Genomic DNA, 63,191 nt, shown 5'->3' with positions numbered 1-63,191 from the left:
TATGATGACCCTTTCCTTGATAGCCTAATTGTGTTCAGACACCCCGGACTTTTCCATTTCAGTGATCATCATCACAAGACATAGACAAGTTAACCCACAACTCCACACACACTCACGAAATTGAAACATGTGTCTGTGTTATTGCCAAAATGCCTACTCAGTGCTCTGAGGCCGAGAAGATTTGCCTTTGGCCTGGGAACTGGGAACGGTTGCGAAGTTTTCACCAGAGTCAATTTGGGGTTTGGGTGTAGCAAGTAAACTGATTCTGAGTCAGCCAGAACGAAGGATGTCTATCAGCTGGTCCATGAGAACCAGAGGAGGCCCGTGGCTGCCATTCTGTCAGGCCTGCCCCAAATTCACCAGCTGGGTGTGACTTCATCGCTGGACTCACTCGTCCAAGTACACTCACTCAGGAAAATGTACACAGTCATATCTGAAACTCAGGGATGAAGACGGGATCTACGAACGAAACTCAGGAACAGTGGTGAGAACATAAAGAAAAGTATGTAGATGTAGATGTTAAAATAGATATTGATATGTACGGTCTATATACACTGTATATTAAAAGGTATGTAAAGTAATATTTTCCCATTTTTTTTCTTTTTTCATTTATATTTCTGGACAAGACGTGCAGTCTGCTTCACTCCACAGCACAGGTAAGCATGCATAAAGAGGAAAAACAAACTGTGTGCAGGAAGTTTACAATGTTTCAGATTGATTGCTTTGATACACACACACACACACACACACACACACACACGCACACACACACACAAAATATCTTTATATAATTTATCTGAAAAGTATGTTGGTCATCTTGGAGCAGGCAGTATATGTCTCTTCCTGGGTTTATGACATTGAGTTCTGATGTGATACAGCTGGAACACAATATCATAAAATTGTACTTTTGAAAATGATATCTGAAAATGAACACCAGGGGAAAAAACTAACCTTTTCTCTGTAGTACACAGACAATGAATGTGTTTGAAACTTGTTTTATGACTGAAGATGAGAAATGCATTTCCGTCATTATAATTAAATGGCATACTCTGATACTATTATTTATTAATGTTGGCATTATATGGGTTTTTCACAGCAGAGGAAGTCAGAAGAAAATAAATGCACCTACATCTCGAGGGAGTGATACCCCGTCGCACCCAAACAAATGGCGTCCCAGGAGGTTTGTTTGTTTTAACCATTTTCCCCACATGTGAAGACATTACAAGAAAAGGAACACTAACACTCACTTGTTGTAATTAAAAATCTGCACATCTTGACAGTGTGTGAAAATACGGTGGTTCCTGCCATCTGTGACCTCTACGAATACTCACAGGGTTTCCTATGTTGGGAGAGCCGCGAAGGAGAAAACTGTTTTTACTGCAGAGCATGCCTGTGTGTGTGTCGGAAGTAAACTTGACTTACTATCTTAAGTCTCGACTTGCTTGATACACAGCAAAAGAAGTACTTACTTGAGGCATTAAACTGTTATTTGAAAGGGTTAACTGTTTTTCTTTCTTATTTAAGATATGTTACGAGGTAAATTAATAAATAAATGTCACTTACCCTTACACAGAGCCATCTGACAGCCACACTCCTGACCTCCATTCTGGCAGCGGTGCTCGGCTCCCTGCAGGTTGGCTACCACACAGGCAACGTCAACGCTCCCGCCAAGGTGAGCCGGACAGACAGGAGCTGAGGGGGTGATGTGACATCATGTTGGTTGATGCTATCTGATACCAATCATTTTGTTTTAAAGTACCTCATATTCAACCCAGTCTCACATCAAAATGTATAATAGCTATGTTGGTCCACAGTAGTACATATTAGTTTCACAGTAATTTGCACTGAAATTGCTAGATGCTTACCTTTGTGTTGGCATGTTCTTTTCTATCGGCCTGTTTCCATGTCATGTTTCTGTCTGGGGAAAAACAAACATAATCAGTCACATAAAAATACACAAATAACATCTAAGATAACTACACAATGCAAAGACAATGATTCAAAATACAAACTGTGGTTTCAGCGACCGCCAATGATAGAAATCTTAATAATGAATGACAAACTAAACATCACATACAATCACTAAACAATGATTTACAAAATTAAATGCAAATTTCATTTAAATGCCAAAACAATCTTAAAATATTGCATTTTCCACTGAGAATAAAAGATGTCAGCACTTTTTTTGGTTTTGGACACTTGAAGGTGAATAAATAAAAAAGAATAGGCTAAAAATAGAGAGAAACTAAATAAAAAGTAGCCATTTTAGAGCCATTATGAAACAAATGCATAGCAAGTGCACATTTTGGGCTGTCATATTTCAGCTTCAGTATCTTTAAATTCCACTATTTAATAAATACGTTATGACTACTTTTAGCTTTAGACTTTTCTTTGTGAATATAATGCACGTTTAAACCCATCCACGACAGAAACAAGGATATCTGTCTTGAAGAAATACAAACTTCCTAATTTTCAGTAATAATTTCATAAAATTATATGATATAATATTATGTATTCTTCAGGAATTTACAGCAAGGCCACAAAAGTGTTAAAGTGGTCCGAAGTCTTTCAATGCAATTGAAGTATACAACTGCAACACAAGAAATGATCTTGTAAACAGTGGATATTTCAATATAAGGCCACTATATCAGTGGTGGGGAATGCTGGAAAACCTGCTAACCAAATATCTCACAAAAATCTCACAGCTTCTATAAAACACTGAATTAACTTAACAATTCCCTGAGAGTCTCTGGGTCAGCTCCAGGCCTGGCTCCCATGGGTTGGCAGGGTTTTGTTTTTTCACAGGTAGTGCACTAAACCTTTGCACGCCAGGCAGATCATTTACTTTTAGCCTGAAACAAATTTACCTTTAGATTTGTCAAAATACTTTTTGAAACATTTTTGTGACTTATATCATTGGATATTTTTTTTGCTATCAAACTTGTTAGATTGTGTGCAACAGCTATAATTTGTCAGTGATTAAATAATACCCCTTGTTGTATTCCTTTTATATTGATTATGATTATCTTTTGCTTTTACAACTCTTGAGATCATTGAAGAGTTTTTCAACCACACCTGGAGAGAAAGACACAACCAAACGATGTCACATCACAGCCTGACTCTCCTGTGGTCGCTCTCTGTCAGCATTAAGGACTTTGGAGCCTTGCTGGGCTCGCTAGGAGTCAAGTACCTGGCAGATTCTTACGGCAGGTAAGACAGGCATGAACAAATATATTTTGCTATTATTTCCATCATGTTTTAATGACTTGTTTGTCTTCTCATTTCTCTTTTCTTCACATCCAGGCGTAACTCCATCTTAATAGTGAACTGTTTGTCTGTGGTGGGAACATGTCTGATGTTCGCCTCCAAATCTAGCGAGTCATTCGAGGTTCTCATCCTGGGACGGTTGGTGTTTGGCCTTTTCTGCGGCCTGGTGATGAGTCTTAATCCTCTCTACATACAGGAAGTGTCCCCCATAAACCTGAGAGGAGCCTTTGCTACACTCAACCAGGTCTCCTTTGCTTCAGGCATCTTTGTGGGAATGGTGAGGATAGTGGTGGAAATCTACAGTTTTGACTGAAGGTTGTTGACATCTATTAGGTGGGATTAGAGCGCAGGGTCGGAATATATGACATACTTTTTGTGGTAGCGCCATCTTGAGTGACAGTTTTATTTGTGAATTTAAATAGTCTACATTTCTTAGATATTTGTTACACACAAGTAGACATACCTTTTGCATACAAATCTTGCCTTATGCAGCTTTAATTATACTACCACAAGCATCTACATTTCTACAGCTTAGATAGTTTTACAAACCAACAATAACAGTTCTTCCCATATGAGCATGCTTTGGCACAAATGGCCCAATGAAATGACAGAAAACCATCTTTGAAAAAAAGGTTGCTATAATTCTTTGCATGATTGCTGCAGGTGGCTGGTCTGGAGACAGTGTTGGGTACAGAGAATTACTGGGCCATGATGCTCTCACTGTCCCTAATCCCGGCCTTGGCACAGTACCTGCTGTTGCCTTTCTGCCCAGAAAGCCCTCGATACCTGCTCATCACCCGGGGAGAGGAGAGCAAGGCAGAGGCTGGTAAGTACAATGGACTTTAGTATTTTAACTGCAAGCTTTCCCATTACTGAGCACATTATTTCCATGTACTCATTAAGTTGGAGCTCATAGTTAGAGATGCACCACGGCAACAGTCCTACAGTTATTTTGATTATAGACTATTAGATTCCCAACTAACTTCCAGGAATCAAAACATGGTAATTCTATTCATTCGCTCTGGTATTATAGCTTTGTCGACAAATTGCACGACAAAAGATCCTTTATGCAAGATGTTGTATTAACCCTGCAGCTCTACTGAGGCTTAGAGGAAGCTCAGACAAGGTGTTTGCTGAGCTGGAAGAGATGAAAGAAGAAGCTGCCCACACTCAGACCGGCGTCACCATCCACGATTTCTTCAAGAAACGCAGCTACAGACAGCCGATCATTATCGTCCTCTTTATCAATTTGGGAAGCCAGCTGTCTGGATTCAATGCGGTCAGTTGTATGAGATGCAGTTATTTTATAGTAAGAATAACAAGATAGGAATATTGTACGTTTTCATAATTTTGACATGATCACCCATAAAAGGAGTTCTTTTTAGATTTTTGCATTTTCTAAACTTTAATTCACTATGTGATCTTTCTTGTGATACAGTTCGTGGCTCACGGTCTGCTTTACTGGCTGAGCTGTGGTATTTGTTCAATAAATTATTCAGGTTGTTTTATCCTGAAACTCAGCACTTCTCCCTGGCTGCTACCCAGATTCTTGGGCAGTGTGTCAAGACAGTATCACCGTTCCTTAAAACACAGAAACGTGTCCCAGTAACCCACCAAGCAAAAAATAAATTCCTGCTCTTTTCTTCCAGATCATCAATTATTCAACCAGAATGTTTCAGGCCAAATTTGACCAGGCCAAATACCTGACCCTGGGTGTGGGGGCAGTCAATGTGACCTTCACTTTGGTGGCAGTGAGTACTAAATGTTGTGGTAACCCTTTACAATACAGCTCCATAATTTCTAACACTATATTATAACACTAGTCATAACATTATTATATTCACTATTCAACAAAATGCACTGCAAAGAAATAGTTTGATGTGTAAACATTTAATTATTAAATTTACTAATAGCACAAGAAGTGAATATTTAGTTATCTTTCCACAAACTGCAAAGTCTTGGATAAAGGATTAAAGTGTAACTGCCATTTCCTCATGAATGGTTTAGCAGCTTGAACCACAATAGGATAGTGTTGCATTTTTAATTCAAAAATAGGGATGAAATGTTAGAAGAGTCACCACTGTGTTGTTTTTTCCTCTCCAGTTCTTCCTGATGGAAAGGGCAGGAAGGAGGAGGTTGCTACTGACTGGTTTCATCTCCATAGCAGTGTGCAACTTACTCATGACTATAGTAGATTCTGTCTTGGTAAGATTTTTTTTTTTCTCGGGGTTATTGTCATTATCATGTGTGCAAGAAGAGCTCTGTTTCAATCTTGGTTATAGTCATGTGTCCAACTCCTGACAGATCAGGCGCCTGCTCTTATGAAATGATTGAAAGGATGAAATTCAAACTAACCATGGTATTGTACACAGAGAATGGTTTGTGACTTATGTTCCAGGTTGATTGAACTATAACATGACAGGTTTTGACCAAGTCCTATTATTTGAAAAGTAATTAATACATGGCTGGAACTTGAAATGCTGAGGGCTTTGAATTTGAAACGACGGATGCAGAAAGTGGCAACCAAGCCTCCATGAAGTGTACCAAAAACATATCAGAAAATGGAGCAAATTCCCTAAAAGGCATTATTAGAATAATAATGAAAATAATGTGAATGATTATTTGAAATATTAACAGTCTTACAGTGACGTTTACAACAGCTTTTAGCCTGACAATCTCCACCATTGCTGCTAGATGGTGCAAAATGCATTCTGGGATACTTGGCTATCCCAGGATTTGGTGGCCTTTGGCTGACCAATGGTGTAACTTCATCACTCAGTCACTCAGTCACACACAAACACGTTTATTGGACTGGCTCTGCTGTTGTGGTCCAGCCAAAAAGACAACTGATTAAATTGGAATGAATAAAAAAAAAAAAAGAAATACTATTCCCATTTTCTTTTGACAAATTTCTACATGAAATAACATGCACGCTAAAAAAAAAAACTAAAAAAACCTCACACTGATGACCCATAGCCATCCTTCCAAGAGTAACGCGTCTATCCACTGTGTAGCACCTGGTCCCAGAGCTGCGGAGCCTGCAGGTCCTGCTGGTTTTCTGCCTGATTTCAGCCTACGAGCTCGGCCCCGGCCCAATCTCCTGGTTCATCGCTGCTGAGTTGTTCGACCAGCCTGGAAGACCCATTGCCATGGCCTTCACCAGCATGCTCAACTGGGGAGGGAAGTTTGTTCTGGCGCTCCTCTTTCCTCCATTACTGGTGGGTTTATGCCGTTGGCCTGCATGTTGTATGATCAAGATAAACTTCAGGGGAAACTTTAGAGTTGAATTTCTTGTTTGCTTTTGCTGGTTCCCTCGCACCTTAGAGACGTGGCTGTTAAATACAGGCTATAAATCTGTTCAGTCTGTTATATACATATGTACCTGTTGTAAAACAGACATAAATCTGTTTAATGTTAAATACGTATAAATCTAATCCTAAATCCTTTAAAATCTGGTCGAAATAATAGTAATTAAATTAACAGTGAACCAGGGAAACATTTGATCGTTATAGTGCAGCAGAGATGGCAGCCAACCTGAAACTAAGACCAAGGAACCAAATCAAACAACTTTTTTTGTTTTTCTCCTGTCTAGTTTTAAATATCTCCTCTTCTCCCTTCATATTAAAGCTCTTCTTCTCCTCTCTTGTTTTAAAACTCTTCTCCTCTCTTGTTTTAAAGCTCTTCTTCTCCTCTTTGTGGGTGTTGATTCTGTGTTGTTCGTATGCTGCCAATCCTGGTTAAATTCATGTCAAATTAAAACAATTTTCATGTGTGTCTCTTACATACAGAAAATCTGCGGTGCGTATGTCTACCTCCTCTTCATGACCGTGGCTCTGGTTGCTTTCACTTTCACCTGGATTCGCCTCCCAGAGACAAAAGGTCGCACATTTGACGACATTGCAGAGGAGTTCAGAGGAGCGGAGGGCATTCCTTTGCACAATAAGATTGGATTCAACACTTTCACCTGACCCACTTCATGCCTTACTGAATCTGGTCATGGTCATACAGTTAAAGGATCAGTTCACCCAATTTATAACCAAAATGTTTTTGTAATTATATTGATTATTATTATTATTATTATAATTTGAATGTAGCCAGTTAGCTATAGTTGTATCTGTTTAGTTTGTTTAGTTTTTAATTTTGTTTGTATAGTTATTATTGCATTGAAAAAGGAAAGGAAAAAAAAGGCAAACTACTCAGGATAATCCACAAATTTCACTGCCAACAATTGTTGTTCAGAAAAATCTACTTTGAGGAAAAATGCCAGAAACTGTCATCAATTCAATCTGGGAGTTACTCTGAGTAATCACAGCATTATTTCTCAAAAGACATTTTTAAAAGGTCAGAGCTCCAAAAAATGAAATTCATATCCATTTAAAGGGGAGGTGGTATGAAGATCGCTCAAACATTGGCAAACAAAACTGAAACTACATATCTTCACGGCTAGATATCACTACAGATAACAGCAAAAATATTGTTTTTGTAATATGGGTAAACTGACCCTTTAACCTCCCTAATGTTCAGGCCAAAGGATTAACTCTTCTTTCATCTCAAAGGTACCAGTGAGTCCAAAGTGAAGGCTGTGTGCGTCTTTAAGAGGCTGATGTGGCCCCCACGTAATTTGGTTTTCAAACATCATTACTGATATTTATACTGCATGTTTTGAGGCATTTTGTGAACATTGTGTTGTTAATTTTGTAAAGACGTAGAGCCCAGACGCACATAAATAAAATTGAACTATTTTCCTCCCTGATGACAAGAATGATTTAAAGAATGATTTAAACTGGGATGAAGTCGAAAAAGGCAACATTAAGAGGCCAAGTGAACTGGTGGCAGACTGTTAAAAGAAGGTCAGAAAATTCAAACAGTTATATTGCAGAATCTATCATGCTTTGTTTGAGTTATGAAGAATGAAATTGGATTTTTCTCCCACTCGGCCACATTTGCAAACATTTATTTGACAGCTGGATTTGTTTTGTTTTTTTAACACAAATAGCAATATGACGCCCCTGTGATGCAAAACACAACGTCATGGAAAAGTCTCAGCGTCTCATGATTTTCATCTGGTATTTTGAGGATGTTTACGGGTTCAGCTGAAAAATGGTTTATGAGACGCTCAAGAAATGCTACTTGGTGTCACAACCACTTGACAACATTATCTTTTGTGTAAATATATCATGGGTCAACATCTTCAGCGACTTTTTATAAAACTGAACCATATCAGTTTTGGATAGAATAAAAAGCTTTTGATATTTATCCTTTATGATTTTTTTAAAATTAATTTTATTATTGCTGCTGTTTATTATTGGTATTATTGTTCAGGTTTTAGTTAATTAGATTTAAAATGTTAAATAGTGCAAACAGAACTATACTGTAAGTGTATATTCAAATGTACATGTTCAGTGGCTGGTGAGTCAGCCTATCCCGATCCCCCTTTGGACCAGTCATACCAACGAACAATCTTTCATTGAATTTGGGTGTTGTGCTGCAGAGACACAGCAGTCTTCCGAATCATTATTGGTCTGCGAGATCTCACATATCTCTGAACTGTGTACACTTGTAAGATGTCTGTGAAAAGCAACCGCAGCTGTGTGAATAAATATTTCAGCCAATATGATCCACCGTGACTTGCAGGAACCGCAGAGGGACGAGAGCCAAGAGATCAGAGAAAAGTTTTGGGTTTTAAAACACCGGGATGCAGGATTAAATTTAAATGTTTTTTACTGTGCTTGTTAACTCAAAGTCAGCTTCTAATAAGTCACGTCTTACAGTCTTAAATCTGTAAGTCTGTGCTGAACTCCTCTTTTTTATTAACATTTTGATTTGATTTTTGTTTTTACAAAAACAACAGCACAGTAAACCAACATTACTGCCAGGCATTGTGATATCCATGACATCCAGATAACAAACATTATACATATGGATTATGGCCAAGGGATCTTTTACTATTTTGTGTTCAAAGAAGACTCTCTAAAGTTACTGTACCTCACAACAATAGTTAAATCTACACGTGCTGGTAACCTAAACATTTGTGACAATAACAACTAATATTAACAAGAACATTTCAAACCAGTGCAACGTTGATTTCCTGTTTCAGGGTCTTACTGCCCACTTCACAAACCTATTCATATGCTGGTGGAGAGTCAGTCCTGCATCATGTGGGGGCTCAATTGAGTGAGCTTTATTCACATCAATTGTTTGGAGAACAGTGTTACCAAAACATCAAAATACAATTTGTTCAAATATTTTGGCATTTGTATGAGAATTCATGTATGTGCATGTATGTGCTGTATGTGTGTGAGTCATTCACTGTCCTTCAGTTTGTGGCATGTTGAAACATATTGTGTAGCAAGATATGCCCTGCCTCCTTTTAATTTTAAGAGGTCTTTAAGCTCTCTTCTCTGCTTTCTGTCTGTGACAGTGCAGATATATTCATAATTCATAATCTCTTTTTAGGGCCAGATAACATTTTCATCTAGTTTGGCTTTTAGTTTCTTCTTTCGAAGGTTCCAGACACGTTTCTTGATCCAAACAGTCTTTAAGTTTCTTCCCTGTCAGTTTGCTTCTGTTATCTATACATCAGGGATTCAGGGAAAGAATGAAATAAGGTAAAATAAAATAAAAATGTGGTTTGAATGTAGCAGTATTAGTTACCATTACAGAGGAGGAGGGGAAAAAAGGTGTATATCTACCTGTTTGGATGCTTACTATTACAGCAGGTTTATTGTTTAATTTTAACAGTATGTGAAATTAGACCAAATTATACCTTGAGATTTCTGCTGATAGTGTTCATACTTGTCAGTGGAAATCTCTGAGCCTCTCTCAGACTAGTTTGGTGTGATCTCTGTCCTTTTTGGTCCAGTGTGTACCGAGGGAATGTTCCACATATACTTGTTTAACAAAATGTGGAACAAGATTTAAAGCTATGTGAATTCATAGATTTCTGTTGCTCTGCACAAGTATGAGAACAGTGCCATCTACTGGACCAAACCATAAAAGAGATGATAACCTGTTAAACTACAAGTACAATTCTGTATTACATCAAGTACATTTTTGGAGATGTATTGGCAACTTATAGGATCACTATGAAGACTGTTTTAAAAAAGAGCTGAGCAACAAACAAGCAGCTTTTTGGGCAGATATGGCTTAAATTCTTTCACTTGAGTCCCCAATGCAGCGCTGAGTCTGTATCCATTTACAATCCTACCAGCTCAGCTTGTCAGCTACATTGAGTGAATGGGACAAAGCAAGACACATTTATTCAACTGGACAGCAGTCAGACTGAAAGAGAAGATGGATTTGCCATATGTGGATGTTGTTTTGTTGTTTTAAACAGCTCAGTGAGTTACGGTGAGCAGCTGGTCAACTTTAGAGAAGACAGTCAATTTATGGTGGTGAATGTGAACAGTATGTCACTGTGAAAATCAGGGTCTTCTTCTCGGCGTCTCTGTGCACACTGGCTATTTAGGTTCATGTATGTGTAGTAGCACAAAGTAAAAAAGGCTTGGGTGAAGTGCAATATAAATGGGAGGGTGGGATGCACAGTGTTGCAATGATAACTCAACAAATAAAGACACAGAAATCACATTGTCGAATTAAAAAATTCATTTCTCTGTATTCTCATAAACTGAATAATAAAATTAAAATCTGTTTCTTTCAGACCAAAAAGAATAAACAATTTGATAAATACAAAAAATTATAAAATTACTAAAAATATATATAGCAAATATATTAAGTTAAAGTTTCAGAAAAAAATAAGAGAAGGAATTATATAAGTACACACAAACAGACAAAAGTATAAAATCATTAAAATAGCAAGAAAGGTAAACAAGAGGTAGTGCATTGAGTTTACAGAAAGGCCTTGTACTGTTGTTAAAGTGAATGATGCAGTATGAAGATATGTCCAGTGTCAGTTCCACTATGTGGTGTAAAGTATCCAGTAGGGTTGCATAATATATAGATAGTGTCCAGCAGTGTTTGGGGTAACGCTTTACTAAGTAACACGTTAGAGTACTTGGATTACTTTTTTGATGTAACGAGTAACCTAACACATTAAGTCCACAATTAAAGCACTCAGTTGTTCAGTTACGTTTTCAAAAAGATAATCCGTTATTCTTTTTTAACCAACTTAACCTGCAGCATAACTTTTTACCACAAGAAAAGAAAATCCACCACAAATTTGCACTATTACTACTTTTTTGGCAGACAGGCACCTGGCTACAGGGAGGGGAGGAAGTAACTAAGCCAATTAGTCTTAGTTTGAAAAGTCCTGTACCTTTTCCCAGATGACAGGAGGGGCAACAAACTGTGGGAGGGAGGAAGGTGGATATTCAATAAGTAAAATTGTTTACGACACTTTAAAAATCGTTATCAACGTATCTATCATATCTTCAGATCGCAAAATGCTGCTCTGAATGAAATGACTATCAGAAACAGTGTAAGTAAATTCCTGTGAAGCTGATGAACAAAAAAAAAAGACTTAACATAACCTTGACTTACTCACACCTACAGTATTTTAGGCTCCAGCAGGGGGAAACAAACCTCAGCTAATGAAATAGGTATAAAGACTTCCACACATTACAGTATCAACATAACACTACAGACTGCTGACAGTGTGAAAGCTGGGATGTTCATATCTGACACCTCCTCTGTTCATTTTACTGTGACAGTGATGTGCTCATGTCCACAGCTGCTGAACTAACAGGGCCTGAAAGTAAAGCGAGTACTGAGCCTCACATCTCAACTTCTTTAACATGATGTTCATGGTCTTCATGTTTTGTTTCCTTCATCTGCCGGGAAATGACGGTGAGAAAAACACAAGCGTTTCAAACATATGATGAACTAATGATTTCAGTTTTTATAATGTCATCTGTTCTGTTTCCACAGGTGTCTCTCATACCACCAAAATCCTCCAAACACCTCCATTCATCATTAAGAGAGCTGGTGAATCTGTTGACAATGAGATCTCCTGCTCACACAGTATAACAAATTATGATCGTATTCTCTGGTACAAGCAAGACAAATACAAATCTCTCAAGTTCCTGGGATATCTTAACTTGGACAACCTTTATCCCGAGAAAGATGTGAAAGGAAAGATCAGCTTTAATGGAGATGGCCGTACACATTCAAAGCTGACTATATCTGATGTTTCATTAAATGACAGTGCAGTGTATTTCTGTGCTGCCAGTCAGCAGAGTGCTGCAGATTCCCCTCAGCTCACTACAAAAACCCTTCATCTGTTTAACAGGCAGACTAAATGTTCAGGCTCTTCAACACCTGCAGCCAGCCTCCAACTAAACCAACACTTCAAGATTTTATCAACTGTTTTTACCCCCTCTGAGGTCGTGTGGTAGCCTCACAGTTCAACATACTGTGTTGTTGTCATAATCCTGAGATGTTCAGAACATGTTTGTGATTTTGTCTCATCAGTAACAAGATGGATGTAATCTATCACTGCAGTAAACTAATAAAAGTCAGACAAACTATTTGAGTTCTGCATGTTTCAGGTCTACTTTTAATAAAGAAACATCCCTGTGAATGATTCATAAATTAGATTTGATCATAAGTTATAATTTTACTCACTTTCTAGTACTGCCAGTACAGAAATATCTTCCATTGTATGTTTTAAGGATCATCACAAAGAGCATCAGTCTTGTCAGTGTTACTGATGTGAATCATAGATCATGTGCATGGTGGTGATGAACAGTAGGAGGACCTACAGTATCACTTATACTCCCATCTACACTTAGACTGACTGTTTTAATGCAGTGACACTCTCACCTGCAGCTCTTCGTCTCTCTGCAATCTTATGAGACTCAGGTAGTTTTTGTCCTCCACACCATGGATATTATCATCATTAAACAAGACAAACTCATATTGTCAGTGCTTTTGCTGTGGACTGCAGGTAATTTACAGTAATATCAACTGTTTTTATTCTCTAATTATAATGAAGTATTATTTTTTTTAAAGTAATGTCAGGATAAAAACTGAATTCAAAATACTGAGTGATGGTAAACGATAACTTTTACTGTTTTACACACAGGTATAATTGATGGGAATGATGTCAACCAGATACCCATACTATGGAAAGACAAGGAACAAAATGCAACAATACACTGCAGCCACACTAAGGGCGTTAGCTATTCACAGATGTACTGGTACAGACAGCGGCCAAGAGAAGGGATGAAACAAATAGTTCTCACAACTACAAGTCCTCCACATAAATATGAGAGTGGCTTCACTGAAGCCAAATTTCCAGCACAGAAGGAGGATTATAAGACTGGATCTTTGACAGTAGTGAAGCTGCTGCCTGAAGACAGCGGAGTGTATTTTTGTGCTGTGAGTAAACACAGTGATACAGGTGACTGAGACAGCTGTACAAATACCCAACTGCTGCTGTCACAATGAATAAAAACAATGACTTTAATCAACTACAGAGGGAGCTCAAGACCAACATTTATACTAATATCTGTCTATGATTTGTAACTGCAATGATTGACTTTGGTTGACATATATTACTAACTTTGCTGTTGGTGACTGAGCAACATATTGTATGAGTTGTATGTGTATCATGTGATTGAGAAATGTTTTTTTCATTCACATTAATGGTTAACGAGCTTAATGAAAAATTAAAGCACTGACTGTCAGGACAACAGTAAATACTCACAAAAACAAACCTGACTTAGAAAAACTGCACTGCCAACAAACTAATGTAGTACTCTACTGTATTGTTACACCAAGTTTATAGGGATTATTTTAGGTTTCTTGGTTATTTTGTTTCTTTTCATAAGGAGGCAGTATGTCTGTTTGGTTGTTCAGGAAGAGGACGATGCATTATGGCACCACCCACCAAAATGTTCCTAAAGAGGGTTTACCCAGAAATAGCAGAGTGAATAATCAGTAGAACTGCATGAACAGTGATAAAACACACAACCAACAACAGGAATGTTCTTCAGTCTTGTTATAAAACACATCAAGATGATAGTTTTCTTCTGCATAACCTTTAATATCATACTGATTTCAGGTAAGGTAACAAAATATTTTTCCAGTTTCTGTTCGCAGGTTATCATCCAAAACTCCTGCAGACCGTTCTTTTACTTTTCCATTTATTTACTCATCCTCTTACCCAAAGATTGTTTATTATTGTACATTTTTTGTTGATCCTTTTACTACAGGTTCCTCTCTCAGTGACCAAGTCCACCAGACACCAGCTGACATGTACAAAAAACCAGGAGAACAAGCCAATATCAGCTGTTCACACAGTATTCAAAACTACGATCGTATCCTCTGGTACAAACAATTAAAGGACAGACAGCTGCAGTTACTGGGTTACATGACGGGAGGCACTGGATTACCAGAGACTGGATCTGGTGTGAAGATCACGGGGAGTGCAAATAAAAACGAAAACTGTACATTAATAGTTGAAGGACTGAGGCTGAACAGCAGTGCAGTTTACTTCTGTGCTGCTCGTTTACACAGTGCTACATATCACTGCTCCTCACTACAAAAACCTCCCCATCACAAAGTGTTTCATCTCTGTTTTACAGCTCACAGCCTCTTTGCACCTGTGTTCTTTCCTTTAATAAGCTGGCAGTATATCTTTAGTCAGATCTGTATCCTGAGTCAGTGAGGTGTAGTGGTTGTTAATGTGATAGTCGGAATTTTTAGAAGAGGGTGGTGCACAATGACACCGCCCACCCAATGATTTCATGTTGGTTTGCTGATGGGAGGATTTAATCAAAAAGGAGGCTGAAAATAATCATCTGCTTATATGTTGAGGAAAACATAACGATTCATTGTTACAGCCAAATTTGATCTTTTTTTTCATCAATATATCCGCTCAGAAGAAACAAAATGATCATCTTATTTCTAATCATAACTTTTAACATTGTTCTGGTTTCAGGTAAGGTCATGAAAACAGTTTTAAGATAATTTAAGAAATGTTTTCAACTAAATCTGTTGATATATTTGTTTTGTGTGCAGCCGGTATTATACCTTGCTGCCATTTCAGTTGCTATTACATGTATTATGATTTTAATTACATTAACGATTGTTCATATTGATATTTTTAACAGGTTCCTCTCTGAGTGACAAAGTCTACCAGACTCCAGCTCACATGTACAACAAACAAGGAGAAACTGCCAAAATCAACTGTTCACACAGTATTGACAGCTACAACCGGATCCTTTGGTATAAACAGTCAAACAGACAATTAAATTTACTGGGATACATGTTAGTAACCAATCCAATGATAGAGGAGGGAGTTGATGTGAAGATCGAAGGGAGTGCAGATAAAGACCAGATCTGCACATTAACAGTTGAAGGACTGCATCTGAACAGCAGTGCAGTTTACTTCTGTGCTGCTAGTTTCCACAGTGCTACATATCGCTACTCCTCACTACAAATACCTCATCATAGTTTTAGTCTCTGAATTACAGCTCACAGCCTCTTTGCACCTGGAATAAACCATTCTAACCAATGTTGGTGTTTCTTGTGATTAAGATGAATGGTTTTAAAGAGAGGTTCTTTCTGTGGAACGACACCTTTATTTCCCACCTCCCATTATAAAAAACAGCCTCAGTTATTCAGCATGTTTACTCTGGCTGGATCTTATATTAAGATGATCATAATGATGACTTATTTTACCAAATATACTGCTACAGACAACTGCCAGTAGCAGCAATGTCATCATATCAATTGACAGACCTCTAATTCATTATTATGTCATTGGACAATAAAACTTTCCACTGAAAAGCCTGATTTATAAAAGTCCCACAACACATGAAAAGAAAATGAACAAATGAAAAATAGAAAGATTCAATTAGCTGCAAGTTTTATTTTAATAATTCTGTGGTCAGAATGTCAAACGCATTAGCAGAGGACATGACTGATAAGCTTCTACAAAATGCTGCTCTGAATGAAATGACCATCAGACACAGTGTTAGTAAATTCCTGTGAAGCTGATGATGAAATAATGACTTCACAAAACCTTGACTTACTCACACCTACAGTATTTAACGCTCCAGCAGGGGGAAACAAACCTCAGCTAATGAAATAGGTATAAAGACTTCCACACATTACAGTATCAACATAACACTACAGACTACTGACAGTGTGAAAGCTGTGATGTTCATATCTGACACCTACTCTGTTCATTTTACTGTGACAGTGATGTGCTCATGTCCACAGCTGCTGAACTAACAGGGCCTGAAAGTAAAGCGAGTACTGAGCCTCACATCTCAACTTCTTTAACATGATGTTCATGGTCTTCATGTTTTGTTTCCTTCATCTGCCGGGAAATGACGGTGAGAAAAACACAAGCGTTTCAAACATATGATGAAGTAATGATTTCAGTTTTTATAATGTCATCTGTTCTGTTTCCACAGGTGTCTCTCATACCGCCAATGTCGTCCAAACACCTACATTCATCATTAAGAGAGTTGGTGAATCTGTTGTAAATGAGATCTCCTGCTCACAAAATATAACAAATTATGACCTTATTCTCTGGTACAAACAAGACAAATACAAATCTCTCAAGTTCCTGGGATATCTTAACTTGGACAACCTTTATCCCGAGAAAGATGTGAAAGGAAAGATCAGCTTTAATGGAGATGGCCGTACACATTCAAAGCTGACTATATCTGATGTTTCATTAAATGACAGTGCAGTGTATTTCTGTGCTGCCAGTCAGCACAGTGCTGCAGATTCCCCTCAGCTCACTACAAAAACCCTTCATCTGTTTAACAGGCAGACTAAATGTTCAGGCTCTTCAACACCTGCAGCCAGCCTCCAACTAAACCAACACTTCAAGATTTGATCAACTGTTTTGACACATTTTTTACCCCCTCTGAGGTCGTGTTGTATCCTCACAGTTCAACATACTGTGTTGATGTCATAATCCTCGGATGTTCAGAACATGTTTGTGATTTTGTCTCATCAGTAACAAGATGGATGTAATCTATCACTGCAGTAAACTAATAAAAGTCAGACAAACTATTTGACTTCTGCCTGTTTCATGTCTACTTTTAATAAAGAAACATCCCTGTGAATGATTCATAAATTAGATTAGATCATAAGTTATAATTTTACTCACTTTCTAGTACTGCCAGTACAGAAATATCTTCCATTGTATGTTTTAAGGATCATCACAAAGAGCATCAGTCTTGTCAGTGTTACTGATGTGAATCATAGATCATGTGCATGGTGGTGATGAACAGTAGGAGGACCTACAGTATCACTTATACTCCCATCTACACTTAGACTGACTGTTTTAATGCAGTGACTCTCTCACCCGCAGCTCTTTGTCTCTCTGCAATCTTATGAGACTCAGGTAGTTTTTGTCCTCCACACCATGGATATTATCATCATTAAACAAGACAAACTCATACTGTCAGTGTTTCTGCTGTGGACTGCAGGTAATTTACAGTAATATCAACTGTTTTTATACTCTAATTATAATGAAGTATTATTTTTTTTAAAGTAATGTCAGGATAAAAACTGAATTTAAAATAGTGAGTGATGGTAAACGATAACTTTTACTGTTTTACACACAGGTATAATTGATGGGAATGATGTCAACCAGATACCCATACTATGGAAAGACAAGGAACAAAATGCAACAATACACTGCAGCCACACTAAGGACGTTAGCGATTCACAGATGTACTGGTACAGACAGCGGCCAGGAGAAGGGATGAAACAAATAGTTCTCACAACTAGAAGTCCTCCACATCAATATGAGAGTGGCTTCACTGAAACCAAATTTCCAGCACAGAAGGAGGATTATAAGACTGGATCTTTGACAGTAGTGAAGCTGCTGCCTGAAGACAGCGGAGTGTATTTTTGTGCTGTGAGTCAACACAGTGATACAGGTGACTGAGACAGCTGTACAAATACCCAACTGCTGCTGTCACAATGAATAAAAACAATGACTTTAATCAACTACAGAGGGAGCTCAAGACCAACATTTATACTAATATCTATAGATGATTTGTAACTGCAATTATTGACTTTGGTTGACATATATTACTAACTTTGCTATTGGTGACTGAGCAACATATTGTATGAGTTGTATGTGTATCATGTGTTTGAGAAATGTTTTTTTCATTCACATTAATGGTTAATGAGCTTAATGAAAAATTAAAGCACTGACTGTCAGGACAACAGTAAATATTCACAAAAACAAACCTGACTTAGAAAAACTGCACTGCCAACAAACTAATGTAGTACTCTACTGTATTGTTAGACCAAGTTTATAGGGATAATTTTAGGTTTTTGGTTATTTTGTTTCTTTTCATAAGGAGGCAGTATGTCTGTGTGGTTGTTCAGGAAGAGGACGATGCATTATGGCACCACCCACCAAAATGTTCCTAAAGAGGGTTTACCCAGAAATAGCAGAGTGAATAATCAGTAGAACTGCATGAACAGTGATAAAACACACAACCAACAACAAGAATCTTCTTCAGTCTAGTTATAAAACACATCAAGATGATAGTTTTCTTCTGCATAACCTTTAATATCATACTGGTTTCAGGTAAGGTAACAAAACATTTTTTCCAGTTTCTGTTCGCAGGTTATCATCCAAAACTCCTGCAGACCATTCTTTTACTTTTCCATGTATTTACTTATCCTCTTACCCAAAGATTGTTTATTATTGTGCATTTTTTGTTGATCCTTTTACTACAGGTTCCTCTCTCAGTGACCAAGTCCACAAGACACCAGCTGGCATGTACAAAAAACCAGGAGAACAAGCCAATATCAAGTGTTCACACAGTATTCAAAACTACGATCAAATCCTCTGGTACAAACAATTAAAGGACAGACAGCTGCAGTTTCTGGGTTACATGTTAGGAGAGAGAGGATTACCAGAGACTGGATCTGGTGTGAAGATCACGGGGAGTGCAAATAAAAACGAAAACTGTACATTAATAGTTGAAGGACTGAGGCTGAACAGCAGTGCAGTTTACTTCTGTGCTGCTCGTTTACAGAGTGCTACATATCACTGCTCCTCACTACAAAAACCTCATCATAGTTTTATTCTCTGAATTACAGCTCACAGCCTCTTTGCACCTGTGTTCTTTCCTTTAATAAGCTGGCAGTATATCTTTAGTCAGATCTGTATCCTGAGTAAGTGAGTTGTAGTGGTTGTTAATGTGATAGTTGTAATTTTTAGAAGAGGGTGGTGCACAATGACACCGCCCACCCAATGATTTCATGTTGGTTTGCTGATAGGAGTATTTACTCAAAAAGGAGGCTGAAAATAATCATCTGCTGATATGTTGAGGAAAACATAACGATTCATTGTTACAGCCAAATTTGATCTTTTTTTCTTCAATATATCCGCTCAGAGGAAACAAAATGATCATCTTATCTCTAATCATTACTTTTAACATTGTTCTGGTTATAGGTAAGGTCATGAAAACAGTTTTAAGATACTTGAAGAAACGTTTTCAACTAAATCTGTTGATGTATTTGTTTTGTGTGCAGCCAGTATTATACCTTGCTGCCAGTTCATCTGTAACAACATTTATTTACATTTGAATTAAATTAACGATTGTTTGTGATCATATTTTTGAACAGGTTACTCTGTCAGTGACAACGTCCACCAGACTCCATCTCACATGTACAACATACTAGGAGAAGCCGCCAAAATCAACTGTTCACACAGTATTGACAGCTATAAACAGATCCTTTGGTATAAACAGTCAAACAGACAATTACAGTTACTGGGATACATGTGGACATCCAATACAAACATAGAGATTGGATCTGGTGTGAAGATCGAAGGGAGAGCAGAAAAAGACAAGATCTGCACATTAATAGTTGAAGGACTGCATCTGAACAGCAGTGCAGTTTACTTCTGTGCTGCTAGTTTCCACAGTGCTACATATCACTGATCCTTAATACAAAAACCTCATCATAGTTTTATTCTCTGAATTACAGCTCACAGCCTCTTTGCACCTGGAATAAACCATTCTAACCAATGTTGGTGTTTCTTGTGATTAAGATCAATGGTTTTAAAGAGAGGTTCTTTCTGTGGAACGACACCTTTAACTTCCCACCTCCCATTATAAAAAACAGTCTCAGTTATTCAGCATGTCTACTCTGGCTAGATCTCATATTAAGAATATCATAATGATGACTTATTTTACCAAATATACTGCTACAGACAACTGCCAGTAGCAGCAATGTCATCATATTAATTGACAAACCTCTAATTCATTATTATGTCATTGGACAATAAAACTTTCCACTGAAAAGCCTGATTTACAAAAGTCCCACAACACATGAAAAGAAAATGAACAAATGAATAATAGAAAGATTCAATTAGCTGCAAGCTATATTTTAATATATCTGTGGTCAGTATGTCAAACGCATTAGCAGAGGACATGACTGATAAGCTTCTACAAAATGCTGCTCTAAATGAAATGACCATCAGACACAGTGTTAGTAAATTCCTGTGAAGCTGATGATGAAATAATGACTTCACAAAACCTTCAGTTACTCAAACCTACAGTATTTTAGGCTCTAGCAGGGGGAAACAAACCTCAGCTAATGAAATAGGTATAAAGACTTCCACACATTACAGTATCAACATAATACTACAGACTGCTGACAGTGTGAAAGCTGGGATGTTCATATCTGACACCTCCTCTGTTGATTATACTGTGACAGTGATGTGCTCATATCCACAGCTGCTGAACTAACAGGGCCTGAAAGTAAAGCGAGTACTGAGCCTCACATCTCAACTTCTTTAACATGATGTTCATGGTCTTCATGTTTTGTTTCCTTCATCTGCCGGGAAATGACGGTGAGAAAAACACAAGCGTTTCAAACATATGATGAAGTAATGATTTCAGTTTTTATAATGTCATCTGTTCTGTTTCCACAGGTGTCTCTCATACCGCCAATGTCGTCCAAACACCTACATTCATCATTAAGAGAGTTGGTGAATCTGTTGTAAATGAGATCTCCTGCTCACAAAATATAACAAATTATGACCTTATTCTCTGGTACAAACAAGACAAATACAAATCTCTCAAGTTCCTGGGATATCTATACACGGACCAACAAAACCCAGAGAAAGACATGAAAGGAAAAATCAGCTTTAATGGAGATGGCCGTACACAATCAAAGCTGACTATATCTGTTGTTTCATTAAATGACAATGCAGTGTATTTCTGTGCTGCAGATTCCCCTCAGCTCACTACAAAAACCCTTCATCTGTTTAACAGGCAGACTAAATGTTCAAGCTCTTCAACACCTGCAGCCAGCCTCCAACTGAACCAACACTTCAAGATTTTATCAACTGTTTTGACACATTTTTGACCCCCTCTGAGGTCGTGTTGTAGCCTCACAGTTCAACATACTGTGTTGTTGTCATAATCCTCGGATGTTCAGAACATGTTTGTGATTTTTGTCTCATCAGTTACAGTAAACTAATAAAACTCAGACAAACTATTTGACTTCTGTCTGTTTCATGTCTACTTTTAATAAAGAAACATCCCTGTGAATGTTTTATAGATTAGATTTGATCATAAATTATAATTTTACTCACTTTCTAGTTCTGCCAGTACAGAAATATCTTCCATTGTATGTTTTAAGGATCATCACAAATAGCATCAGTCTTGTCAGTGTTACTGATGTGAATCATAGATCATGTGCATGGTGGTGATGAACAGTAGGAGGACCTACAGTATCACTTATACTCCCATCTACACTTAGACTGACTGTTTTAATGCAGTGACTCTCTCACCCGCAGCTCTTCGTCTCTCTGCAATCTTATGAGACTCAGGTAGTTTTTGTCCTCCACACCATGGATATTATCATCATTAAACAAGACAAACTCATATTGTCAGTGTTTCTGCTGTGGACTGCAGGTAATTTACAGTAAAATCAACTGTTTTTATGCTCTAATTATAATGAAGTTTTTTTTTTTTTTAAAGTAATGTCAGGATAAAAACATAATTTAAAATAGTGAGTGATGGTAAATGATAACTTTTACTGTTTTACACACAGGCATAATTGATGGGAAGGATGTCAACCAGATACCCATACTATGGAAAGACAAGGAACAAAATGCAACAATACACTGCAGCCACACTAAGGATGCTAATCATGTCCAGATGTACTGGTACAGACAGCGGCCAGGAGAAGGGATGAAACAAATAGTTTTCACAACTACAAATCTTGCACATAAATATGAGAGTGGCTTCACTGAAGCCAAATTTCCAGCACAGAAGGAGGATTATAAGACTGGATCTTTGACAGTAGTGAAGCTGCTGCCTGAAGACAGCGGAGTGTATTTTTGTGCTGTGAGTCAACACAGTGATACAGGTGACTGAGACAGCTGTACAAATACCCAACTGCTGCTGTCACAATGAATAAAAACAATGACTTTAATCAACTACAGAGGGAGCTCAAGACCAACATTTATACTAATATCTGTCGATGATTTGTAACTGCAATGATTGACTTTGGTTGACATATATAACTAACTTTGCTATTGGTGACTGAGCAACATATTGTATGAGTTGTATGTGTATCATGTGTTTGAGAAATGTTTTATTCATTCACATTAATGGTTAATGAGCTTAATGAAAAATTAAAGCACTGACTGTCAGGACAACAGTAAATATTCACAAAAACAAACCTGACTTAGAAAAACTGCCCTGCCAAAAAACTAACGTAGTACTCTAATGTATTGTTACACCAAGTTTTGAGGGTTAATTTTAGGTTACTTGATTATTTTGTTTCTTTTCATAAGGAGGCAGTATGTCTGTGTGGTTGTTCAGGAAGAGGACGATGCATTATGGCACCACCCACCAAAATGTTCCTAAAGAGGGTTTACCCAGAAATAGCAGAGTGAATAATCAGTAGAACTGCATGAACAGTGATAAAACACACAACCAACAACAAGAATGTTCTTCAGTCTTGTTATAAAACACATCAAGATGATAGTTTTCTTCTGCATAACCTTTAATGTCATACTGGTTTCAGGTAAGGTAACAAAACATTTTTTCAGTTTCTGTTTGCAGGTTATCATCCAAAACTCCTGCAGACCATTCTTTTACTTTTCCATTTATTTACTCATCCTCTTACCCAAAGATTGTTTATTATTGTACATTTTTTGTTGATCCTTTTACTACAGGTTCCTCTCTCAGTGACCAAGTCCACCAGACTCCAGCTGACATGTACAAAAAACCAGGAGAACAAGCCAATATCAGCTGTTCACACAGTATTCAAAACTACGATCGTATCCTCTGGTACAAACAATTGAAGGACAGACAGCTGCAGTTTCTGGGTTACATGTTAGGAGAGAGAGGATTACCATAGACTGGATCTGGTGTGAAGATCACGGGGAGTGCTAATAAAGACCAAAACTGTACATTAACAGTTGAAGGACTGAGGCTGAACAGCAGTGCAGTTTACTTCTGTGCTGCTCGTTTACACAGTGCTACATATCACTGCTCCTCACTACAAAAACCTCCCCATCACAAAGTGTTTCATCTCTGTTTTACAGCTCACAGTCTCTTTGCACCTGTGTTCTTTCCTTTAATAAGCTGGCAGTATATCTTTAGTCAGATCTGTATCCTAAGTCAGTGAGGTGTAGTAGTTGTTAATGTGATAGTTGTAATTTTTAGAAGAGGGTGGTGCACAATGACACCGCCCACCCAATGATTTCATGTTGGTTTGCTGATAGGAGGATTTACTCAAAAAGGAGGCTGAAAATAATCATCTGCTGATATGTTGAGAAAAACATAACGATTCATTGTTACAGCAAAATTTGATCTTTTTCCTTCAATATATCTGCTCAGAAGAAACAAAATGATCATCTTATTTCTAATCATAACTTTTAACATTGTTCTGATTTCAGGTAAGGTCATGAAGACAGTTTTAAGATACTTGAAGAAATGTTTTCAACTAAATCTGTTGATATATTTTTTCTTTTGTGTGCAGCCATTATTATACCTTGCTGCCATTTCAGTTGTTATTACATTTATTTTGATTTTAATTATATTAACGATTGTTTATGTTGATATTTTTAACAGGTTCCTCTGTCAGTGACAAAGTCCGCCAGACTCCAGCTCACATGTACAACATACTAGGAGGAACTGCCAAAATCAACTGTTCACACAGTATTGACAGCTACAACCGGATCCTTTGGTATAAACAGTCAAACAGACAATTACAATTACTGGGAAACATTGTATCAACCATTGGAAACACAGAGAAGGGAGTTGATGTGAAGATCGAGGGAAGCGCAGATAAAGACAAGATCTGCACATTAACAGTTGAAGGACTGCATCTGAACAGCAGTGCAGTTTACTTCTGTGCTGCTAGTTTCCACAGTGCTACATATCACTGCTCCTTAATACAAAAACCTCATCATAGTTTTATTCTCTGAATTACAGCTCACAGCCTCTTTGCACCTGGAATAAACCATTCTAACCAATGTTGGTGTTTCTTGTGATTAAGATCAATGATTTTAAAGGGAGGTTCCTCCTGTGGAGTGACGCCTTTAACTTCCCACCTCAAATGATAAACAACAGCCTCAGTTATTCAGCATGTTTACTCTGGCTGGATCTCATATTAAGAAAATCATTATGATGACTTATTTTACCAAATATACTTCTACAGACAATTGCCAGTAGCAGCAATTTCATCATATTAATTGACAAACCTCTAATTCATTATTATGTCATTGGACAAAACTTTCCACTGAAAAGCCTGATTTACAAAAGTCCAACAACACATGAAAAGAAAATGAACAAATGAAGAATAGAAAGATTCAATTAGCTGCAAGTTTTACTTTAATATATCTGTGGTCAGTATGTCAAACGCATTAGCAGAGGACATGACTGATAAGCTTCTACAAAATGCTGCTCTAAATGAAATGACCATCAGACACAGTGTTAGTAAATTCCTGTGAAGCTGATGATGAAATAATGACTTCACAAAAACCTTGACTTACTCACACCTACAGTATTTTAGGCTCCAGCAGGGGGAAACAAACCTCAGTTAATGAAATAGGTATAAAGACTTCCACACATTACAGTATCAACATAATACTACAGACTGCTGACAGTGTGAAAGCTGTGATGTTCATATCTGACACCTCCTCTGTTCATTTTACTGTGACAGTGATGTGCTCATGTCCACAGCTGCTGAACTAACAGGGTCTGAAAGTAAAGAGTACTGAGCCTCACATCTCAACTTCTTTAACATGATGTTCATGGTCTTCATGTTTTGTTTCCTTCATCTGCCGGGAAATGACGGTGAGAAAAACACAAGCGTTTCAAACATATGATGAACTAATGATTTCAGTTTTTAAAATGTCATCTGTTCTGTTTCCACAGGTGTCTCTCATACCGCCAATGTTGTCAAAACACCTACATTCATCATTAAGAGAGCTGGTGAATCTGTTGAAAACGAGATCTCCTGCTCACACAGTATAACAAATTATGATCTTATTCTCTGGTACAAACAAGACAAATACAAATATCTCAAGTTCCTGGGATATCTAAACATGGACCAACAAAACCCAGAGAAAGACGTGAAAGGAAAAATCAGCTTTAATGGAGATGGCCGTAAACATTCAAAGCTGACTATATCTGTTGTTTCATTAAATGACAGTGCAGTGTATTTCTGTGCTGCCAGTCAGCACAGTGCTGCAGATTCCCCTCAGCTCACTACAAAAACCCTTCATCTGTTTAACAGGCAGACTAAATGTTCAGGCTCTTCAACACCTGCAGCCAGCCTCCAACTAAACCAACACTTCAAGATTTTATCAACTGTTTTGACACATTTTTGTCCCCCTCCGAGGTCGTGTTGTAGCCTCACAGTTCAACATACTGTGTTGTTGTCATAATCCTGAGATGTTCAGAACATGTTTGTGATTTTGTCTCATCAGTAACAAGATGGATGTAATCTATCACTGCAGTAAACTAATAAAAGTCAGACAAACTATTTGACTTCTGTCTGTTTCATGTCTACTTTTAATAAAGAAACATCCCAGTGAAGGAATCATGAATTAGATTTGATCATAAGTTATAATTTTACTCACTTTCTAGTACTGCCAGTACAGAAATATCTTCCATTGTATGTTTTAAGGATCATCACAAAGAGCATCAGTCTTGTCAGTGTTACTGATGTGAATCATAGATCATGTGCATGGTGGTGATGAACAGTAGGAGGACCTACAGTATCACTTATACTCCCATCTACACTTAGACTGACTGTTTTAATGCAGTGACTCTCTCACCTGCAGCTCTTTGTCTCTCTGCAATCTTATGAGACTCAGGTAGTTTTTGTCCTCCACACCATGGATATTATCATCATTAAACAAGACAAACTCATATTGTCAGTGTTTCTGCTGTGGACTGCAGGTAATATACAGTAAAATCATGTTTTTATGCTCTAATTATAATGAAGTTTTTTTTTTTTCAAAAGTAATGTCAGGATTAAAACAGAATTTAAAATACTGAGTGATGGTAAATGATAACTTTTACTGTTTTACACACAGGTATAATTGATGGGAATGATGTCAACCAGATACCCATACTATGGAAAGACAAGGAACAAAATGCAACAATACACTGCAGCCACACAAAGGACGCTAGCTATTTCCAGATGTACTGGTACAGACAGCGGCCAGGAAAAGGGATGAAACAAATAGTTTTCACAACTAGAAGTCCTCCACATCAATATGAGAGTGGCTTCACTGAAACCAAATTTCCAGCACAGAAGGAGGATTATAAGACTGGATCATTGACCGTAGTGAAGCTGCTGCCTGAAGACAGCGGAGTATATTTTTGTGCTGTGAGTCAACACAGTGATACAGTTGACTGAGACAGCTGTACAAATACCCAACTGCTGCTGTCACAATGAATACAAACAATGACTTTAATCAACTACAGAGGGAGCTCAAGACCAACATTTATACTAATATCTATAGATGATTTGTAACTGCAATTATTGACTTTGGTTGACATATATAACTAACTTTGCTATTGGTGACTGAGCAACATATTGTATGAGTTGTATGTGTATCATGTATTTGAGAAATGTTTTTTTCATTCACATTAATGGTTAATGAGCTTAATGAAAAATTAAAGCACTGACTGTCAGGACAACAGAAAATATTAAATATTAACAAAAAAAAAAAAACTGACTTAGAAAAACTGCCCTGCCAACAAACTAACGTAGTACTCTAATGTATTGTTACAACAAGTTTTGAGGGTTAATTTTAGGTTACTTGATTATTTTGTTTCTTTTCATAAGGAGGCAGTATGTCTGTGTGGTTGTTCAGGAAGAGGACGATGCATTATGGCACCACCCACTAAAATGTTCCTAAAGAGGGTTTACCCAGAAATAGCAGAGTGAATAATCAGTAGAACTGCATGAACAGTGATAAAACACACAACCAACAACAAGAATGTTCTTCAGTCTTGTTATAAAACACATCAAGATGATAGTTTTCTTCTGCATAACCTTTAATGTCATACTGGTTTCAGGTAAGGAAACAAAACATTTTTCCAGTTTCTGTTTGCAGGTTATCATCCAAAACTCCTGCAGACCGTTCTTTTACTTTTCCATTTATTTACTCATTCTACTACCCAAAGATTGTTTATTATTGTAAATTTTTTGTTGATCCTTTTACTACAGGTTCCTCTCTCAGTGACCAAGTCCACCAGACTCCAGCTGACATGTACAAAAAACCAGGAGAACAAGCCAATATCAAGTGTTCACACAGTATTCAAAACTACGATCGTATCCTCTGGTACAAACAATTAAAGGACAGACAGCTGCAGTTTCTGGGTTACATGGTAGTATCTAGTCCAAACACAGAGAAGGGAGTTGATGTGAAGATCGAGGGAAGTGCAGCTAAAGATGAGACCTGCACATTAATAGCTGAAGGACTGCATCGGAACAGCAGTGCAGTTTACTTCTGTGCTGCTAGTTTCCACAGTGCTACATATCGCTGCTCCTCACTACAAAAACCTCATCATAGTTTTAGTCTCTGAATTACAGCTCAGATCCTCTTTGCACCTGGAATAAACCATTCTAACCAATGTTGGTGTTTCTTGTGATTAAGATAAATGGTTTTAAAGGGAGGTTCTTTCTGTGGAACGACACCTTTAACTTCCCACCTCCCATTATAAAAAACAGCCTCAGTTATTCAGCATGTCTACTGTGGCTGGATCTCATATTAAGAAGATCATTATTATGACTCTTATTCTCATCATATTTGTAGTTTGTCTCTGTGGCTTCAAGGTACAAAAGCTTAACAGTGTAACAGTGTAAGAGATGTGTAGGTTTGATAGTTTTTTTTATTAATTAAATATTTTTTCAAAATGAACAAAAATGATTAATAATGTGGACATCAATAATAATTAATTTTGTATTTTCTCCCCACAGGTCAATGTCAGGATGTGACCCAAAATCCTCAAATAAGATGGAGTTATGTGTCTGAATCAGCAGAGATGAACTGCAGCCACAATAAAGATGCTGGTCATAACCAGATGTACTGGTACAGGCAGCGTCCAGGGGAGAGCATGACCCTCATATTTTCAGCCATCAGAGATAACACACAGAGCGGAGCTCTCACTTTGAAAGACTTGAAGCTGGAGGACAGTGTTGTGTATTTTTATGCTGTCAGTAAAGACAGTGATGTGAGAAGTATGAGCAGCTGGACAAAAACTGCTCGACAATAAATGTGGTGATTTCTTTAATATCTTGACTTTTATATGTTTCCTGTAGGTGGAGCTGGAGCTTCAGAAATACTTCAGAAACACATGTTACACTATGAAACTGATGAAGCTGGTTTAGAGAGGAAGGTGTTAACGCTCTTTAGAACTGTTGTATAACTAAAGAGCTCAGAGTCACTCAGTGATCTCTGTTCACTCAGAAAGGAAGTCAACATGCTCACATTATTCTTTTTTTCTTTCCAGCTCTGCTCAGAAGACCTGGAGACAAAGTCCAGCTGGTCTGCAGCCATGAAAAAACTGACTACACACTCATGCAGTAGTACCAGAAATCCTCTGGAGAATGAGCTCTGAAACGCATTGGACATGTGTCTCTCTCCAGCATAGAGCTTGAGGAGCCTTTCAAACAACATTTTAATATCACAGGAGACATGAGTGGAGACACAGCAAAGAACGGCTCTCTGTCCATAACCAACCTAACGACTCTTGAACACACTGCAGTGTACTACTGTGCAGCTAACTATGCACTCTGACTACAGATCCTCTCTCCTTCATACAAAAACTATAAACCAACTTTAATCAGCTGTTATGGTTTTGAATTAGAACTTGAACAGACCCCTCCCAGACAGCTGCTTTTTCTCTCAGGCGTTCATCTTTGCCAGCCAATGTACAGTGACAGTGTTTCATCACTTCCTTTTCCTTCTCAAACGTCGGTCAGCCCCAATAAGTCATCAGTTGGATTTATGTTACAAATTGTGACAGTTTTATCTGATGTCAGATCCCAGCAGCTTATATCCATAACACTTAAAAATGTGTTTTGTTGAGGGTGTCAAAATGATCTGCTTCCTGGTTTTCTGTTGCCTGGCAGGTAATAACTTGAACCATTATTTTTCTTTGGATATGTCATTAGTGTCATTTACCATAATTCTCTGGTTGTTTTCTGTCCAGGTGGTTGTCTGGGTCTTGAGGTCCGTCAGTTTCCCTCTGATGTCATCACAAAACCTGGTGAAGTGCCGATTTCCTGCACACATAATAAAACAGACTACAGAGTGATGCTGTGGTACCAGCGCTCACATGGAGACACAGCTATGAAACTCATTGGATATTTGTACTTCACAGATGTTCAAATGGAAGAGAATTATACTAGAGAAGAGTTCAATATCAGTGGAGATTTGCGTGGAACTACAGCAAAGAAAAGCTCTCTTATAATAAAAATAACTGGACAACACCACAGTGCAGTGTACTATTGTGCAGCTAGAGAAGCACAGTGACAATTCTTCCCTTTGAACTTTACAAAAACTCCACACAGTATTTTATCATCTGTGGTTTGTAGTAAGACATTGAATAAACTGCTCCCACACACCTGCTTTGTGGTTGTATTGACAAAGTGACACAACTAACTCGAGCAACTCTATTTCAGTGTTATTGGTTTATTCTACTTTGACGAGTCATTGCAATACAATTTTTAATAATTTCTGATCAAATCTATAAGAAAGGGAAAATGGGGAATCAGGTGTAAGTTGGAGCATAGACATCAGTTATAAAATAAAATAAATGAAAACACTCCACTCTACAATTTGTTTTTTTGACCCTCATCAGTTAAATACTTTCTCATGATTTTGGAGTAATTCAGTGCTTCATGTGTTACATTTACTCGCCAGGTAAAAACTGCTTCACTGTGAAATAAGATGTACTGTATTTATTTTAACACATTAAAAAGAATAACATGTCCAACTCTGCTTATAACATGTTGTTCTCGTCCCATCAGTCTCTCTCTGAGGCAGATCTCCTTTAAACTGCACATCAACTCAACACAATCCTTCACCATCTGTGGTTTTAAAAAGACCTTCCCCAGCCATTTGAAGTCAAGATATATGTCATGTGATTTCTGCATCACTTCCTGCTCATGTCTCGTTTGGTTCTCATTTTCAGTCTAGCCACATAGCCAGAGTGGTCTTTTCATAACCTTCGTCATCATCATCATCATCATTATTTTATCCTTTTTAATCGGAATCTAATCTGCATGGGACAAAGAAACTAAAATGATTTGGTTTCTATTTTATTATCATATTATAGGTAATGAGATTTATTTTCTAGATTAACAAGTTTATACCTTGTTTTTTTTGGTTTGAGCAGATAAACCCTGAGTTTGTTTGTTTTGTAGGTTTCTCTCTGGGGGTTCAGATCCATCAGTCTCCGTCTGATATAATCCAAAAGGTGGGTGACAACGTGACTCTTCTCTGCACTCATGGACAATCAGACTACAGAGTGATGCTGTGGTACCAGAAGTCTCCTGGAGACACAGCTCTGAAACTGATCGGACACGGATATTCACAATTCAAAAGCGATGGCGTGGAAGAGCAGTTCACGAAACATTTCAAATTAGATGGAGATTTGAGTGGAAACAAAAAAAAAGGTTCACTTAACATAACCGATCTACAAGCAATTACACACACCGCGACATATTTCTGTGCTGCCAGTAAGGCACAGTGTGTCAAACACCCATCTGCTTGTGACAAAAACCTCTTCCCCTCGCTCCTCCGAGAGTAAATTATCCTCAAGTGAGCTTTGTGGTTTAACTCACTTGTTGACAACACATCACTGTTGTTTATCATTCTCTCCACTTCATTTCCCTTTCCTTCCTTAGACATATCAACACATTGTTGTTAAAATAATTATCATCCCAGATTTATAATACTAAAACACTTTTGTCTCTCAAAGCCAAAGTCTAAGTAATTTGGGGGTATGACATCTCTAGAATTTCACTCTCCACAATAATATCCTTCAGTAAAAGTCAACAGTTTCCAGCTGATCTGCTCAGGCAAACCAAAGAGTCAACAGTTAAAACACTATTAAAATGACTTATTTTGAGTGGTGAATGATGATATAAGAGAAATGCCACCCTTCATATTTTAACGCAGAAACACACTAAAGTCAGCAGACAATTTCTGTGCAGCAAACAAATATTACAGAAGTTCATCATAATAGAAAAGCCTCAAAATATCATATATACACCTGAAGCAAAGCAGCAGCAAACAAGCAAAGCAAGCAGTTATGTGACAGGTTCAGTAAGAGGAAATGACAGAAAGAAAGTCAGATTTTTCCTCTTAAAATAGACGGGTTAAATAAAAGAAAGTTTGATTTCTCTACATCATTACATCACTTCCTGTCCCTCCTTCTGCTCCACAAGGTGCAGCAGAGATCCCGGCTGGTTTTTTACATTCGACATGATGCCTCATCTCATCACGTACATTGTCGCTGTGTTCTGGATTAAAGGTATCATACACTCATGAAGTCACTTTTTCTAATCAGTTTTAAAAAAGCAGTTGTGTAGGAATCAAAATGAATTATGTTCATGTTCTTTCATTTCATATACTTTACTGATTTCTTCCAATAAATTAAATTGTGTAACTTAACCCTCTTCACAGGAGTTTACCTCAATAAAGAAAATCAGGTTTCTCAGGAGCCAAGAAATCTGCTGTGGAAACCGAACGATGGAGTCAAATTGAGCTTCACCCATAACATCCCGAACTATGACACTATTCTGTGGTATCAGCGCTCAGCAGGAGACACAGCCCTGAAGCTGATTGCCTACATGTATTATAAAAACAGCAATATTGAGTCGCCATTTCAAAGCCGCTTCAACGTGAGCGGAGATGGAGTGACAGCCGCTTATCTTCACATCCTGAACCTGACACATTCAGCAGACAGCGGGGAATATTTTGGTGCAGCTAGTATGCACAGTGATAAAGACAGTGACTCTCTCATACAAAAACCTCTATAATGATGAAGCAGATGATACAAAACTAACAGGAAACCACTGACACCGTGTGATGCCAAAACCTCTGAAAAAATCATTATAACTGTTCATTTATAAGTATGTTTCTTGTTTCCATGGAGACAAAATAAATTTTAAAAAATCCCCAACTTCAGATGCCCTCAAATGAGTCAATCAACAGTAACCTGCTCAGTGTGAATCAGATTTAAAACTTTGGACAGCAGAGAGCAGTGAAGACACACTGACAAGAAGACAGTGTTAAGCTCCTCCTTCCTCATTACACATTTACAATAAAGGATGACTTCACACCAATATATTTTCATTGGTGCCTATGCATATTTCTGTTGAGGTCACAGTTAGTATCTGAGCTGCCACAGAGACCATTATGGATTCATGAGGATTTTCTCTATCCAATTTAAAAATGTTACTTGTCACTTTGTTTTTTCTCTCTTTTCTCACAGGTAAGAATGGTAACATGATGTCTAGCATTTCTCATGACACTAACAGGAACTTTGTTGACCTTCACTTTTTCTTTTCATCCTCTAGACGCATCATCACTAATCATCCAACAATCACCTGTAAATCTGCTGGCAAATCCTACACAAAAAGAAGCCCGTCTTGATTGCTATCATGGAGATAACAACTACCCCTACATGCTTTGGTACCGTTTCAAGTCAGCAGCAGGAGGTCAAAGGGCCATGGAGCAGATTGGAGCGCTTCATTATGAAAAAGCTAATTTTGAAAAGAACTTTGAAACACGTTTCAACATAACAGGCCATTCAAAAAGCAAAGCCCAGCTTGTAATATCCGACTTAGACTCAACAGACAATGCAGTTTACTTCTGTGCAGCTAGGAAGCACAGTGTTTCAAACTCCTCTGGCTCCTTTACAAAAAGCTGGCAGCCTACAAATCAAACATGCACCTGCATCAAACCTAAAGTGTGAGATAAAGTCTGTTTTCATACAGCAGCTTATTTCAGACACTGCAGTTTTCTACCCCTGCACTGAGAAGACAAACAAAAAGGTATAAAATAAATATGTGAGACAAAAATGAAATGGAGGGTGTGGGGGGAGACGTTGAGGGTAAAGCCCGGCTGATATTGGATTTTTAGGGATGATGCTGATACTGATATTAGGGTTTACAACAATTCTGATATCAAAATATAATATATTATAAATATTAAACATTTTTTAGATGATTATCCCTCAAATATCAAACAAAGATATATAATGGGGGCATGATATTTGACAGTTTAACAATAAACTTTGCTGTCCAAAATGACACTGAAATAGTAAACTTCACTGCAAATGTAATAATTATAAATAACTACAAATTTAAAAAAACAAAAACAAATACATATAAATACATTAAACTTGAATTAAGAAAAATGTACACAAAATACTGCCTGTATATAACATAAATAATAATAAGTTATGAATAATAATAATAAATAACAATAATACTTAAATAATACATATTTTAGTTATAAAATGTCAGAAAACTGTGAAAAACAGCAACTTAAAATGTTTTTCAGCTCTATTTGACATGATGTACAATGGCAATGACTCCTGTTCACTTCCTCCTGTGTGTCCTAGTTTATTTAACTTTGACTCTGATGTCATTTCCTCCCAAAAGATCTCAAGGACCTCATTGTATTGTCATTCATTTCATTTCCTCTTCTCGAGTCAAAATGATCTCAGGCATCACAACCTTGACTTTCTGTACGCTCTGGGCTGCAGGTAAAGTTAATATCTATAATGATAAACACACACATACACAATGATGAAAATATGTCTGGTGTTTAATCTATAATTTCATCTTTTGTTGCTCCGTAACAAGACTTGTTTTGAACATGTAAAGATTGAACTTATATTAAAGTGATTTAGTATCCATTTTTCTCTTTTCTGTGTTTCAGTCGTTTCTCAAACTGTGCTGATCACTCAATGGCCCCAGTATATCTCCAGTCTTTCCAGTGTCCGGGCAGAAATACACTGCTACCAGAATAACACTGACCATCAATATCTGTACTGGTACAGACAGAAAGAAAGAAGTGTTCAGTTAGTTGTAGCTATAGTAGGTAGCACTGTAAACTTTGAAGATGAATTCAAAACTGGCTTTGAAACAGAGGCATCAAATGTGAAGCAGTGGTCTCTGATAATAAGCGGCGTTGAAAGGAAAGATGAGGCTGTTTATCTATGTGCTGCCAGTGAACACAGTGATGTGACAGACCGAAGTTCTGCGACAAAAACCTACAATGGAGACGCTGTTTATTGTGACACCTGTGTAACATTAATATAATCAAATGCAGGAAGGAACTCAACCACAGTAGAGATATCAGTGTAATTACCGCACATGTAGAGGAAAAAAAGCCAGGAATAAGAATAGTCTGCTCTCAAAAATGAAAGCTTGTTTCAACATTTAAAACAACTAATGTCTGTGTCTCCTTAACTAACGGCCACTTGCAGTTGTCAAAATTACAGTCCTGAAACGGTTCGACCACTAGGTGGAGGCACAGCATACGGCATGTAGGTTTTATCAAGAGAATGTGATGATAAATTAACCACCAGACACTTTGCCCTCCCTATATTCCCTGGGCCTTATTTTTATCAGGGCAATACTATTTTTCACATCAGTGCTCGACAATGTCCTCATCTATGCACACGTTTGCTTTTCTCTTCATCTTTTTGTATTGTAAGATCTCAAACTACACGCTAAACTACATAAAACTGCTTTTTATTTATATTCAACAAGCTGAACAATTACATTAAATATAAAAAGTGTATCATATATAATTGTTTAATCTAAATGTGTTTTCTTCACAGGTCAGGTGAATGCTGTTACATTTCTGCAGTCTCCTCCTCAGATAGTGAACGAGAGCACTAAGGTCAAGATTGAATGCAGTCATGATGACAGTAGCCTTACAGTAATGCTCTGGTACCAGCAGAGGAAGGACAGTCTGTCTATGACCCTCATAGGATATGGATATCCAAACTCTCAAAACTACGAGGGTCAGTTTGAAAAACAATTCAAGTTGACAAGAGAAGACACGGTGAAAGGAGCTCTGATCATTCTCAAAGCAAACCTGTCAGACTCGGCTGTGTATTTCTGCGCTGCCAGTACACAGTGATGTGGTTTCATGCTGCTCCCTCACCAAAACCCTGACGTGCTTTTTGACTGATTTCAAGTTTATGAAACTGAGAGGCAGGCTGATGGAATTTGCCTGTTACAGTCCAAGTATCTGTTGACATTTTCACAATTTACAGAAACCTACAATGCTGAAATAGGCCTACAGCTAAATAAAAAAACAAATTAATCAAATATAAACATACAGCTATTAAACAGAATGAACTCAATAAACTATCAACTGTATACACAATTCAGAATGTCATCATTGTATGTGCAGGGTTCTGGTTCAGAAAAAAAATCAAATACTTTTAATGGATTTTTTTTTTAATCAGTCAAAAGTCCTATCATACTTTCTTATTTATTTTAACTGGTACTGTATGTACAGTATACCACAATCTGCTTAAACTTAGAAGTGACAAACTATATTATTTTATTGGAAGTGCACAGCATTTCTCAGGCTACAAACAGTAAGAAGATAGAGAGTTGCCATGTTAGACTTGTTCTGATCTATATGGCAGATTGAATTATTCCTGAGGGTGATAACATACTTCTCTTGTCATTGCTCAGTATAATGCAATTCAATTCAACAGCACCATAAACTACAACCTCCGAAATGACCAACCAACAACTCTCTAAAATAGTCGGGGGAAATTTTCAAAATATGCTCATCTGAAAAAGTAATTAACTTACAGTGACTGAAAACAAAGAATTTGTGTCAATTAATTTTATGTTGTTCTGTTAAATCAGTAATCAACTCCTTGTTTCAGCACCGAATTAAGTATTGAAGAAGATTTATGTAAATAATAAAGTGTATATGAATGCATTTCTGCAGCACGTAATTGCCTAATGATGTCACGTCTGCATTGCACGAACAACATCTTGTAGAAGCAAGAGGAATGTATTATGTGAGGTAATCATAGATTTATGAAGCAGCAGAGCATAATTACATTATTCAGTTATTATATTTAACAGAATTATACTTTTGTGTTGTAAATTCATAATTGAAAATCATCATCAAGTAACCGAGAAGTATCACCATACAAAAAAGTACTAACAAAACAGTCTCAGTTTTAATTTCAATTTAACACTGACGATGATGATGTTAATTACATTTGACTTTTCAACCTTGACAAAAATACAATTTGTGGGAATAACTGAATATAGTATTAAAGTTATTCAACTGGCAGTTACTGAAGAACAGCACAAATTACTGTAAAACCGGGTTTAAAAACACAAAAACTGAAAAATGTGCTCCACAGTCTCATTTGATAATCCATCAATGATGTCCCATATTCAAATCATGTGATCATGTGATTTCAGGTTTCCTGTGTGCTGAACAGAGTGAGGTGTGACTCTGCATCATTCAGCCAGAAGAAAACTCACCACCAAGATGTTTGTCACTGTCTTCTATCTGTCACTTCTTTTATACTTGGGTGGGTTTTATGTAATTACTCATTATGGATGTAATAACTAAATGGTGCCTAAATTATCGAATATTCAATTTATTACTGAATTTAACATACTGTACATTGAGGTGAGACACGCTGAAACATCACCCTTCATGTGCTGCAGGTCTGAGTGTTGAAGTTCTTCAGTCTGGAGATCGGGTGTCCCATCCGGGTGTCACAGAGATATTGGAGTGCAGTATGGGCCGGGGGTTCAGCATGGGCAGCTACACTATGCTCTGGTACCGACAAAACCACTACGGCGCCCAACTGGAGTTCCTCACCAAAGAATATGACAAACCTGTGGGGCGTTTCAAGTCGGACATCGATACATCCAACAACAACTTCACCCTTCAGATTACTGAGTTGTTTCTCAATGACAGCAGCACCTACTACTGTGCTGCCAGACACAGTGATGCACACAGGCCAGACAGTCATACAAATATCAAGTCAGTCTGTCACAGATGGCACACAGCAGGAAGGAGCTGTGGCTTATTTGGGTTCCATACTAAACTGGCAACTGCTCCACAGTCTCTCTAGTAGAAAATAAACAAAAAATACATCACTTCCCATAAAAAAAAGAAAGTATTAATATACAGGGCATTTAGTCTATATCAGATATTTGGTCATATTTCAACCACGAGTTTGACACAGATCACAATGCAGATACAACTCATGCATAATTATTGTGTGTGTGTGTGCATAAATCATCATGATTTCCTTATGCAAAAACTATCGAGCTGGAAAAAATAATGCATTGGTGTATGGTGCACCTGAGTTCGACCAACTAGATGTGATATTAAAAGAAACAAGCAGACCAAGTTCCTTTTTAGGGAGATTCACACTGTGTTTTGTGATTAAAGAGAGCTGGTAAAATACACCAATCTTAGGAGGTATTTGTCCATCTGTTGCAGCAATCAGATCATTTTATTTCAAACAATCTGACTACAACGAAGAATCAATAACTATACACTGTCCTTTAAAGAAGTTTCTCTGGAAGTTGCTGGTCAGAGGAACTTTCACAAATCTGTGAAACAACATGAATGAAGGCGAAGAGTTCCTGGTAAAAGAAAGTGCAGGGGGAGGATCCAAGCTTCTCTCAGAATATGTGATTGAAGCGGTATAGTCAGTGAAGACAACAGAGGGTGGGCTGAGTGGACTGCCATTATTTCTGTACTCTTATCTGTATAAAACTATGACAATGAACATCTTCTTGGTGGCAGTTTTTATCTTCACCAGTAAGAACATTTACATTGAGTTGAATGTTTTTTTTTTCTGCAGTTATTGTATGTTTACTTGTTATCTTCTTTCTTATTTACCAGATTGGGGCTTCTGTGTAAAAATTGAACAGCCTCCATTCGTAATCAGCCGTGAAGGAGACAAGGCTGCAAGATTGCAGTGTGAACAAGATGATGATCAATATTCTTACATGTATTGGTACAGACAAAGCAGCGGTGGGGAAAAAATACAACTGTTATCCTATTCTCTTGGTCAACGTTCATCAACCATTGAAGCTCCTTTCAACAAATCCAAGTACACCATGACCCGGCCTGAGGTGCTTAATTCCATTCTGGAGATACACGATGCTAAAGCCCGAGACTCAGCTGTGTATTACTGTGCCTCCAGTAGAGCACAGTGGTTCAGAAAGCTTCAATGGCTAAACAAAAACCTCAAGAGAAAAGCAAGAGCAGGGATGAGTGATGAGGGCCAATGTGTTGAACTCTGAGGGTCACTATTTTGTTGGGATGTGAGACATGACAGACAACTAACATCAATGTGACATGAAATTAAGGATTAGAAAATATACTAAAAATAAGGGAACATGTTAAAAAACTGTACAATGACTCCTTCTCTACAAGTCATGATGTTTCGGCAGCACCACAAACATGATCTGTTCAGATAACACACCAGGTGTTAACGTGGTAAAGGCAATTTGTCCTACATGCTTTCCTGTCTGTGTCACGTCTCACGTTGTAAAGATTATTTGTCCCATCAATTATTGTCCTGTCAGTGTTTCATTTGCTTCACTCTGTGCATAAACCTGTACTTCCTTATATATTTTAATCCATCTAAGAGGTTATCACACACTGGCCTCTACAGGGTTCATGTAGGATTACTGTACACAGTTAGATGAAAATGTGCTAGTTAAAAGTAAGACCAATACAGTATATAATAATTTTGTCGAACTACATTTGGGCAGTCAGCATTTGTCTGTCACAGTAAAAATCTCAGTGATATTACCTACCTGATGACACGAGGAGCTGCACCTCCATCAGCACATTTAAAACCAAATAAAAAAGTTGAATAAAAGCTTCTCAGTTCCGTAATCACTGACTTCACATTGTATATGTTGTGCTACTGTGTGTAGCTTGGTATTTTGTATGTGTCCTGTATGTGTTTTGTTTTTGTTTTGTTTTTTTGCTTTGTACTGTTTGTTATCGTGCTGTTATATGTTTTATTATTGACGTACTGAAGAGAATGCAGATCAAAAATGATCGCAATAAACAAATGACTACAAAATAAAATTACTACTACTAAAATGTTGGCTACTTAAATCATTTAAAGATGATGGTGTTACTACCAATAATTTCGTTTATTAAAAAAAAGACTAAAACTGCATGTAAGGCGTGGAACCTTAAAGAACATAAGGAGGTGATATGTGTTTTTAAATGAATTGTTTCTTATAGGGACAGATACACAAGATTGCACATTAAAAATACTAATACCATTTGTCACAGCATTTTGGCTGATTATCAAATCATGTCCTTATATTAGCTTCTACTTCATGATCAAAAAGATGAATATTTCTATAAAAAGTAATAGCAAAATTATTTAGATTTAAGTTTATTATGAAATTTTTTTTTGATGAAACTTCAATCGTACTTGAAAGAAGTAATGAAGTAATAGTAGGAAGTAATGCCTTTACTGTCTTTATCTTCAACTAATATAATATAATTGTAAAACTAATAACTAAAACTAACATAACATTTTTTAATCTAATAATGCATAATGATAATCGTTGTTTTGTCATAACTGATGAATATATTATGTCTCCTCTCATTAGTTATGAAATCATTAGTAGATGAGTTAGAAACTTATCCTGATTATGATAACTTTATATAAATTTGATGATTTGTTGGTGTTAAATCTGCATTAACTATTTTTTTGGCCACTGGGGGGCAGCAGAACAAGCTAAAAACACTATAAAATGTCAATGTGTAAGCAAACAAATGTTTTTTTTTTGATGAAACACACATCCAGCAGACAAGGAGCAACATCAGCATCCATGTCTGCGTCCACCTGATGAACATAAATCCAATATTCATTTATCCTTATAGCTCTGTTTTGGTCTCAACCAAGCGCTGGGATGGTAGTGTGCGGTGGCTTTATCAAGGCATTTTGCTTAGAACAGCTGACAGCTGTATTTGAAACAGGATTAATGAGAGTAGTAACAGACGACAACTTTAACGTTGAGGCTGTAAATAAATTGAAGAATCTGGTGATAATTCACTGTAGGTCAGTCACTCTGAGTGACACTTGTTACTCTACAAGTAGTCTTTTCATTCATTGTTAGCATGAAAATATCAATTAGTGCAGTTTCAAGAATTGCATTGCATTTTGTTTGTATGCCATTTAAACCTATTTTGTGCTGTAACCATTTTAAAATGGTGTGTTGCTCCAAATTAGAAGAAAAATAAATCAACAATTTAGTTCCTCCTCACTTCTGTGACAGCTGGGTGGGATAAAGAGGTGTGACCAAGAGAGATGTCACTTCCTCTGAGCAGCTAAAAACAAACACAGTTTACCTTTTCCTTCCATCCTTCTTGCTTCTTTTCTTAGCTGTCACAGAAATAGCAGCAGTTATGTTGGAGCTCGTTCAGCCGTCAGTCAGCCCGACCTTACAGCTGCTCCCACAGACAGAGAGAGATGGAGGCTGAGATATGGGGAAGCTGGGTGGGGGAGGCTGAGGGGAGAGAAAGAAAGAGTCTTCAGGTTTTTGTATTATGAATTTTCACCGTGGGGACAGGGGGCCACGGTGATACAATCCTATAGAGCCGTCGTACAAAAACCTCCTCCCATTAAAAACCATTGTGTAGACTGCTACACGCTACTTTAGACACTTTTTAGAGCAGAAAACATCAATATTATGAAGGTTTGTGAGATTCCAGGCAACTATAGTATTGGACAGTTGACGTAAATGACGACATTTGGATGAAAACAATATTTTTAAATGACTTTCAGTTCATATGTGCAGCACTTGGATGTTTGTTTTATTTACATTGACAAAAACAAAACATCTTTGGACAATATAAAGCTCATCCTTCGTGTCTGAACCTTCTTCATCCTGTGGATTATTAGACTGTGTCTAAACATGCTGATTATGGAAAGTTTTGTGACTTTTTGGTTGAGAAGGGATTCATTGTGACTCTGGAGCTGAAGCTTACTTTGGAAAGGGAACAAAACTCACAGTCTTGGGTAAGTCAGACCTCTCAACACTAAAGTTCACTGTAACAAATATAAAGCAGTAAAGTTGTTTGTGTGACATTAAAGGAAAAATCAGTTGTGATTAAAAAGCTGAGCTATTGAGCTAAAGTGAGAACACTGTGACCTACACTGAGCCGGCTTACTTTGGCCAAGGAACCAAACTGACGGTTTTAGGTAAATATTTCAGTTTATTTATGTGTTTTGATGTAGTCACATTGCTTTAGAGTCTCAGTATTGATAAAAAGGATTTGTAAAAACTATTTAAAGGTAATTCTGGTAAAGAAAGGCCGAGGAGTTTCATGTTTGTATTTCTGCACTGTGACAATGCCAACGAAGCATACTTTGGAAAAGAAACAAAACTGACTGTTTTAGGTAAGTAAAGGATGATAGAGTTGAACAAAGCTTTACATGTACAGTGGTGCATTAAGTAACTTAGTGTTCTTGGGCCTTTATGGTTCAAGTTCAGCTCAGTAGTTTTTGATGTTAAGCTTAAACGCTGTGTCAATTATGAAGCTTACTTCGGCAAAGGCACAAAACTGACAGTTCTTGGTAAGTAAGAGTTTCAAATTTCTTCTCATGAATCTACGTGTAAAACAACCATAAAGCATATAAAAGCAGGCTGGTAGTTTGTGAAAAAAAATACTTTTGTGTTGCACAAAACCAGACTGTAGTTGCAGCAGACTTAGGCCTATTGATCTAAAGTTACATTTAATAGCCTACAATACACATTTAAACTTAAGAAGCAAAGTAAAAGCAGCATCTTAGACTGTTTTGAGCACTGATCCAGTGCACTGTGACTCTGGTGCTTCCGAGGCTTACTTTGGTGCTGGAACAAAATTAACTGTTTCAGGTAAGAAATCATTTTAAAATGAATGAAATGTTGTTCTGGTGTTGGCTCCTGTGTTGTTTCGTTAAGGCTAAAAAACCCCGTAAAGAAGTACAGTAAAAGTAGCATCTTGGACTGTTTTAAGCACTGGTCTAGTGCACTGTGACTCTGGTGGTTATGAAGCTTTCTTTGGTGGAGGAACAAAATTAACAGTTTTAGGTAAGAAATCATTTTAAAGTTTATAAGATATTGCTCTGGTGTTATTTTGTTAAGGTTTATTTGACACTGTAAAGTTATTTAAAGGCTTGACCTGACCATCCATGATCAAACCATATGTTTAACAGTCACTGTGCTAAACAGGCATTGAAATTCAGTAGTTCTTAAGAAACCTACTGCACCTGCATCCTCACAGTTCAGCTCAGTAGCTTTTGAGGTTAAGCTTTAACGCTGTGTCAGTACGAAGCTTATTTCGGCCAAGGCACAAAACTGACTGTTCTTGGTAAGTAAGACATACATTTTTCTTCTCACAAATCCACATTTAATAGTAATCAAATATGTAAAAGAAGCAAAACATTAAATAAATAGGTAGGTTATTGAGAGAATGAGGTTTATGTGTTCCATGGGGGATGTAGGAGCAGATGTATTTTTATTAAAATTATTAATTAAATTTTTCATACAAAACTAAAAAGTAAAGAAGCAAAGTAAAAGCAGCATTATGGTCTGTTTTGAGCACTGATCAAGTGCACTGTGACATTGGTGCTTCAGAGGTTTACTTTGGTGCTGGAACAAAACTCAGTTTTAGGTAAGAAAGCACTTTTAACTTCATTATATATATTGCTCTGGTATCATTTTGTCAAGATGTTTCTCACACAGTAAAGTTACTCAAATGCTAGATTTATTCCAGCCCGTTAATAATCTGTGGTGTGAGCAGTTTCTAGTCTAAATGATCAGTAATAGCCTCAAAAGAATGAATATAATATTTATAGGTAAACATAAATAAAGAAAATAGGGAAGATACAATTGTGTTCAATACAATACATTAAAGGGGAAGTCTTTACATGTCAAAGAATTACAAAGTTGGAATAAATTCAAAGTGTCACAGACAAAGAGAAAGGGTAGGAAGAGTTTTTGTTATGATAGACACACTCTGTGCTCATTCTCAGAGGCTTACTTTGGAGCTGGAACTAAACTCACTGTTTTAGGTAAGAAAACCTGCAAAAGTAACTCACTGAGCATGATTCAAGACTGTTTATTTATGGATAATAGGTGCAATATTTGGAATATACATTTAGACTTTTTATTTGATGGTAGTAAATGTAGTATATTCATTTTTTAAGTATGAATTCAGTTAATCTTGGAGTAAGTTTGTGTCAGTAAGAAACCAGTCTTGATTATGTTCTCCAGTAAAAGTACTACAGCAATACAACATTTGGCTCAATGCCCAGATTATTACTCTCAGTGAGTTCTTATCAGCACTATTAAATACTGTGAGTTACCAGGCAGAAGCTTACTTTGGTGCTGGAACTAAACTCACTGTTTTAGGTAAGAAATCATTTTTAAGTTCATTAAATTGCTCTGTTGTCATTTTGTAAAGATGTTTCTGACACTGTAAAGTTACTCAGATGCTAGGTTTACTCCTGACCATTAATAACCTGTGGTGTGAGCAGTTTCTAGTCTAAATGATCAGTAAATAGCCCCAAAAGCATGAATATAATTTTTAAAGGTAAACATAAATCAATAAAACAGGGAAGATGTAAGTGTTCTGTAAAATGACAATACATTAAAGATGAATTCTTTCATGTCAAAGAATGAAAAAGTTAGAATAAATTCAAAGTGTCACAGACAAAGAGAAACAGTAGGAAGAGTTTTTGTTACGATAGAAACACTGTGCTCTTACGCCGAGGCTTACTTTGGAGCTGGAACTAAACTCACTGTTTTAGGTAAGAAAACCTGCAAAAGTAATCTCACAGATTATGATTCACAACTGTTAATTTGTGAAGAATATGTCCAATATTAAGAATATACATTTAAACTTTTTATTTGATGGAAGTAAACTAGTAGAAGTAAGGTATACTGTTGTTTTCTAAGTATGAAAGAAGTAAATCTTGGAGTTAGTTTGAGTCAGTAAGAAACAAGTCTTGTTTACGTTCTGTACTGCAGCAAAAAAACATTTGGCTCGATGCCCAGATTATTACTCAAAAAAAGCATGTCTGTGAGAGTTTTGTGTGTATAACTTAAAGTGTTTAGTTAATCTGAAAGCATTCACAACACGTTCAACAGCTTTCAGTGTAGAAAGGTTGAGCAGTTTTTATATAGCCTTGTATCAGTGTGACCAACTATGAGCCTGCTTACTTTGGCAGTGGCACCAGACTGACAGTGCTCGGTAAGAAAATTGTAGAAATCATATCAGTAATGTTTGTTTTCTGAGTCTCAGTTAACCTCAATCTGCTAAATTATTACTGTAAATGTTTTAATGTCTTATTCTGTGATTTCCTGGAGCTGTGCTGTTGCAAAAGTGCTAAAGACAATCTACAGAATAAGATGAATCTCACACCTCTATTAAAAAGGCTACGTTTAGTCCAGGCACCAGACTTTTACTTTTAAAGTTAATTATTTACCTTTAAGCTGTGAGATATTTGTAGTTTATAGTTCTCATGACAGCCAACATTGTCTCAGTTTTTAAAAAAACTGTACAAAGTAAATGAATCAGTGTGTGATAATTGTGATGTTGTGACTGTAGTGTAGACGATCTGCAAATTATCAAAAAAAACCTGACAGTTAAAGTTAGAGGTTCATGCAGTGCTTGAAGGTCTTTGTCAGTTTTTTACATGCAAGTCTGCAGTGTGCTACGGCAATCCTGCTTATTTTGGAGAAGGAACCAGGCTAACAGTTGTTGGTAAGATCACTGCAATAACTAAATAAAACCAAATATTTATGTGAAATGAAACCTATTTAGTGACTTCTTGGAGCTGTAGTGTGTTTCTGTGCTGGTTTGCTCTCAAAACTGCAAAAGAACATGTAAAATGTATGAACTGAGATAAACCAATAATAGCAGCAGGTCTTTGTTAGTTTTTTATATGCACGTTATCAGTGTGCTCTGGTACTTATCCTACTTATTTTGGAGAAGGAAACAGGCTAACAGTTGTTGGTAAGATCGACTAATTTCATAGAACTAAACATTTATCTGAGATTAAATCTTCATGAATCTCAAAGTGAGTTTGGCCGCCTGTAATGATCATGGTATATATGGTGTTATTAAGATTAGTTGTACAATGTATTGTTGTTGAGGTAAGAAAATGTGTCTTCTGTTGTTCTCTTAACTTAAATCTTAAGATTGAAGAGTGAAGTTTAAGATGGTTAGAAAACTGCTGTTTTGAAGTCTTATTTAGTGATTTCCTGGAGCTGTAGTGCGTTTCTGTGCAGGTGTGTTCTCAAAACTGCAAAAGAAAATGTAAAATTTATGAACTTAGATAAAATATTCCTGTTCTATGGGAAAAAAAGGGTTTGCTCTGAAATCTCAGAACCAGGCTTCCTGTTATAGTTGTAAAAAATACTGGCATCCAGAAGTATTATAAAATAATTTATGACTTTGTATTTTTTCTTTCCTTGCATCAAACATTTAAAAAAATATGTGAGGAATCATGCAGGTAGGTCTTTGTCAGTTTTGTACATGCACATCTGCAGTGTGCTATGGCAATCCTGCTTATTTTGGAAAAAGGAACCAGGCTAACAGTTTTTGGTAAGGTCACAGCAATAACTAAATAGAACCAAATATTTATTTGAAATGAAATCTTTACCACTGTCCAAGTGAGTCTGGCCACCTGTAATGATCACAGTTTATTCGATGTTATTAAGATTACAGCTGTACATTGTTTTGTTGACAATCTGGATTTGGATTTTGATGATGCTACTCTAATCTAGTGATTCATGTCCTTATAGATCCAGACAAAAAACCGACCCCACCAAGCACAGTGAAAGTGCTTTCACCTTCACAAGATGAGTGTAGCAGCCAGAAAGACCAGAAAAAGAAGAAGACCTTAGTTTGTGTGGCCTCTGGATTCTACCCAGACCATGTCAGTGTGGTCTGGCAGATTGATGGAGAAAATATCATCAATGGTTCGGCGACGGACAACACTGCCCTGAAGAATGACAACGGCTACTACAGCATCACCAGCAGGCTGAGGGTTCCTGCAGCAACTTGGTTCACACCTGGCAAAAACTTCACCTGCATTGTCAGTTTCTCAGATGAAACAAAAACCAGTAACCATACAGCTTATGTTTTGGGTGTTCAAGGTGTTGAAGGTGCGTTCATTATTATTTGGAATTCAGAAAAGAACTAATCTGAATCTTTTTGCAATGGGTAAAATTTGAATAATCATCTATCTTCGTCTAATCCATTTTATTCTTCTATCAGGTAAAGGACGGTTAATGACAAGAGGTAAATACATTATTTTGTGTTTGTGTATGACTCAAATAAAGAATCCTATCATTTTATCCCCACATTGAAATGTCCTTCATATAAGTACTTGAGACTTCCTCTTTGATTTCTGTCACTCATCTGAATGTTTGTACCTTCTGCAGAGACATATTTGAAGACCACACAGACCCTCAAACTCTCCTACGGTGTTTTCATCGCCAAGAGCTGCGTCTATGGAGCCTTCGTTGTGTTTCTGGTGTGGAAGCTTCAGGTTTGTTCCACATAATTTCCAATTTGCACCATTCAACATACACGCTTTTTTAATTTCATTGACGTAAAAACTGACACCATATATTTTATCCTGTAAATGAACAGATAGTTAAAAGTAGCTACAAGAAATTCCTGCATCATTTTATAACAAATCGGTAAGCTTCTGTTCTGTTTGTTTCAGAGTTCATCTGGAAAGCACACCAAATGAGAGCTGAGCTGAGGCTAGATCAAATGAGATCTGGGAGATTCTGTTGGATTCTGTAAATAAAGCTTGAAAAAGTAGACGTTACATACATGTAAAACATTGTCTACCGCAGTGCCTGTGCATTCCTTAATACATTGAGCCCTTCAAATTCTGCACTTCTATGTGTATTCTTGTTATATGAAGCTGTAACTGGCATGCAAATAGTTTGGCATCAACTTACTTGTGGTTACTACGTGGTTTTGAACTGCTTAAAGCTTATTATCTTCTCAATAAAAGTATTTCAGAGGATCTTGTCAATCATGTGTTCTGTGTTTGTTGTGCTTGCAATTCATTTTGTCATTATTGCAGTCTGATTTGACAATTATTTTAAAGCCATCCCTGGGCAGTAAAAGACTATTTACATACATCTTAACCAGAAGACAATATGACTTAATCGACATACAAGAGTTGAGACAATAAATGACAATAACCGTCCCCTCTCACATCTCATCCTACACTCAGCATCACTTTTTCCAGAAAGAGTGTACGGTATTTTTAGTTGCTCATCTATCTTCCTGTTTTCTGAGAAACTATTTCTCACCTACACGTTGAAACAACTCAAGAAAACTTCACAAAATGGTTCAGTTGTGTCATAACAAGATTTTCGAATGAGCAAACTGAAAGGTGACTTTAGTTCTTCTGATTACATCTATTGATGAATAAAAGTAGAAGGAGTGTATGACAGTTTATATTCTGTTTTTGAATAAAGATCATCTTCCTTTACTTCCTTTAAAAGACCAACAGTAGAAAAGTAAATGTGAGAGTGTGAGTAAACCACATAACAACAGGAAATCATTGTTCTCATCTGTGTATAGAAGGATGTCAAAGCTGTTGTTGGTGAGGGAAACAAACGGGGGTTTGAAACCCTGCAGAGGAGTAGAGAGCGACAGCAGAGGAGAGGATGTGGTCACAGAGCAGCCTGCAGATCGTTCTCTGTGCTGAGAAATGATGAAGGTGCAACCTTCCACTTTACCACATCCTCCGGCTCGCACTCTGCACCTGCATCTCTGCACCAACCCTTCCTCGCCCGCTGCCCTGCACATCTCTGAGCAAACAGCTGGCAAAGTTTCCATTTCTGTGTCAACTGAAGCTACAGTATGAACATGAGTGTGTGTTGTAACACACAACAGATGTTAATGAGATCTGGTGCAGGAAGTTGCATATGAATTTTTATGTGTAGTATGGATATAGAATATAAAATTTAAATATGAATACATTATATATCAGTCACAAACTAAAGACAATTATCACCTGTAATAATTACAAACAGTAATACTAAATAGAAAACAGAGTGTTTCATTTTAATCTCCTTAATTTAATAAATTAATAAATAAAGAAATCCTTATGTGAATAAATTATACAAAACACAGTTATATTTTAAGCACATCATGGCCATTTACTAAATGTTTCTGTCTGAACTGTCCTCCATCAAAATTGGAATAAATTTAACCCCCAATGGGAATCCAACTAAAGAAGATCTCTTGCTATTGTCACTATTTATTTCCTTGAAAAACATGTTTGTGCTCACTGGAGTCACATAAACAGGAAACAATGTCTGAGAGACACCAACAGAAACATGGTATGTTTGACATCTGTGAGCAAGATAATTATATCAACTCCCACTAACCACAACCTCATCATGAATTATGTGTTTATAAGTTTCTGTTCATCCCTTTGTTAAGAGGCAGAAAACAAAGCCTCATACTCTGTTATTTTTAAATTGAGTCAAAGCAGTGTGCGTGTGTGTGTGTGTGTGTGTGTGTGTGTGTGTGTGTGTGTGTGTGTGTGTGTGTGTGTGTGTGTGTGTGTGTGTGTGTGTGTGTGTGTGTGTGTGTGTGTGTGTGTGTGTGTGTGTGTGTGTGTGTGTGTGTTCTGCAATTCTAGATGAGCCACACAGGACAATATTTTAAAAGTTTAGGTTGAAATATTTGGTAGCATTTGGCTTTACCCCCACTGCCTTTCATTTATCAGCCGTATATAAACACATATAGAAACACATATATTTGTATTACAACCTTTTAATATTAACCTTTAAGGTTATCATATTTAAATGTACTGGAGTTTCTACCTTCATTTGACAGTTTGAAGTTTTAGTGAAGACTTTAACCAAAACCATCCACACCCACCACACTTTCATCATTTATAAGAACTTAAACATTTATCGTTTATAATAGATATAATATAGTCGTTATTACATATACAGTGGGGGCAATATTTATGTGTTTACTAATTTACAGTATACATCAACAATTATAAATTGTTCTATGAAGTGCTTATAAATGCTACACAGGAGGGTTAAAATAAAGTGTTACAAAATTGTCCTATGATACTAAAAACATCCCGATCGCCCCATCGTGTTCAGAGAAGCAGCCAAACTGAAGAGGCATACTTCCAGTTTCAGTCTGCTGCTTTTATTTAAAACCAACATGAGTTGTGTTTCAATATATATTAATATTAAAATAATATATCACAACATAAATTCTGAGACAGAAGTGTTTATAGTAATAAATATAAAACCTTAAATTTCAGTCATCTGAAAGGTTACAATGATGTGTGGGTATATTTACAGGAAGTGTGAAGTGTTTATTTACTATATTATAATTATTTGTAAGACTGAACATATACAGTATAATCTCTACACCTGTGACACCAGGAGTATTTACTGATACTACCTCACAACTGTCTGGTACGCCTGTTTATACATTATTATCTGTTGTATCTGTTGTTGAACTTCAAAAGGAAAACAGACCTCTGTCATTATCTACAGTAAGCTTAAAATACCAGGCTGTAATGTTTCTGTTTAACATTAAACACTAAACTATGTCTGGACAGATGACATTTGGTGCATAAAATGTATTTTAGAAGATTTCAATGATTATTTGTCAGTGGTAGATTATTACGCTTCAGCAACTAGACACTAGACACGAGGAAAAAGCTGCACCCACATGTTCAGTTTCAAGCAGCTAAATGAGACGTTTTATTCGCCATACTGAAGGGCCCCTTGTGGCACAAACTGAATATCAGGTCACAAACAGGTTAAATTAAAATGTTTTTTTTATAATCACATAATCTATTCAAATAAATAAATACATATTTAAAAATGAGACGCTCCCTATATGTGATGATTTTGTGTGATTTATGTGTGAAATCATTTTAATAACCTGAAAATTATGATTTTCTAGAAAACAGAACAGGCTCAGTATGTTCAGTCAGTTATAACTTCATCACATTTACCAGACTTTACAAGTTTGCTCCTTTACCATCATACCATCAGTCACTATCAGTTCACACAGAGTAACAGTCAAAATTTTGGACACATTATTCCTTTCACTTAAATGAAAAAGTGTGACCAAACTTTAAACTGATCAAGTATTTACTCTGAATGTCCTCAGGAGGAATTTAATCTCTAACATGGTCAGTTTTAAAAATATTAATAAATGTAGAAAAGTAGATCATTCTTTATTCATCTATCGACATACATTTGAAATAAAACAAACAACATCAGTGCTGCAAATGAAAAACTGAGCATTTAAGGAACTTCAGAGAATCTACAAACTTTAATGACCCCTGCTGGAGACTCTGTGAAATTACAGTATCAATAGAACTTGTTCCCACTACAAGTGTCTGGGAAACATGATGAATACACAGTACGCTGGTATATTATTGTGAGTATGCTGTGATATAGATATACAGCAGGAAATATTAATGACATCTTTTATTTTTTTACAGGTCTAACTCTTAAAAACACATAAAGTAAAAAGAGATATTTGATAGCAAAATAAGTTAACCATGAGAGTTTAATGCTACTTATGAATAAATAAAATAATTTTGACTTCTTTCCTATATTATCATTAATAGACTCAGAGTCAGTTTGTCAGGCTCAACTCTTCACTGTCGGTCTTTACTCACTTTTCCTCTGTATAAACTCTGAGAAGAGTCTGAGCCTTCAGCTGGTTGATCATCATGGCGCCATCTGCTGGATGAACCTGCAACACAGCAGCCAGTCAGAACTGTGATACCATCAATGACCAATCCTCTGAGCCTTGATTTCAAGTGCTACGCCTCTGAATCACAACTGGACATACAAATAGGATAAGAGTTTGGTAGCGCTTAATAAGAAATAATTTATAACTACATCGAATCTGCAGTTGTGAAAAAGGAACAATCAAATCAAATCAGGAGATCAAATCATCCATTGGAGGTGTCTTCCTGATGAATTGAAGATGACACTCTCACAAACCGCTGCACTCATCTGAAGTTACAATCAGACATTGTTTTTGTACATTTCTGTAAAATGGAAAGCAGCTTCTCTTAGCCTTTTTCTTTCGGACTACATGTACAGTTTATGTTCACACCCTCCTCTTCATTTTACTGTTACAGTGATGTGGTCTGGCCCACTGCTGATGAACTAACAGCACATGAAAGGAAAGCTAGTAGATGACGTCTTTAACATGATATAAATGGTGTTCAGGTTTTACTTTCATCTTCCGTAGATTAAGGATGAGAAAGACAAAAGTATTCCAAACACAGTAAGACACTGCAGAGCTAATGATGTGTCTCTCACATCAACAAACACCTCCTTCAATTATTAAGAGAACTGGTGATCTCTGAACATAAAACTGTAACTCTCAAGAATGAATAAAAAGGAACAATCTGCTTTAATGTAGATGACATTCAGGCCTCATTAGTTATCCTACATTAAATCCCAGCGATGTATTGTATATTTCTATGTTGTCAGTCAGCACAAAGCAGCAGATTAAAAGATAAATCTGTTTGCAGGACAAACATGATGTTCACTTTATCAGTGTATATATATTTTTTCTTTAGTTATGTCAGCTCAGTTAAATCATCTAATCTTCTGAGTCTATGACTCTGCACATAACTGAACAAAACAGCACCATGAGCTATGCAAAATGGAGTTGGGGCTGGGCAATGTAGTAACATTTATACTCCTATTGAAACTTTGAATGACTTCACAGTAGTTGTGTGTACAGCTCACAGGATCACGTCACAATGCAGCGACACTCCCACCTGCAGCTCTTCATATCTCCAACTATATGAGACTCTGGCAGTTTGTGTCTCAGAAAACATGGAGATTATCATCATTAAACAAATCCTCTTCACATTTTCCATCTTTTTACTTTGGACTACAGGTAATATACTATAAAATCTATTTATTTTTGCTTTTATAATAATTAACTCCATCTAATTTTGATGTGATGTCAGAGTTGATCAGAGTGCAACAAGAAAAAGTTCACCATGTTATCTTTTATTGTTAAACACACAGGTCTAATTGATGGAAATGATGTGACACAGACCTCCATACTGTGGAAAGAACAGGGCAAAGAGGCAACAATGAGCTGCAGCCACACCAAGGGTGATAGCTATAGATACATGTACTGGTACAGACAACTGCCTGGAGAAACAATGAAACAAATCTTGTACACTCTTCCAAACACCAATCCTGACTTTGAAGCAGGCTTCAGTGAAGAAAAATTCTCAGCCACTAAGCCTGACACTGAGAGTGGGACATTCACAGTGAAGGAACTGGAATCACGAGATAACGGCTTGTATTTCTGTGCTGTGAGTCAACACAGTGATACAGATGCACTTGACAGCTGAACAAAAACCTCAGTGCACTGTTGAAACAACTGCTGCCAACTCAGTTTATCTCCTGTAATGTTCATCTTAGTTGTTTTATTATTTTATTTTATTTTTATCTTTATTTTGCTTTTAATACCCCACCTCACATTTCTGGTTTTACTCACTTTATGTTATAGTGATTTTATTTTGTTGTATTGTATTAATATTTAATTATCTTTTATTTTATTTGGTTATTCTGAATCTTTACAGTTTTATTCTACCTCTGGTGTTTCCTCATTGCAGATTCATGAGTTATGATAGCGTTTCCCCAGTCCCTGTTTTCATTGAGTCATTATTTATATTTTATTTAGTTTTGTTTTTTACTATGTAAAGCACCTTGTGTTACATACTATGTATGCTATACAAATAAAGTCTGATTTATTGATCTCTAGTACTGTAACGGAACCTCGAGCACCACAAAGATCATCATGCAGACAGCCAAATACTGGTAGATTTGTTTCAGTCATTAGCTAAAAAAACAATGGTATTATATTGAGCGGCTCATAACATTTGAACACTCACTAGTCATTTAACCAGTGGACAAAACGATTCATTTTGAACCCTGTCTCTGTAGTTACATTGATGATTACAATATATACAAGATTTTAATCTTTAGAATATAGACATTATCAAACATGGTCTCCTCAACTCCTTACTGTGTTACACACATAAAACTAACATTTTACATTTTTACATGGATTACAACTAAAATTGCCACAAACACACACACACGCACACACACAGGGTATTGCCATCAGTCAGATGTTCTGGTACAGACAGCTGCCAGGAGAAGCAATAAAAGAAGTCGTGTATACATTGATCAGAAAGAAGATCATGACTTCAGAGATTTTTTTCTGTTGGCAAAACTTTTACTGTAGAGGGACCTCGAGTACAATCACTGAACATCTCATAACACAGAGACACTCCCACCTGTAACTCTTCACATCTCTGCTGTAACGTCACACTTCTCATCACACAGACTGACGGTGACTCTGATCTCTGACTTCATTTTGATCACATCACAATAATGATCACAGCTGGTCTGATCAAACACTCTGCAGCTCTGCTCTGTATTATAGGTACGGTTCATCATCATGCTGACCACTGAAAGGAGAAGCTGTCACTTTACCTTTAAACACATAATGATGATTTTATGTTCTGACTTTTATTTTAACCTCCACAGGTCTAATTAATGGGGATGATGTCACACAGACTCCACTGCTGTGGGGTGACGAGGGTCAGTCTGCAAAAATGAACTGCAGCCATGAAAAGGATTTAACCTATTCACAGATGTACTGGTACAGACAGCGGCCAGGAGAAGGGATGAAGCAAATAGTTTTCACAATCCCAGATTCTCCAAATAAATATGAGAGTGGATTCAATGAGAGCAAATTTCCAGCACAGAAGACAGAATATCAGACTGGATCTTTGACAGTAGTGAAGCTGCTGCCTGAAGACAGTGGAGTGTATTTTTGTGCTGTGAGTAAACACAGTGATTCAGGTGACTGAGACAGCTGTACAAATACCCAACTGCTGCTGTCACAGTTAATTGAAGACATCAGTGTCTATAATGAGCAGTAGGGGGCGCTCTAGACCTGTACACTAATTACACTGTCAGATCTTGGTTGGTTTTCAGTGTTATTTCCATTACTTAAGATTACTCTGTCATAATCTAATATTACTCGTCATTTTGATTTTAATTTGTTAATAATTGGTGCAGCTTCACCCCTCTGTTAATTGTAGTGGTCACAGACTCTGTCCAAAGCTTCCAGTCTGTAGCTCTTCAACACGCTGTCAGCAGCAGGATAGTGAGATGAGTTAAGTCCAGTGTGGAGGTCGGTGATGATGCCCTCAGGCTCTAAAAGGGAATCTTTGTTGATAGATTCTGTTTCCTCCTCGATGTGTAAAATTAAAAATGTTTGGTTGCCTGTCTGTGTGAGTGTGATGTCACAGGACTTGGCATCATGTGACGCCTCACCTTAAACATTCATCAAATCCTCTCTGGTCACATTATCAGTTGTTGTTTTCATCCTCCACTGCATCAGTCCCTCTTTTTTCAAATTGTTTATCAATGCCTTCACAATTATCGGGCCTTTAAAAGAAACTTCAGACACTCAACCGCCAAAGCCAAGACAAGAGAATAGCTCATTAATATGCACACTCGTCACATCTGGACAGGAGTGTGAATAACTTCAATTTACAGTTGATCATCGTCAGTGTAATCTGTCAAAATGACGTACAGCCTTTATATTTTTCTTCTTTTTTTAAATAAAATTGTCTGACGGAAAATATTTGGTTAATGTGGCCTGCAACTACTTATATTATATATATTATATTCTTTCCTAAATGTTGCATTATTTCATTTTAACATTATACTTCACGTTATATTAAAGCTGATGTTTTCCATTTCTTCTTGATGACGGTTTAATTCAGAAAATGTGTGTCTCCTTTTCAAAACTGAGTTAAGATTCTGCTTCATGTTTCAATGGTTTTATTGGCGCCTGAACATTGGACAAATAAAACTATATCTATTAACTCAGATCTCCTCTGTGTTTACTGCCAAAGATGGTGACCGGCACCTAGAAGCAACATCAAACATGTTTTAATCATGTTATCTGACTAACAGAAGGTGATAAATGGCTAAATGTTAACTGACAACTATCACGAGTGTGTGTTATCTCACAGTAACGACACACCTTTCGTACAGAGGACTCCATCATGTGACAGGATGGATGAATGTCTCGCTGTGCTGTAACAGTGTTCAGTAGTTCAACATGATCTCAGTTCTCATCATCTTCACTGTTTCTCTGCTCTGTACAGCAGGTATTATACTTCTGATAATGTCTTTCAGTTAGTTTTAAACTCTGAAATGTACAAAGGGACTGTTGACTTTGCGCCCAACTGGTTTATGGTTTGTTTCCAGGTGGTCAACATATCAACCAGACCTGGAGGCTGATGGTAGAGATGGGTCACTCTGCTGAGATGGACTGCAATCACAGCCTTGGCGGCACTTACTTTCACATGTATTGGTTTCAACAGCTGCCAGGAGAGAGTATGAAACACATCGTCTACACCGTGCCTTTCAGCAAACAGCACGACTTTGGAAATTTTAGCCAGGAGAAATTCTCAGCTACAAAACCAGATTTTGAGACAGGATCTTTCACTGTGAAAAACGTGCAGCCAGAAGACAACGGTGTGTATTACTGTGCTGTCAGTGCTACACTGTGATGCAGATACTTGTGAGGCTGAACAAAAACCACAGACACATGACTGAGTCTGAAACAGACTGTTTTCACAATCATCACAGACATAAAAACATGAAAATACATAGAAATCATTTCAACAGTCGCTTAAAGAGAGAGGAGGAAGAAAAAAAGAGCAATTTAAAGACCAAGAATTGATGAGAAGACGGATAACTGATATAAAAGCAACATGGAAATACTAAAACAGGGAAAAATGCGAGTACCAAGCAGCTATGATCCACAAATGTGCATATTTAAAAATATTTGATCACAAGTATATTATATTACTGTACAACTACATTTTTGAATATTGTTTGAATTATTTGTTGATTAATTCATTATTTTTTAAGGTCATTATTCATTTAAAAAATTGTGTTAGAATAGTGAAAATATGGCCATCACCAATGAAAGAGCAAAGTTACAATCTTCAAATAGCTTCTTTGATTTAATTAGTTGGAAACTAACAAACGTTTGACATTTTTTATTGATATATTATTTCACTAGTCTGCTGATCAATAAATACCATGATAGAATACATTGTTACAAACTCTCAGTCTCGCTCACATCATAAAAATCTGTGTCTCCTCCCCTCTAAGATTGTCCTGTAACATGTGTTCAGTCTGTCAGTCAGAGTGGAGACAAAGAGGAGGACATCATGATCACAAACATCAACAGCGTCACTCTGCTGCTTCTCTCGCTCTCTTGTAGGTTGGAATACAAAATGTTTGTTCAAAGATAAAATATTTCAGAACCATTTCTGTTCTCTTAATGTTTTTTTCTTTCTTAAATGTAGGTTGTTCACTGAGCGCTCAAGTTCTTCAACTTCCATCATCAATATTAGAAAGTCCTCACAATTAAACAACAATCACCTGCAACCATTCAATCAGTTCATATTATGTAATTTTGTGGTATCAGCAGTCCACGAGCGACTCTGGACTTAAACTCATTGGATACATTTCATATACTAATCCAACTGTTGAGGATCCATTCAAACAACACTTCAATGTGACTGGAGATGGTTCAACAAAGTCTCAACTTCATGTAGTAAAACTCAGAGAGTCAGAGGACAGCAGCATGTATTACTGTGCAGCTAGTAGGCACAGTAACACAGTTACCTTCTGGCCTCTACAAAAACCCTCCATCATCTATTTACACTGAGGAACGGCACACCTGCATCTGACTGCAGCCTGTCACAGGAAATCACTGATATCAGCATTAAAACCGCCTCTTCCTGTATGAACCAACACAACAGTGTACTGTATAAATCCTCCTCCTCCTTTATATCCACACAGCTCTGTTCAGTTTGCAGTCCACACTTTTCTTTTGTATTCATCTGCATTTGGATCATGATCAGACTCCTCGTACATTTAGCAGCTCTGCCGTTCTGTTTAACAGGTAGTATTACATTCACTTATGAGATATGCTCCGAAATATGTTCACTGCAGCTTATTCTCTCAGCACCACAAACACTCCCAGTTACACTTTCATGTCAAGTTTGATACAGCAGCTCACAGAAACATCACAAACTGCAGAGACACTCCCACCTGCACCTCTTTATATCTGTCATTACATTGACAGTTACACCATAAATGAGATTTGGAGCTTTAGAATATGGACGTTAGCAAACATGGTCTCCTCAGCTACAGTGAGATCTAAGGCTGGAAATATGGTTTAAGTCAATATGATGGAAATAGGAACGGTTTCAAAACAGTTGCAGAACAGTAACAGTATACGAGTTTATCATCATGATATGGCAAAATTCATCTGAATGTAGGACAGTTAAATTACTGAATTATCATGGAGAACGAGAACAATGATCTCACTGCATTACAACTAAAACTTTTTTCCCCCACTCATGACAGCAGATGACAACAATAGTTTTAAAATGGTCAACTGTATGTGAGTTCAAATATTCACTTGTGGTAACTTTTACTATGTTTTACACACAGGTCTCAATGATGGGAGTGAGGTAACCCAGACCTTTATACCTTTTAAGGACCAGAGTGACAATGATACCATAGAGAGCAGTCACAAGTAGCTAGAACCAGATGTACTGGTACAGACATTTGCCAGGAGAAGCAATGAAGCTAAAACGTTTTACAAAATCTGACAAAAAAACAGGTTGAGACTTTGGAGATTTCAGCAAAAACTAATTGTCAGCCACAAAGTCGGACAGTGAGAGTGGGATTATCACAATGAAAAATCTGGTTTGAGAAGAGAAAGGCCTGAATTTGTGTGCTGGCAGTGAGAACAGTGACACAAACAAACTCAGCAGCTGAACAACAACCTCTCTGCACTGTTGGTACAAACACAGCTATTACAATTATCTAATGTAGAGGGACCTCGAGGACCACAAACAACCCTACTTACACTTTGATTCACCATGTGGATTACACAGCAGCTAACAGCGTTAGAGAACGTCATCGATGAAACACCCACATGGACCCTTTTAAATCTATGTAAGACTGCAACTACACTGACTCTTAGATTAGACTTCGGTCAGTCTCTGACTCATGCAAACATGGACATCATCAAACATGGTCGTCTAAGCTTGTTCACACTTCTGCTCTGGATAAAAAGTAAGATCAGCGCACTACATTTGTATAGACTTTAACTGTTAATATCAGCAGGTATAACAAGCAAGTGTTGAACATCAGTTTAATGGTCTACTAGTCTACAGGGTTTCTGTATGTGAGTTAAAATGTTCACTGGTGAACTTTTACTGTTTTACACACAGGTGTAATTGATGGAAATGATGTGACACAGACCTCCATACTGTGGAAAGAACAGGGCAAAGAGGCAACAATGAGCTGCAGCCACACCAAGGATGCTGGCTATTCCTACATGTACTGGTACAGACAGCTGCCTGGAGAAACAATGAAACTAATTGTGTTTACTAGACATGGCAAAGAAGAACACGACTTTGGAGATTCTGACAAAGTCAAATTCTCAGCCACCAAGCCCGAAATTTACAATGGGACGTTCACAGTGAAGGAACTGGAAGCAAGAGATAACGGCTTGTATTTCTGTGCTGTGAGTCAACACAGTGATACAGATGCACTTGACAGCTGAACAAAAACCTCGGTGCACTGTTGGAACAACTGCTGCCAACTCAGTTTGTTTCCTGTATTATTCATTTTAGTTGTTTTCTTTTCTTTTCTTCTTATCTTTATTTTGCTTTTAACACCCCATCTCACAATTCTGGTTTTACTCACTCTATGTTATAATGACTTTATTTTATTAATCTTTTATTTTATTTGGGCGCTCTGAATCTCTATATTTTTATTCTACCTCTGGTGTTTCCTCCTTGCAGATTCATGAGAGTTATGATAGCGTTTCCTCAGTTCCTGTTTTTATTGAGTCATTATTTATATTTTATTTTATTTTGTTTTGTTTGTTACTATGTAAAGCACCTTGTGTTATATTAGTATGTATGCTATACAAATAATGTCTGAGTAATTGATTGATTGATAGATTGACTGATTGATGTCTAGTACTGTAAGGGGACCTCGAGCGCCACAAAGATCATCATGCAGACAGCCAAATACTGATAGATTTGTTTCACTCACTAGCTGACAAAAACCAATGGTAATATAGTGAGTGGCTGGTAGAATTTGAACACTCACTAGTCATTTAACCAGTGGACAAAAAGGTTAATTTTGAACCCTGTCTCTGTAGTTACATTGACAGTTACAGTATAAATAAGATTTTAATCTTTAGAATATGGACATTATCAAACATGGTCTCCTAAACTTCTTACTGCTTCACACATATAAAACTTTTACATTTTTTTTTACATTTACGTGGAATCATTACATTTGGATGACCAAAATCTGAAACACTAACATAGTACGAGCATTTCATCATGATACAACACTATTCAACTAAATGTTAATGTTAAATTATTAAATTGGAAAAAATGTGGATAAAAAAGATGAAGATGCAAAAGTACACTGCTGCCACACGCACATACTCACACACGCACGCACACACACATACACACACAGAGGGTATTGCCTTTAATCAGATGTGCTGGTAGAGACAGCTGCCAGGAGAAGCAATAAAAGAAGTCGTGTATACATCGATCAGAAAAGAAGAACATGACTTCAGAGAATTCTTTTCACTGTTGGCAAAACTTCTACTGTAGAGGGACCTCGAGTACAATCACTGAACATCTCATAACACAGAAACACTCCCACCTGTAACTCTTCACATCTCTGCTGTAATGTCATACTTCTCATCACACAGACTGACGGTGACTCTGATCTCTGACTTCATTTTGATCACATCACAATAATGATCACAGCTGGTCTGATCAAACACTCTGCAGCTCTGCTCTGTATTATAGGTATGGTTCATCATCATGCTGACCACTGAAAGGAGAAGCTGTCACTTTACCTTTAAACACATAATGATGATTTTATGTTCTGACTTTTATTTTAACCTCCACAGGTCTAATTAATGGGGATGATGTCACACAGACTCCACTGCTGTGGGGTGACGAGGGTCAGTCTGCAAAAATGAACTGCAGCCACGAAAAGGATTCAACCTATTCACAAATGTACTGGTACAGACAGCGGCCAGGAGAATGGATGAAGCAAATAGTTTTCACAACCCAACGTTCTCCAAATAAATATGAGAGTGGATTCAATGAGAGCAAATTTCCAGCACAGAAGAAAGAATATCAGACTGGATCTTTGACAGTAGTGAAGCTGCTGCCTGAAGACAGCGGAGTGTATTTTTGTGCTGTGAGTAAACACAGTGATACAGGTGACTGAGACAGCTGTACATATACCCAACTGCTGCTGTCACAGTTAATTGAAGACATCAGTGTCTATAATGAGCAGTAGGGGGCGCACTAGTTACACTATCAGATCTTGGTTGGTGTTCAGTGTTATTTCCATTACTTATGTTAACTGCGTGCATTTTAAATGTTATACTGCAGTGTTCCACATGTGGCTTTTTAACAGCACTGATAATGTTAATATGTGAAATGAAGGGTAATAACTGCAGAAAATGTTTCCTCTATTGTACTCAATATAATCTCACTGAGATGCAACAGGGGTTGTATTAGACTTTCTCAAAGGGTCATAAAGTTGTCATAATCTAATATTACTCGTCATTTTAATTTTAATTTGTTAATAATTGGTGCAGCTTCACCCCTCTGTTAACTGTAGTGGTCACAGACCCTGTCCAAAGCTTCCAGTCTGTAGCTCTTCAACACGCTGTCAGCAGCAGGATAGTGAGATGAGTTAAGTCCAGTGTGGAGGTCAGTGATGATGCTCTCAGGCTCTAAAAGGTATTTTGTTGTCTATTTGTTGATAGATTTGGTTTCCTCCTCGATGTGTAAAATTAAAAATGTTTGGTTGCCTGTCTGTGTGAGTGTGATGATGTGTAAAACATTTTAATGTGAGGATTGTTAGAAATGTGTGTCATAAACAGTTCAGTGTGTCTCTGAATCTCCAAATAAATATGAACTATTCTTCAGCTGAATTATGTACAGCAGACATGTAATACTCACACATGTGAACTTTCATTTAGCTTTGATAAAGTAGATTCATGTATAAGAATATGTGGAGGAGGACAAAAGGTCAAATCTATGATCTAAGCAAGTTACAATCACTCCCAAATGATTGAGTTTATTTAATAGAAAATAATTAAAAATTAAGTTGTACTTTGTAATATTCTGTTAAAAAAATGAATACATTTTTTTATTTTACTAGAAAAAGAAATGTAGGTTTAAGCAGGAGTGAAATAGTTATGTGGGGAAACCAAAAAGGACTAATTGGGACTTTCAGAATAAACTACACTATGAATATATACAGTATATACCACTATGAATAACAGACATGAGTGGTTTAGTCTGTGTACTGATGATAGTTAATAATCGGCACTAATGTCAACGTAACAGATAAACATAATTTAAAACGAAAAAATATTTTCTTTTTGATCTCATAACGTTCCTTTCAAATCTATTATTTATGTATTATTATCATTACTGTATTTCTTCCTTTTATGAGGGGGGACTGTCTCTTGAGTCTTGACACAATGACACCACCCACATTATTTTACTGATTTACTCAGAGAAGGTGTCAGTGTGTTTAGTGATGAAAACACAGTAACAAGACGGCAGCTTTAAATTCAAGCATAAAAAACACCATGATGTTCATCATCTGCTGCATATGTGTGAATGTTTTACTGGTTTCAGGTAATGTAATGAACTACTCTGAAATTCACTTTACAGTTTTTGCTTTTTTTTTGTTGAATAAATAGGATATTGTTCCTATTTAAGGTTCATGATATAGGCTCTGAGATATAAATTAATATAATTTAAGTGATAATTAGCACATGTACAACTGAGGATTTGATGTGTTTCCACAGGTTCTTCCCTCAGTGATCAAGTCCACCAGACTCCAGCTGTCACATACAAAAGATTTGGAGAAACAGCCCAAATAAACTGTTCACATAGTATTCAAAGCCACGATCAAATCCTATGGTACAAACAATTAAACAAACAGCTGCAGTTCCTGGGATATGTTAACTATAAGGATGGAAAACCAGAGCCTGGTGTAAATGTGACAATGGAAGGAAGTGCCAGCAAAGGCCAGACCTGCACATTAACAATTAAAGAAGTCGACCTGAACAGCAGTGCAGTTTACTTCTGTGCTGCTAGTTTCCACAGTGCTACATATCACTGCTCCTCACTACAAAAGCCTCCCCAACTGTATCACAGATCCTCTGC

General features: G+C 37.0%; 2 protein-coding genes and 1 gene segment (V, D, J or C); all 3 read left to right on the top strand.

The window, feature by feature from the left end:
* The first annotated feature begins 1,165 nt into the window (after window positions 1–1,165).
* LOC134000784 (solute carrier family 2, facilitated glucose transporter member 1) lies at window positions 1,166–7,235 on the top strand. Its single transcript, XM_062440264.1, has 10 exons — window positions 1,166–1,180; window positions 1,574–1,672; window positions 3,050–3,210; window positions 3,304–3,544; window positions 3,931–4,093; window positions 4,362–4,546; window positions 4,917–5,018; window positions 5,371–5,472; window positions 6,282–6,485; window positions 7,056–7,235. Exons 1-10 carry the CDS (start codon window positions 1,166–1,168, stop codon window positions 7,233–7,235), a joined length of 1,452 nt encoding a protein of 483 aa, XP_062296248.1.
* Window positions 7,236–11,902: 4,667 nt separating this feature from the next.
* Window positions 11,903–16,462, top strand: LOC134001262 (T-cell receptor beta chain V region CTL-F3-like). The segment is given in 5 exon segments: window positions 11,903–12,072; window positions 12,154–12,453; window positions 14,442–14,636; window positions 15,342–15,456; window positions 16,456–16,462. Coding segments are annotated over 5 exon segments (669 nt in total).
* A 17,979-nt stretch (window positions 16,463–34,441) lies between these two features.
* On the top strand, window positions 34,442–47,813 carry LOC134000691 (T-cell receptor beta-1 chain C region). Its single transcript, XM_062440141.1, has 7 exons — window positions 34,442–34,490; window positions 34,667–34,971; window positions 43,799–43,835; window positions 46,573–46,935; window positions 47,048–47,071; window positions 47,215–47,321; window positions 47,502–47,813. Exons 1-7 carry the CDS (start codon window positions 34,442–34,444, stop codon window positions 47,526–47,528), a joined length of 912 nt encoding a protein of 303 aa, XP_062296125.1. The 3' UTR covers window positions 47,529–47,813.
* Window positions 47,814–63,191: the final 15,378 nt, after the last annotated feature.

Source organism: Scomber scombrus, chromosome 19 (assembly GCF_963691925.1).
Source record: "Scomber scombrus chromosome 19, fScoSco1.1, whole genome shotgun sequence".
Taxonomy (NCBI): domain Eukaryota; kingdom Metazoa; phylum Chordata; class Actinopteri; order Scombriformes; family Scombridae; genus Scomber; species Scomber scombrus.
The sequence above is the reverse complement of the archived record's forward strand: the minus strand, read 5'-3'. Positions and strand labels throughout refer to the sequence as shown.

Excerpts from the sequence above, each read along its gene's own strand:
- LOC134000784 (XM_062440264.1), top strand. Across the intron at positions 3,211-3,303 it reads CTGGCAGATTCTTACGGCAG|GCGTAACTCCATCTTAATAG; the intron begins GTAAGACAGGCA and ends CTTCACATCCAG. Across the intron at positions 6,486-7,055 it reads TCCTCTTTCCTCCATTACTG|AAAATCTGCGGTGCGTATGT; the intron begins GTGGGTTTATGC and ends TCTTACATACAG.
- LOC134000691 (XM_062440141.1), top strand. The coding sequence starts at position 34,442 with ATGATCTCAGGCATCACAACCTTGACTTTCTGTACGCTCTGGGCTGCA. Across the intron at positions 43,836-46,572 it reads AACTAAACTCACTGTTTTAG|ATCCAGACAAAAAACCGACC; the intron begins GTAAGAAAACCT and ends ATGTCCTTATAG. Across the intron at positions 47,322-47,501 it reads TTCTGGTGTGGAAGCTTCAG|AGTTCATCTGGAAAGCACAC; the intron begins GTTTGTTCCACA and ends TGTTTGTTTCAG.